General features: G+C 38.1%; 2 protein-coding genes across 3 annotated transcripts in view; both read right to left on the reverse strand.

Annotated features, from left to right (window-relative positions):
* Positions 1-6,714, reverse strand: part of LOC131697393 (receptor-type tyrosine-protein phosphatase R-like) — a 56,483-nt gene extending 49,769 nt beyond the window's left edge. For both annotated transcript variants that reach the window (XM_058985625.1, XM_058985624.1), the window contains exons 1-3: positions 6,387-6,714; positions 5,491-5,884; positions 1,455-1,762 (exon numbers count right to left, since the gene is read on the reverse strand). In XM_058985625.1, the coding sequence (XP_058841608.1) occupies positions 1,455-1,762; positions 5,491-5,551 (369 nt within the window). In that variant the 5' untranslated portion in view covers positions 5,552-5,884; positions 6,387-6,714. The remainder of the gene's footprint in view (positions 1-1,454; positions 1,763-5,490; positions 5,885-6,386) is intronic.
* Positions 6,715-20,863: 14,149 nt separating this feature from the next.
* Positions 20,864-35,115, reverse strand: LOC117420133 (tetraspanin-8-like). Its single transcript, XM_034033678.3, has 8 exons — positions 34,956-35,115; positions 25,480-25,542; positions 24,656-24,775; positions 24,344-24,418; positions 23,145-23,240; positions 22,486-22,611; positions 21,805-21,888; positions 20,864-21,276 (listed from the first exon to the last, which is right to left on the reverse strand). The coding sequence occupies exons 1-8, from the start codon at positions 35,013-35,015 to the stop codon at positions 21,223-21,225; spliced, it is 678 nt and encodes a 225-aa protein (XP_033889569.3). The 5' UTR covers positions 35,016-35,115; the 3' UTR covers positions 20,864-21,222.
* Positions 35,116-72,089: the final 36,974 nt, after the last annotated feature.

Here is a 72,089-nt window from a genome sequence, read left to right on the forward strand (position 1 = left end):
ATGACAATGTTCTAATGATGCTGTGTTGTTTGCTAAGAAGATACTAAGGAACAGTGTGAAACCATGATGTTGGCAACATAAATGTCTACCTGGACACAACTGTAAAATCAATACATCTATTAGACCACTATGGTCTGCATCCAAAGAATGTCTATGTAAAAGTGTAAGTACAAGCATGACACACATACATACAGATTCACAGGCCCTTTCACATGTGGCCAAATCCTGATAATAAGCAGTTCTCTAGTTACATGTAAAGATATATGTGTGACAAACACTGATACCAAAACAGATTCTCAAAATCTCAATAGCTTTTGCTAAATTATGACCAAACCCATTTTTTCTTTTTTTACCCGAAATTGATGTGGGTGTTAATAAGGCCCTCCCAAGCAAAGGCTTGCACAGGGATTACATGTGTACAATTTAAAATGATAACATTCAAAAGGACATAGCACAGAAATCTGGAGTGACATGCTGTCCTCCAGCAATGCCACAGGAGAAGTACTTTGCATGGCAACAGATGAGGAAGCACAGAGCAATGACACAACAGACAAGAGGATTATTGAAGATGCCAGAGAGCTCAATATGATGCTTTAATGTAGGAGCAAAACACATACGACCCGACTATAAGAGCGTAGAAATGCTTTCAGAAAATAGATAGCAAGCTAGAAGTTTAAAAAAAAAAAACACCAAAACAGAAGCAGAATCAAGTAGAAGGGTGTTTGCCTGCCAAGACGAATGACAGCAATGTGTGCTCACAGAGGATTGTGCTCACAGAGGGGTTTAAAGCCAGTGGGTGGTTGTTTTGGGGGAATGCTTCATTATAACAATCTGAAATTGTGCAAGTTCTATCCCCCCCCATTATGAAGTCATATACACATTTTCAAATCAATCCACATGTTCTAAAACAAACATGTATCCCATACAAGAAAATGCAACGATGATTGTGCACACAGCTATCCTATTTTAAAGTACAAGCAGCTTGAAATGTCATTCTATTTATACATTTCCCAGCCTTGTCTTTTTATGATGTTCATACAGTGTTTTGGGACCTGATAGCCCAATATTCAGTTACAGGGATGGAGATAAGACTTGCATTGCATAGCGGTTTGATCCATTCATGGCTTTACTATGAGTTTAATAAGACACACATGAGCTTGTTACCTATTCACTGGGGCTAATCAAGCTTGTAGTAAAACCTGGAATGGGTCAAACTGCTATGCAATTATTTTGATTCCTGAGTTATTGTCAGAATTTTTCTCTATATCTGTTTTTACCTGCTTTGAACTTGCTTTACGCTTTTCTGGGGAATTGTAACTTCCAAGCAGGGATCAGCCAAGTTCAAAGCCAGTTTAGTCACAAAATCTGTTCAGCATTCAGCAGTTAGAAAAGAGAAATGATCAATAAAATCGCAAATAGGTGAAAAAATGACTTTAAAACAAAGAGACACTCACTACAATGATCACGTCTTCATCAGACACAGATTCGTTTTCAATCTCCAGGTCTTGATCAATTCCGGCTAGCAGACTGATGCTCTGGTCTTGGGATGCTTGTGGAAAGGTGGATTTGACAATCATTGCGGGGCGCAGTTTGCTGATCCTGGCATGTGAAAGGGAATGGAAGAGGTTTCTCTGCACGCCGAGACCGTCCAGCTCCACACTCTTCTCAATCCCTTCCTCTGCAGGCGGATAGAAGACAAGAGGCCTTTCTGACCTTCGCTGGTGTATCGTCAAGAAGTCATCCTGGTCTCCAGAAAAGCAGCCTGAAATGAAGGAACAGCATTTAAACACAATCTTCTTTTTGGTATTCTTTATCAAAATATTGAATAGAAACTATTGGGATTTGTTTACTTTTTACAATTTTACAAAAAAGAAAAACAAAACATTGAAAAGCGTTTTGACTTGAACTGTTTTTTTTTCAGTGTCTTCAGTGTTGAAATGAGTTGTGATTCACATTCTGGTGTGATGTGCACTCACTCCCGTCATGTGTTCAGTTTTGAAGGATCTGGCACCATTAAGAAATCCTTCACACATTATCATCACTTGGGGGTGGAGACCACATCACCCAGCGATATAAGTATGTGAACCAAACCTCTCTTTCAATGTCTTCAATTTTAACATTGAAGACATTGAAAGAGACTTCAAGTCAAAACGTTTTTCATTGCATGAGCTCTAATGAGCTGTTACATTAATAGCAATAGAATCAGCATTAGAAAGTACCTGGGTAAAAGTGACCTTTTTATTTCTTCCTTCTTAAATTGATTGCGTTATAGATTTAGTTAGAACATAAGGAGAAAGAACATAAGAAAGTTTACAAACAAGAGGAGGCCATTCAGCCCATCTGGCTCGTTTGGTTGTTAGTAGCTTATTGATCCCAGAATCTCATCAAGCAGCTTCTTGAAGGATCCCTGGGTGTCAGCTTCAACAACATTACTGGGGAGTTGGTTCCAGAATCTCACAGTTCTCTGTGTAAAAAAATGCCTCATATTTTCTGTTCTGAATGCCCCTTTATCTAATCTCCATTTATGACCCCTGGTCCTTTTTTCTTTTTTCAAGTCAAAGAAGTCCCCTGGGTTGACATTGTCTATACCTTTTAGGATTTTGAATGTTTGAATCAGATCGCCGCGTAGTCTTCTTTGTTCAAGACTGAATAGATTAAATTATTTTAGCCTGTCTGCATACAACATGCCTTTTAAACCCGGGTTAATTCTGGTTGCTCTTCTTTGCACTCTCTTCTAGGTCTTACTAATGCATTATAAAGTTTTAACATTACTTCACTTTATTTAAATTCAACACTTCTCACAATATATCCGAGCATCTTGTTGGCCTTTTTTATAGCTTCCCTACATTGTCTAGATGAAGACATTTCTGAGTCAACATAAACTCCTAGGTTTTTTCATAGTTCCCTTCTTCAATTTCAGTCTCCCATATGATATTTATAATGCACATTTTTATTGCCTGCGTGCAATACTTTACACATTTCTCTATTAAATGTCATTTGCCATGTGTCTGCCCAGTTCTGAATGCTGTCTAGATCATTTTGAATGCTGCAACAGTGTTTGCCACTCCTCCTGTTTTTGTGTCATCTGCAGGTTTAACAAGTTTGCTTACTATACCAGAATCTAAATCATTAATGTAGATTCGGAAGAGCAGAGGACCTAATACTGATCCCTGTGGTACACCACTGGTTACCTCGTTCCATTTTGAGGTTTCTCCTCTAATCAGTACTTTGTGTTTTCTACATGTTAACCACTCCCTAATCCATGTGCATGCATTTCCTTGAATCCCTACTGAGTTCAGTTTGAGAATTAATCTTTTATGCAGGACTTTGTCAAAAGCTTTCTGGAAATCTAAATAAACCATGTCGTATGCTTTTCAATTATCTATTGTTGATGTTGCTTCCTCAAAAAAGTCAAGCAGGTTAGTTAGACACGATCTCCCTTTCCTAAAACCATACTGACAGTCTCCCAGGATACTGTTACCATATAGGTAATTTTCCATTTTGGATCTTATTATAGTTTCCATAAGTTTGCATATAATAGAAGTCAGGCTTATGTAGCTGTTGCTGCAGTACGGCATCGGCATACACCAGGAAAGGAGACAATCAGCGGTCATTCCATACAGTATTTCTTCAGGGCTTACAGTGTGGAGAAAGCTAAATAAGTCTGGATCACTGAGTCTGCATTTAGGTCAGAATACCTTGTTCTGCTGTCTCTGTTACACAGTGTTTTAATACAGCATTATCTGTAAGCAATCTCTGAAGCCTATTGCTGTTAGCATCAGTATGTTTTTGTAAACAGGATACTGCATCTAAGAGATCATTTTTTGTCATTATATTTTTTTTCATTAACCAATGTCACTGTCTGTATAATAAAACGACCTGACATCCTTTTAAAGGTGTGCTTTGTAAAGTGAAAGGCGTTAACCAAGGTCTCAACATAATTACACAGGAGTTTCCTAAAACCTGTTTCATAAATATAAGCGCACTTTCAAAGGTTATACAACATGAACGACAAACCTGAACACCCAGTAAAGAAACCAGGGCAGCAGCTGAGTCAATGCCACTGTAGAATCTAGTGATAGCATTCCTTTAGAACGTGCAGTACGTGCCACTGTTCACTCTATTCAGCATGCGGGACCAGGCTTGCAATACCTGAGCCATTTAACAGATAGTTTCCTGAACTACATAAACCCCGCCAGTCACATCCATGGTCTTTTACCCACCACCATATGGCTTCAAAGCAAGATCAAAGCAAAGGGGTGGAAATGTGCACCTTCCACAGCCTGCAAGTCAAAGATTGCATGCTAAAATACAATGACAAATGTGGTAAGTGAGCTCTGATTGTATAAAGAGACAAGCAGAGAAGAGAAGAGAAATGCCATAGATACTCTGGAGCCTAGAACTGTTTACAAGATTGCTACAATATTGTGGTAAGTGATTATCTAGATGTTGACTTAATATACTGACTCGTTTTAAACACAATGATTAGGTGTGTATGGTAGTGTAAGTTGGATTTAAATAATATATTTTTTCCATCTCATCACTAGAAACTATTGATCACTCTGTGCACACACCTTATCCTACTCCGATCTTTGGGGATCTATAAGTACTGTATTTTTAAACAAAAAATAATAAATATGTTTATGGCTTTTGTTCTATTGATTATTATTATTATTATTATTATTATTATTATTATTATTATTATTATTATTATTATTATTAGCAGCGTAGTTGCTTTTTCCTGCAAATCGCCCAATTGCTTACAAGACAGGTTGAGGACAGTGCAAACATGTCATTCTAGCAATGCCGTGGCAATGCCAACGGAGAGTTCCAGCAAGATGCTGTCCGTGGTGCTGAAACGCCTCCTTCCAGCATCTAGACCTAACCGAATGGAGAGAGGCTTTGATTGGCAATGTAAATGACCATTCCTGATCATAAAAATAGCTAAAAAGTTACCTGCTGCCACGATGGGCGGGACAGTGGCTTTTGGGGTGGACTTTTTATTGCTACCAATTTCCTGCTTTTTTTCTTTCTTTTTTAAACAATGCATTATTACTGAATTCAACGAATAGATCAATAAAAACAAGAACGCACATAAAACACTTGATGCACGAATTCTCCTTACCGAAACAGAAACGCCTAGACGAATATATACACCAAAAAGATACATTTAAAATATATGTTAAGGGGGTAGGGATGGACGGGGGGACAATGACTTCTGTCATAGAAACATGACAGAAGTAGAACATGTAGCATTTTGCCGAATGCTAGCTGGTTTCACCAACAGAGGAATTTGATTTTAAATTGGAAGCATCTGCCATTTTATAATATTAATAATACCGGATGAGCACGTTTTCCGTGATTTGTTTTTATAGAGAGTAAACCATTCCCCGAAATCGAAACCAAAACACCAGGAAATCGTTTTAAGGTCGCCATCAGTCACAAAATGCAGAGTCGTTTTCACCTTCCCCAAATGAATGTATCCCTTACCTGCAATCTTCAGCCGTAACAGCACACCGACAACCACCATGAAGCCGCGTCTCCCTTGCATGATGCCCGTGGTCAGTGTGTGGATGATGCGTCCTTAAACATTCGCATTAAGAGCGGATTTCAGAATGGGTCGCGTTTTCTTCTTCTTCTTCTTCTTCTTCTTCTTCTTCTTCTTCTTCTTCTTCTTCTTCTTCTTCTTTTATTTGTGCAGCTGCCAATGCGATTATAATCCCAGACACACTACAGAGAATCCAGGGATCCTACTTGTGCAATGGCGATTCTGCCTTGCATCAATCATACCAATTTACTGTGTCTATGCTGGCGCAGCTCGTATATGACTGAGAGTCACCGAGGATAGGCAGTGCTGTTGCATAATTAATATGGGGTAGCGCTCCTGTTGAAAGATACACACACAACTCAAATCGCATGAAGAATATCTTATCAATAAATAAAACTGCTCACATTGCTCCCTGTCCTGCACTGGTAACATGGCACTGTATATATATATATATATATATATATATATATATATATATATATATATATATATATACATATATATATACACACACACACACACACACGCCTTAGTTCATTGTATAGCATAACGGTTGGCTTAAGGCTTTGTGTACTATATGGTTATGTTAATGCTTTTTCATTAAATTACTTGATTACAAAAATCCATGTATTACACTAATTGTCCCGATAGGTCACGGCTGACTAAATAAAGTGTCGACCCATGCCTAATTTACAGCTCACAAATTGGGCTTAATAGAATTGTTTGATTTGAATAAAACCATTGCGTTTTCATGAAAACTCTGGAACGCGGCTAGATATTGAAGTTACTATCGGATTCTGATGCAGAACACAGCAGTTATAATAGATTGATTAAATACCTATAGCCTAAATACAGTGCGTTAACATAGTGTGGGTCCCTTTACTCGGCCTCTCTTTGTACTCTTGCTGCTGTGAGAAAACTGCTCACGTAGCAGCAGTGAAACCTCTCCACAGCGCGGCTCAAACTGCGCACGTAGCAGCAGTGAAACCTCTCCACAGCGCGGCTCAAACTGCGCACGTAGCAGCAGTGAAACCTCTCCACAGCGCGGCTCAAACTGCGCACGTAGCAGCAGTGAAACCTCTCCACAGCGCGGCTCAAACTGCGCACGTAGCACCAGTGAAACCTCTCCACAGCGCGGCTCAAATTGCGTGAAAGGAACGGCGGTCTTTTGCTTGGGTCGGAAACTAGGGAGTGGTTCCTTCGCAGGTTTAATAGGGTACAATTAATTGATTAAGAGATGTAGGAAATAAACTGTGGTTTAATTGATTCAATCTAATAATTAATGCGGCTGGAACAAAGTCCTACACTGTCTAGAAGTTCTGACATCTATGGGCAGTCAATATGCACAGGCCACAGCGCCCCCTATGAACAAAGTGGTAGTGCTGGACTGGTGGATTTTCTTTCTTTGTACAATCTAGTAATAAAACCTGGACAGGATCAAACTGCTATGCAACAGGAATCGCATTTCCATCCCTGTATAATAATAATAATAATAATAATAATAATAATAATAATAATAATAATAATAATAATAATAATAATGTTCTATTTCCAATGGGGCACCATGTAGAGTAGCATGCCTATCTGAAAGGAGCAAGTAGATATTTTTGACAGGGAGCGACTGTTTTGTGCAACACTGCCTTGGCATCCATTGTTACTTCACATCCAGAATTTGAGTGGATTAGCTGATGATGAACTTTGCCTGCTTTGTGACTTCCCTGTGAGAGGATAAGCAGAGCCGTGAGGCACTTTCACAGAGGGAGAAGCAGGACCGCAGCACAGGGACCGGGGGATATAACCACAAGGTCACACATTCGTTCATTTTAATCAAGGGCTTCCCTGGCTACTGCTCATTGTTCTGACCAGTACACTGCCAAAGAAAGAAAGAAAGAAAGAAAGAAAGAAAGAAAGAAAGAAAGAAAGAAAGAAAGAAAGAAAGAAAGCTATACATGGATTTAAAATTGGGTCCTGTAACAATTGGCTAATGACATTTAAACAAAGCAAATATACACTGTGCCTCAGATTGAAAAAACGAATGAATGGAACTGCATGAGAGCTATGATTTATGGGATTAAAGCCGTCCCGATGATGTTGAGCATCCACGTTCCTCCTGTATACACAGCTTCAGCATATGCACACACAATCTGTATTTGCAAAGTACCACCTAACTCTGACCCCATTAGTCACATCACACTTTCATTGAATATATTACTTTGAGCTTCTGCGCAATGATTACCTGCCATTAAAGAAACGATTGGATTTCATTGGAATCAGTTGTTGTATATGCATTCCCCTGTGTTATCATCAGATTAAATTCCTGCTGTGATTTATGGTGCTGCCTCTAAAAGGAGTGCATGAAAGGTTGCAGCTCAGAGTAGCTATTAGCAATGGTTCACTCATCTTCCTATGGTGCCAATAGACACAATAGCCACAAATAAATACCTTATACCAGTTACTTTATGCAGCTAAACATTAATGTAAAAATACTGACCTCTTTTTGAACAGTTCATTTATTTGTTAAAATGCCATATTTCTGTTTTGTTCCCGATGCAAGCTTCTACTGCAACAGGTGCAAACCTTTTTTCAGTTCACAGAGAGACTTAGAGGGCAGATTCAATCATTAAATACAGCGGGGCCATTTATTATGCGCTATTTCCCTGTTTTATTGCACGTCTCAATCAAACTTTCATACTTGTGAGGATACCCCCTGCCTGAACACACCACTGCAGAGTGAATATGTGTTGGTAATCATATGAAAGAAAATGTGTTATTAATATTAAACCAGTTTGCTGGAGGTGACATTGACATAAGTAGAGTTGCTAAGGCAACTCCACGTGGCTTAGGCTGAATGATAAGGCATGCACAGGAATGTATGGGAAAGGAGAGCTACAGTAAAACATTAACCACAGTAACCTTGTATAATAGAGTAGTTAGGGGTTGGTTGCACCTGAATGGAGTAACAGCTGAATAACTAATGTCTATTATAATTAGTAAGATAACAGAAACAAACTGTAGTCACGTAGTCTCTGAGCCTATAAATATCAGGCATAGAGGCGACACAGACAGAGAAGCTCCCAATACCTCCAGGATCATCATGGACCAGTGGTGTATAGTCTGAGGGCTCTCTCCAGTGTTGAGGTAATCCAATCAATTCTGTTAATACAAGTGGCATGTATTGTATCTAAACAGCAACATTTGATGTAGAATGTAATGTTTGGTATTTGGAACTAATAAGTGGTAAACATTAAGATTTGAAACATGGTCTGCTTCATCCTTATAGTGTAACAAAGTAGTTACTTCCATGTTTACCGTAATTCATAAACCTTACAGCACTGCAAAGCATCAGAAACCACTTTATTGCTTGGCCTATTTGCATTGATATAAATTAATATATTAAGTTATGAAGGTTTATCAAGTACAGTAAGTATGAAAACCATATATTTGATTGTTTAATAAAGTTGGAGGACTAAAATGCAGATGGCACTGTACTCTGGCTGACAAACAGATTTTTAAAAAGATAAGGAATATAATGCACTCCATTGACAATGTGAACCTGTTGCAATTGTGGGGCAGTACAGCTTTAAATAAACAGACTAATGAGTAAGACACAACATGCTTAACCAGTGGATCAGCCCGGCTTTCAGGTATGGAAGGTTTGGAAGCATAAATAGAACAATAGAACAATAACTCATGGATTTCACAGCCATTCCACTCTTTCCTGGCTGGTAGGCAAGATGTTTCTTACCTACTTTCAGCTGCAGCTCCCACCCAGCATGAAGTGTTGCTACCCTGAAAGACAAACCTGCTATTACATGCCAGTCCCTGCTTTACCATACCTCTGGGTTTTACAATGCTTTACCATGCTTTCACTATACTTTGTTACACTTTGCTATGCTTTTTGCTATGGGAAACTTGTATAAGGAATAATACAGGCATGTGAATTAGCTTCTATTTGAAATATTTTAACACCAGATCCTCATTTAAAATAACCCCTCATTTTTTTTCCACGCTTGTCTTTTCTGAGCCTAATAGTTTAAGAGTGCAGTAACTTACAGCCCACATTAAATTACTCTCCATTAGATTAAAAATGAACGATCCACTTAAACCTCACGATTGTGATTACACTGCATCTCTTCCCTTAATGCACTACATTTCCTTGGGTCAACAGACTCAATACTGGAAAAAAATACCTTTACTGTAATGTACTACCTTGATACTATAAAGTGTGTCCCAAATGCCACCTGGGTTTATGTCGGTGCTGTTTGCTTCTAAAAAGGATTCAGATAAGTTTATTATACAGGCCTCCTAGGACAGACTAAAACCCATTTACCAAGTTATTGTAAGGTGTACGGGCTACACCGTCTAGGGCAGAGCCCCTATCCAGCAGGCTTTATAGGTGCGTGACAGAAATATAATGAGTTCTGGTTGTAAATGTCCCTCCCAACCTGTGAGGGCGCTAAGCAGCGAAAGGGAAAGGCTTTGGACGGGTTGGCCTGACAGTTCATTTCCTGGGTCGGAAAGTCAGTCAGCCTGGAAGAAGGCAAGACTCTGTTGCAGGAACGTATTGACCTGGAAGGTAAACAAGGTAGCAGCTGCAGGCAATAGAGTCAGCTGCAATCGTTTACCAAGGGGTCATGCATGATCGCATAAAGGGGCCGGAGAATTGTAAATCTTTTCCTTCGCTTGGTTTTTATTGAGAGACTGGAAGGACCGTGTGAGATGCAGAGAAAGCGTACGGGAAAATATTTGTGAGTGTTTTGTTTGTTTGTTCGTGTCTGTTTAGTAATGGTCTGTGTTTTTGTTATATAGCACTAGATGGCTAAACACGAATCCGGAGCTGTCGCCGAGGGCCAGCACAGAACCGGATCAACACTGCACTACAGTCACGATTAACACTGTTATTCACAAGTACAGCACGTATTATATTGTACTTCAACACAAGCACTGAGAGCACTCACTTTGGACTTGTGATTGTGTGTGTGTCTAATTGTGTGTGTTAGTACTGTGCTTATTATTTACGGGACTGCAACCCTTTTGACTACTGTGCAATACACATTGTTGTGTATTGCCAGTTCATTATTATTATAATCATTAAATCAACCATTTCACACGTACTTTGTTGTCTGTTTGTTCTTGGGATTACTGCATCCGCACCACACCTGCTATACACCTGCTACTAATTACCACTTTGCCACAAGGTGTCTTTACATCATCAGTGGCTAAAGATCTGGAACACCTGTTAATCTTGACTAATTAAGCCAATAATTGGTTCAATTAAATAACTGAGAGATTGGTTGAAATGAAAACCAGCAGCCACAGTAGCTCTCCAGGACCAGGGTTGGAGACCCCTGATCTAGGGGGTGTGGGGTGGTAGTTAGCTATAGGGAGATTCGGGGGGAGTAACGGTGTATGAGAGCTGGAGAGGGGGTTGTGTGAGTGTGGGTGCTTAGGGGTGGGAAGGTGCGTGCCTAGACTGGGTGGGTATAGACGGGTATTCGCCAACCTCCCTTTTCCCTGAAGGTCTGGAGGTCCAGGACTTGGCGGGGACCAGCGGGGGGGGGAGCAGTGGTCTGTATTGGGAGGAGGGAGTAATTGTGTGTGTGGGGGGGGGGGGGGGGGGGGGGAGTGCTGTGCGAGAGAGTGACGGAGAAAGACTGGTGCTGATTTACTGAGAATCGTGTGAGACCTATCGGGTAGCTGTGCGACACTGCCTGCGATTAAGGTGCGAGTGAAACACTTTCGTTTAATGCATTTCTAGCTCATTTAAAAACATTGATCTGGATTCACTAATCCACACCAGAACCACAGTGCATTTGTTGTTCATACAATTTCTAGTGCTAGAAAGACTGGACTTGCAGCATTCAGAACCAAAACAAACCAAAAAAAAAAAAGACATTGAAATTGTCGAAAATACAAAATATCCGTGTGTGATAGGAGGAGTTTGGGGGAGTCACCGAGTCACGGAGCCAGAGACGTTTATTTGAGACGCCCCACAGGCGAGCGCTTTTATTTTGGTTACCAACAATTTCATTTCTGTGTTTTGTTGTGCTTTTGTCACAGTCCTTTCAGCACATGCAAGTGCCAGTTAAATAAACACCAAAGTGAGAAAACCAAACTATGAAAGTACAAAACAAATACTGCTTTATTCAGGGTCTCGCTACCTCCGCTAGTCTGCGAGGTGCGCTTTGTGAATGACGCTCCCCTATTCCTCACTACAGACTATGGGGTTGCCCAGATCCCCTCTGAGCTACCTTACACAACGTCCCATTTAAGGGGGGTAAATCGGTCATCCAAAGACCATTGGTTATAATGGGCTACACTTTGGGGTGCTGCTGATCGTGGGGTACTGCTTGCTCACTAAAATCGTTAGTGTTTTTGCAAAGAGGGGGTTATAACCTATCTCGGTATACCTCGATATCTAAGGGGGGTAAATGACCGCCTGGAAGTTGGTTACTTATTCCCGGTTCCTTATTCGCGGTGCAGTTGACAAAGCAGCATGTCCTTATTCTGTGTGTTTTAACTCACTTACACATCTTGCTCAATTAATATATTGCTACTATTTAAAAAATAATCGCTCCTTCTTTAAAAAAAAATATGAAAATATTAATAACAAATCTGTTATTTTTTGTTTTTTTGTTTTTTTAAAGGACCGATTATTTTTTTAAATAGTAGCAATATATTAATTGAGCAAGATGTGTAAGTGAGTTAAAACACACAGAAAAACAACACGCTGCTTTGTCAACTGCACCGCGAATAAGGAACCGGGAATAAGTAACTTCCAGGTGGTCAAGTAATTAGACTTCAAACGGGTAAACAAGGTTCACATCAATGGAGGTCATGTATTAAACAGAGTGCCAGTGCAACAGCGTCGCTACCCAGCGAATAAAAGGGAGGACACATTTTCACAAAACAAAATAGTACTAATAAAAAAACAAAATTCCGCGGTCTATAGACACACACAATGTCCGTGCAGGGGAGGGAAGGGAACACACACAGACAGAGAGACACAGAGAGAGAAGCATCACAGTATAGCCTATTCTGTTTCACTTGCTAAATTTCTGTCTGCTACCGACCGGCTAAACACACTCAAGCCGCTCTCGTGCATCATTCAACACTGGCATATCAGCCAGTCGCGATGCTCCATTTACAGGCTCGTTTCCTGCTCTCGAACTCGTCGTTCCAAGCTACTACTACGACTACAAATAATAATATGAGGCTAAAAGTTGTGCTTAACAACATGCATTTATACATATATTCATAATAGGCTATACGAGAGGTTTACATTTGCAGCGTCTTTTGTGTTCTTTCGTGTGTGTGTGTTTGGTTTGGTACGGCTTTGCTGAGGGATAACGTGAGATTCTGCCAGTTAAACGGGATCTTGACTGCTGAAATCTCGTGAGACAGAAGCACGATTCCTGCTCCGGTTTTTACAGCTATTTTATCGTGAGGAAGCGATTGACCCTGCCCTTAAAGTTGCGACAACTTCACATAGACTGTAGAGTTGATTTTCAGGTGCATGTATATGAGGTCTTTTTTCCAGATTTAACTTAAATCTTGTATTTTTTCCCAGATTTAACTTAAATATTGTATGTTTCCCCCAGATTTATAAATGTTGTGAAAATAAATAAATAAATAAATATATATTTTTAAATGTGGACATTTAGATATAATTTATAAATCTATTTACAAGATTTAACATTTACCTAAATATTTAACTAAATCTTAAATCTCTTAACAACATTTAACATTTAGCTAAATATTTAAGCAGGAAGAGCTCATTTGCATACAAACTCCAGATTTAGCTGACCAGTTAAATATTTAGCTAAATGTTCGATCTAGTTAAGAGATTTAAGATTTAGTTAAATATTTAGCTAAAAGTTAAATCTTGTTAAGAGATTTATAAATTATATCTGAATGTGCACATTTAAAAACATTCACAACATTTATAAATCTGGGGAAAAAATACAAGATTTAAGTTAAATCTGGAAAAAAAGTCACTGTTGTTTGATTATATTGTGCATGCTTCTTTACCAAGACAGGTTCATTAAAGTACTTAATGAAGATTAGAAAAAATATCTACCATGAATCTACATTTCTGTTATTATTATAAATAAATAATAATTATTTTTATTATTATTATTATTATTATTATTATTAATAATAATAATAATAATAATAATAATAATAATAATAATAATAATAATAATAAAGTTTATTGGTTGAATTGTATATGTCCACAGTAGTCTATTCAATTGAGCCGTATTAGGTGAACAGTACTAAGCTTCTGATTGGATTGCTACTGTCACACTTCTCTTTTTTCTGGGCTGAGAATCTTTTGGTTCTTCGTTTTTAATTAACGCTAATTCTGTGTATTTCTGATACTGAGCTAATCATTTGATAAAAACAAAGGACCACATTCACAGAGCATTTAATCACCAAGCAAAGGTAATGTCTGTTTTTATGTTTTATTTATTTATTTATTTATTTATTTATTTATTTATTTTTTAAAACAGAAAACCTAACGTTGATGTTTAAAAAGCCTTCAATAAATAACTCTTCTGACTAGCTCTGGTTTCATTTTGATGGTGCGAATTTAGCACTGTGTAAATGCTTTGTGAATACCGTCCAGCATGTACGTGCATTGAGGTAAATCACATCCCCACCCAGTTACTGGTACTGTCTGCTACATGCGGCATGACCTTTATCAGTGGTTCGCATTTTTTTCTAGATCACTTTAAAAAGTGACTCTTGTTTGATATCCCCCCTCTATTGAAAAATATAGAACATCTACTAAGAAACTAACAGAAGCATCTAAATCAAGAATGTGTACACTTCTTTCTGTTTACTTTCTTCAGTTTTCTTTTTAACACTGCATTATACCAAACTGTTCTTTTTATTTTTGATCTTGTTTTTTTTTACTCTGTTTCTCTATAGAAATTCTACTTTGACTTCCTTTTGTACAATGCTTTACATGAAAGGTACTATATAAATAACATTTGACTTGATTGTTTGATTATGAATGAGCAAAATATATTGTATTGTGTTATTATCAGATTCATTCTGTGGGTTTAAATATTTCTGTGACACACAAATGTTTTCCCAACCCCCGCCCGTGGGACCACTGCGGTAAATTGTAATTATGCAGCTTTGGTTAATCTGGTTTTCTCTGTAAGCATCTGGTGGTTTTTTTTGTTGGTTGCACAATGCAGGGGTGGTTGGGTATTTCCAGAATCAAAAACACACTGAAGCAATCCGAATGTTTCCATCACAGCCAATTGAGGTCAATAAAATAAATACAATAAATAAATGGGTGTACACAAAAGGGTTAAATTAGGTTTTAAAAATCATTTATTTCAAGATGTTTCAGACAAAAGCAAGTATGTTGAAAGAAAAGTAAAGCACAGTGCAGCAAACTTTTTACTTATACAGTGTATATAAAGGATACATCTTTTTCAATATTTTCAGCATACTGTATAGTGTGCATAGTATACTATGCATAGTGTGCTTGGTTAAAATGATCCTTTAACAATATAGTACAATCAGTAAGACACTGGTTTTACATTGATCTCGGGCTAAATATAAAGATATTATTTGTACTTCACGTCCGTCAATTATGTGACATTTAAACATATTTTGAGAAGGGTTTCACTGAAATTGAAGATATCTCAATTTCATTTTAAGATATCTAAAAATGACAGCTATCACCTGAATCCCTTATTGATAGTATATTAAAATTAAATCCCATCTGCAAAGGAGCAATATCCTTAATATACAACATTATCTCCACTCTACATAGTCCCTCATTAGATATGCTGAAAAGTGGGAGCAAGATCTTGATGTTACATTCCCAGAAGATGAGTGGAATAGCATTCTGTTATGGGTATACTCTTCCTCTATCTGTGCCAGACACGGACTCACACAATTTAAAATGTTGCACTGCATACATATGTGCAAAGCCAGACTAGCCAAGATCTTCCTAGACCTTAACCCAACCTGTGAAAGATGCAAACAGGCTCCAGCCACTGTCATTCACATGCTCTGGTCTTACCTGTGAAAGATGCAAACAGGCTCCAGCCACTCTCATTCACATGTTCTGGTCTTACCTGTGAAAGATGCAAACAGGCTCCAGCCACTCTCATTCACATGTTCTGGTCTTACCTGTGAAAGATGCAAACAGGCTCCAGCCACTCTCATTCACATGTTCTGGTCTTACCTGTGAAAGATGCAAACAGGCTCCAGCCACTCTCATTCACATGCTCTAGTCTTACCTGTGAAAGATGCAAACAGGCTCCAGCCACTCTCATTCACATGTTCTGGTCTTACCTGTGAAAGATGCAAACAGGCTCCAGCCACTCTCATTCACATGTTCTGGTCTTACCTGTGAAAGATGCAAACAGGCTCCAGCCACTCTCATTCACATGTTCTGGTCTTACCTGTGAAAGATGCAAACAGGCTCCAGCCACTCTCATTCACATGCTCTGGTCTTACCTGTGAAAGATGCAAACAGGCTCCAGCCACTCTCATTCACATGTTCTGGTCTTACCTGTGAAAGATGCAAACAGGCTCCAGCCACTCTCATTCACATGTTCTGGTCTTACCTGTGAAAGATGCAAACAGGCTCCAGCCACACTAATTTACATGTTCTGGTCTTACCTGTGAAAGATGCAAACAGACTCCAGCCACTCTCATTCACATGTTCTGGTCTTACCTGTGAAAGATGCAAACAGGCTCCAGCCACTCTCATTCACATGTTCTGGTCTTGTCCTAAGTTGGCTCCTTTCTGGGTCTCAATTTTTAAGATCTTCTCGCAAATTAATCAGATGTCTATTGAACCTACTCCCCTTACTGCACTATTTGGTGTGATTCCCAATGGTATCTTGCTCACGAAGGTTGAAGCAGACTCCTTGGCATTTGCTACCTTACTGGCCAGACGTCTCACGTTACTAAACTAGAAGCAAGCTGCCCCACCCATTGGACCTGGGATGTTCTACATTTTCTAAAACTTGAGAAAGTGAGATACACCTTGCAAGGTTCAACTGATAAATCTGACACCGCCTGGCAACCTCTTATAGCTCACTTTAAAAATAAGGGTGATGTAGAGGTCTAATGATTTAGGACATGCTGCATTCTCCCTATAACATGTTTCTTTTATTATTATTATTATTATTATTATTATATATATATATATATATATATATATATATATATATATATATATATATATATATATATATATATATATATATATTAATAATAATTAATATATATATATTAAGTAGTGGTTAGGGCTCTGGACTCTTGACCGGAGGGTTGTGGGTTCAATCCCCAGTGGGGGACACTGCTGTTGTACCCTTGAGCAAGGTACTTTACCTAGATTGCTCCAGTAAAAACCCAACTGTATAAATGGGTAATTGTATGTAAAAATAATGTGATATCTGTATAATGTGAAATAATGTATAATGTGATATCTTGTAACAATTGTAAGTCGCCCTGGATAAGGACGTCTGCTAAGAAATAAATAATAATAATAATAATAATATATATATTTGTGTGTGTGTGTACTGTATGGTTGTTTTACTTTCTCCCCACCCTGATATCTTGTTTTCTGCTTATTGTAAAACAATTTAATGTTTTCATAAATTCATCTTTTGTATTGCCTGAGAAATCAATAAAAGCATTATATAGAAAAAGATATCTAAAAATGAAATAGAGATATCTCAAGATTTACAGATATCTTTAAATAATGTTTTACTTGCACGGCTAAACTGTCATTTAGAGGTTATCTCTAAATCATTTTTAGGATATCTTGAAAAATGACCTGTTCATTTAGAGAAGTCTCTAAATAACTTCCTGTTCATTTTAGAGATATCTCTAAATCATTTTAAGATATCTCAAAATGAACAGGAATTAATTTCAAGACATCTCTAAATGACTTCCTGTGAAAATTCTTTATGTTTTGAATGGACTTCTTGTACAGTACATTTCGAGGTATCTCTAAACGAACATGACGTTATTTCGAGACATCTTAAAATGATTTAGATACCTTTCAATGAACAGGAAGTCATTTCGAGATATTACATTTTAGATATCTCACGTAAAGCTCTATTTAGATTTCCGGAATCATTTTCAGATATTCCTAAATGTAGTTTAGAGATACCTATACATGTATTTGAGATAACTCTAAATGATCATTTGGCTTGCCATATTCCCCTGCTTAAATTCAGTCTGGTGGTTTGTCTCGTTCAGTGTTGAGTGAGAGAGAGTAGAAAAACACTGCTCTCTAGTGTATTCAGGAAACATTACAACCGCATTCACTGAGTCTGTAGGGTTACTGTTAGGAGTTGTTTGTGCAGCTATAGTGTAGGGAAGATTTATTTAACAGGGGTCTGTAAATATTACACTGTATTGAGGATAGTTCTGAAACCCAGGACTGGATGCAGGACTAGTGTCGGTAGTTTCAGCTGCAGACACACATTCCACTCAGCTCACCCTCTTCTTTCCACGGCGTGTGCCAAACAGACATGGTCTTGGTACTACTAGAGAAGGTCATACTGTATATGTCATAGCTCAGACAAAAAACAATAACATCACTTATACTGGGCAATGTAAAGCAGATGATAAATGCAGTCTGGTTTTAATGATCGTGTTTGATGCTAAATATAATTGTTTTCCAGCTACCACTTGAATGCTGGTGACTATTAATATGACTGCTCCTGCTACTGCTGCTGCTGTGCTACTAATACTACGACTGCTCCTGCTACTGCTGCTGCTGCGGTGGCTGCTGCTACTACTACTGCTACTACTGCTGCTGCTACTGCTACTGCTACTGCTACTAATAATAATTATCATGACATAGATTTATGATGACTCCTGCTCATCGTACCGCTGGGTAGGACAATTCAAAAAGAAAATCCCTTCTAAAAATCAATGTGTGATCTGCATGTTGCCTGTTACATTAGCACTTCATTCTTTTACAGAGAATCATTCATCTGTCTGGTTTTCTAAAAGTACACTGTCGCTCAGCTCAGAAACAAAGGCACCAGATAAATGGATAATTCTATTTTCTGTCATCTAATTCTATGAACTCTTACACAATCAATAATGCTGCATAAAGGACAGAAAGCAATGTAAACATAGCCTTGTAATATACACAAGTGCATAAGACGTACATGCTTACAGTCTCAATATGCTAGGGGCTGTCCTGATTTCCCTATTCCCAATGCATGGAAACCAGATCACCCTATTTATCACAGCTTTACCTTGCACATTTCAGATTCTCCTTCATTAACCTGTATAGAAGCGGCGGCGCGCATCTCAGCTGGGCCCTGCACTGATGTGACAAAATGGTACCAGTTCACAGAAACAGACCATATTTTAGTGATAAACATTGATCAGTCACCTTTCACCTCTGCTGCGTCAATGTAATTGGATGCATAGAATGTCAGAAAACAAGAGGGAGCCAATCAGACAGCAGTAGATGCTGTACTTTAGGAAGAAATGTGAGCCCTGCACATGAAGAGGGTTTTTTTGTGTATAGATGTAAATAGTATTGTGTAAATGTGTGTAATTGTTGTAATTAATTTAATGCAGTACCTGACGCCCCTGGGAGAGCCTGCCTGCTGTGTGTGATTGCCAGCTGTGGATAATCAGCAGGTAGGTGTGTTCCAGCACGGCGTCAGGTATAAAGAGGTCCTGTTTGTTCACCTCGGGGCTGCTGCAAAGCCAAGGACAACAGGCTGAAGATCGTCCATGCTACCCGAGCATAGAGACCGAAATATGTTGCTGAAATCCTCCAATCGGCGTGATGGTGAACCGGGATCGGGGCCAAAAGAAGCTGCCAAAACCGCAGACGGCCAGAGTCGGGGTTTGTGTTTACACATAAAGATTAGTTCGGGGATGGTAGATCCCCATAAAGTATAGCGAGGTCAGCAAGCGGGACCTCCATGCATTAGGGAGTAGCGCACGCCGTTTTTACGGCACCTTTTATTTTATAGTTATTTGTATTGCGTTTTGTTTTGTTTTTTCGTACGCTGGCCGTATGTACTCAGTGAGCTACCATGGTTGGTAGTGTCACGTGAGCTGTTCTGTGTGTGTGTGTAAATAAAACCTGCGCGCCTGCGGGGCGTGTCAACTTCAACTTCCTGCCTGTCACTCAGCAGCGAATGCACGCACCCACAAGCAAGAACCCTGTTACAGGCCGTTATAAAAGTTTACCACAGTAAAAGCATACCACGATGTAATAAAGCATGGTAAAGCAAAAACAAACACTGTAAAGCCCATAGAGGTAAGGTAAAGCATATTAAAAAAAAAAAAACATAGCAAACCATGATAAATGATGGCAAATGCACTTTTTATACTAGCTTTACCCGTTATGAGCAGTGCGCTTTGTTTTTCAGTATTTATTTAGAGTTACATAAACAGAAAAAATTTAAAATCCACCTAACGCAACAAATGCTTTGCATTATTGGCACAGAGTTACTGATGTTTCAATGAATCACCAAGTTTTTCATTACAACGGCTCAAAATAATTGTACAAACCGAATGCAAACATTTCATAGGTGATTGCTTTAGTACAGTATTTTTGCCCCTCTTCAAAAACAAACGGCAGAAACAAAGGACCCTATTAATGACAAAGAATGATAGACCAGATAGTTACTAAGCAGTAAAGTCCATATTCCAGTTTAAATTGAAATAGTGGGAGAGACTTCCTGTGTGAGACATGCGCACTCTTATTCCCAAGCAATACAATGAAGATTACTTTGATAAGATACGATATGCTTGCCAATGTTTGTCTGTCAGTACCTGGCTCTTTTTAAGATAGCCTTTACACGCTTGAGTCATAACCACAGAGACCGTCCGTAGCTGGCATTATAATAGCACCATACATAACTGGCACATCTGTAATTACAAAATTAGAGCTAACAGCATCAGGAAAACAGTAGATCACAATGACATGTATCCTCTGTAAGAGTAACACACAGAACGTAGGAACAGATAGGCAGGTACAGCAGCTCCTGATATCCTCAGATGTTATACTGTAAATGACTTGTGGGGACGAATGTTCTTACAGCTGGATAAGAGGTTCCCTAAATGTGATGAACAATATACAGTAAGTGTGAGGTATGTATGTATGTATGCATGCAATGACACAACCATGCTTTATATAATCCTCAAATCCTGATATTTTCAATAGCTTGGATCAGTGTTAACTAAACATTACCCACATTGCCTCCACTCTATAAAAGCAGTAATATGCCCACATACAGAGGGTCCTCATGATTCCGTAATAATCAACACACACACCCCCAACCGACATACACTAAAACATGAGCTACCTTTAATATGCAGAACATATTTGGCAATACAAATGTAAATATAAGCTATTAAAACAGCGTTTGGTAAAAACAACAAAATTGCCTTTATACCAGAAGTTAAAAAAAGAAAATATTTAATCAAATATTGACCTCCACTAGTAATACACAGCCAACAAATACAGCATTTACGCCATTTGGGTTAATGGCACAGCATAAGTCGTTACTTCGTTAAAAATGTTTAGATTTAAATGTTTACGTTAAAAAAAAATGCTCTGTAACCATTCTTGTTCATTTTCTGCATGAGCGAGAAGCCAGGAGCCATTGCTGAGAAAAAAAATTAGAACGCGGTCTGGCATCTTCTCATTTTCTGCCAATCTGGCAGTAGAGTGACATCGAGAAGCCCAAACCAAAGAGCTGAAAAAGAAACAAAAGGAGGAGTGAAGCAACAAGTGCAATGCACATTCTGCCCTGGACAGAAAGCTGAACACAATGAGCACAGTGGCTGGGCTGTCCTCAGAATATCATGTCAGATACACCCCCAACGTTCACAGTGTGCTGTGGTTATTCCATGAAAGAGGGTGGAACGATTACAACAGGGTGTACACGGCCAGCCTCGGGAGCGCATTAACAACAGAGTATTCTGTTCACATAACAAGTACAATGCATGGGAACAAAAGTATGTTTAAACTTAAATTCCACACGTCAGAGAATTACTAGATCAAGCTTTGCATGTGCGCAATTCACCCTGGTGATTCTGTCGAGCAAATGAACGAACACGGGCGAGATTCCAAAATGAGAACCACAAAAATAAAAATACAAAAGAAATCACTGAGCAACATCAAATCTGAAAAAGGTATTCGATGCTAGATCTCTCAACAGTCTCAGCAGGAGGACGGGTCAGCCTGCAGTGAACTTAACAAATGAACTGAAAGAAATTCATACCATGACAACTGCCAGCCCGAAGGCCACTCCGAGAATAATCCCAGCGTGTTCAGTCATCATATCAGTCAGGTACTGCAGGCAAGGCTGTAAAGGACAAACACAGTTATTTCATGCCGTGTCCTGAATGTGTATTAGCTACACACAGTATGGTCCTTGTTATATCAGTTAGATTTAACCAGGATGCAGTATTAATGATGTAATAAAGGGAGAGGGGTTACAGACACATTATTTTAAGCTGAGGCTACATCAAGACACAATGGGCCTAATTTTGAAAGAGTTTCCTCCAGTCTTTAACTCCTAATTTAACAGAAAGAATAAATATCCCAATAGCAGCATGACTCATATTCTGCTCGTATTTCAATATGCAGGACAAACTGCAAGACACAGGACGGGTTATAGCAGCGCACCAGACCATGCTGCATGGAACGACTCACGTGTCAAATACTGGAGGGACCTTTACTGCTTTTACAAAAACGGAATGCTTTGTAACCCTGGCAATATATTCATGGATGGAAATAAGACTCCCATTGCACAGCAGTTTGACCCATTCTTGGTTTTGCTATGAGTTTAATAAGACACACCTGAGCTTGTTAAGTTGGGGCTAATCAAGCATGTAGTAAGACCTGGAATGGGTGAAACTGCTGTTATTGCTGGTACTGCTGGTTTTATTTGTGTTCTGACCTGTTTGTACACGTTTGTGCCATTATAGAGCATACAGCCTAAAGCAGGATCATCACTGCAATTGCAGGAGGCTGGAGGCACACCTCCCCAGTCCTGGGCACCATTGATCAGTCCACAACACTTGCCCTAAAGAGAGAAAGCAAGTTTTTTTTAAACACCTTTTAAAATGACCTTATTCCATAATACCATTGCACTTGTAGACACATTATTGATCCCAGTGAATATATTTGACAAATGTGTGTCTGTTTGCCCATCTTGTTGTATCTTTACAGGAACTCGATACAGGAGCATCTGAAAGGCCCAAGAAGGCAGTTTGATCCGGCACCTAAGACAAAGTTAGCAATTCAGCAACAAACATTTTGACAAAAAGTCTTCCGAATTCTAGTCAAAACGTTTGTCAGTGAATTTTAAAAGTGTATTTATAAATGTCTTCTTCTTATTAATAATAATAATAATAATAATAATAATAATAATAATAATAATAATAATAATCTATTTTTGTTTGGCTATTGGAGATATAGTAAGACTATATACAGTATTGTACTCCAAGAATTTGTTGCACAGTTAAGAATGCAGTATATATTATTGAATACTGCTCTGCTTATTATACCTTATAGAACCTGATACAACGATTATGCAACAAAAAATAAATAGTTTACCTGAGTTTGCAGCTTTTCAATGTCCGTCTTGAACACAGCTGGCTGTGATTCAATGGGAATGTACTCTTGAAGAGTGTCTGTAAGCATGCCTTCAGCCTGTGCAGGAAAGGAAGTCAAAGTGTGTGAGTGATTTTTTTTTTTGTTACAGATTTTTATATTTTCTTCAGCACAACGCAGACTGGCCCCACAATAATACTCACCGCCATCACAAGCACAGCAACCATCGGTAACCTACATGCTTGCCACTACCAGGCAAGCGTATGACGACAGTGAAATAATAAAAAGATAATGACGTGAGCGAGGGTACAGCTTGTCATGGGGTTCTGCATGGAAGAACACGCACACACTGTTTGTCTGCATGTAAGAACACGCACACACTGTTTGTTGTCCTCCATTCCCCTGGTGAGGTAAAACAGAAATCCTAAATAGATAGCGGGCAGCTAACTGTCCCTAATGATTGGCAAATGGGCACAACAGTCGAGAAAACCACTCCTTCCTATTTATTTATTTATGTATTTATTTATTTATGTAACCCATCTAGCTCTCCAACTCTCTTGACGTATGTGATCCCAACCCAATCACATGATCCCCATGCTCAGCGCGAACACGAACAAAGAATACAAACAGGGACTAGCAGGGGAACCTTCCCAATTAATATAACAGTAGGTGTTGTTATATTCCTATGTCACCCGAGCCTGGCAACGAAGTCTAGAGCAGTGCTGCCCATACTGTACGCCCGAATGGAAACACATTCTTTTCATCCATATTATATTTAGGCTTGGTGGTCCTGTGGTTAAAGAAAAAGGCTTGCTACCAGGAGGTTCCTGGTTCAAATCCCAGTTCAGCCACTGACTCACTGTGTGTGACCATGAGCAAGTCACTTAACCTCCTTGTGCTCTGTCCTTCAGATAGACGTAAAACCGAGGTCCTACTGTAAGCAACTCTGCAGCAGCAGTTGTTGATGCATAGTTCACCCCCCTAGGCTCTGTAAGTCACTAAATAACTAATTATTAATAATAATTTTTGAATCACATATTCTGTTTTACAGGAAAGCCCTTTACAGATGATATTTTCCACATTTAAAATCATTTGGTGCTTCACCTACAAGTGCTAGTTTACCAACTCTAAGGAGACTCGCAGCTTTCCAAGCATGTTAAAGAAAAGGAATCCTCATTTTAAAGAAATGATCCATACTGTACCTTTGATCTGTACACAACTCCCAGGATTCCTGCAGTGACCAGGAGGGTAAAGATGAGGAGCAATCCGATGAAAAACTGCAGCCAGCAAGAAGAAAACAGAAAGGCTGTCAGGGGGTTCATTTTCTTTGTACATTTTTTTGTATTATTTTTGTTTGTCAGCAGCATGTTTTAAATGGGTTTCTAAAACTGATAAATGGGATGGCAGGCATATTGAAAGCACATCTGCATTGCCAACCCTCCCTTCGATTGAGGGAGATTCACAAAAGGCATTCAAAATGAAGGTGAAGCTGACGTAAACAGCGCCACACGTACCAGAAGAAGCAGACACCTGCTCTCTCGGATTGCACCACAGCAGCCGAAAAACCCAAGCCCCATTATGATGGCCCCAATGGCAATCATAAGGTAGATGTCAGGGATGTCTGCTTGTACGGTCTGAGAACCAACCAAGAAAGACGAATTAACATAGGGCATATAAAATCTTTGACCATCAGGATACAGATTTACTTTTGTTCTGAACTAATTCAGAACTCTTAACAAAATCAGAAAACATCTGCAACCCACACTTGCAACCGCTTGTTCAGAACTGGGCCCCGAGTTTTCATTTCTCTTTCATACACCCAAGTCATTTCTTAATAGTTTTGTACCATCGGGCCCTATTCACAGCACTTTGAGGACAAGAATGTTCTGTAAAGGACTGCATTTTTAAAAAATATCCTTTTGATTAATTAAGTCAAGTTTGCAGGTCATGAAAGCTTTCTTTTAGAAAGGGTTAGAGGTTGTTGCTTTTTAAAGCAGTACTTGTTTGTATAGCAAAAGTGAAAGATACCTGGTGTACCCTTAAAAAAAAGTCTACCATAGTCAAAGCATAGCAAAGTGTAATAAAGCACAGTGAAAGCATAGTAAAGCATAGGTAAGCATTGTAAAGAAAAGGTATGGTGTGGTAAACCATATTAATAAACATGGAAAACCGTGATTAACTATGGTAAACTTTTAGAAGAGTATACCTATCAATAAGATTCATGGCTATGCCATGAGAATCACCTCAAATGGGAGAGGTGTAACAACTAATGTGGTGTGGTCACATGCTATTGCATTCCCATAACACCAGTGGAAAATGTTTGTAATTATTAACTTACATGCTGGGCATCTTTGCTCACACGGAGCCAAATTGAAACTCCAAGTATGAAACATCCACAGAGCTGAAGGAGTAAAAACAACAACACTGTGAATATGACACCCTGTGTGAAGAAAACAACACTGTGAATATGACACCTTGTGTGACGAAAACAACACTGTGAATATGACACCCTGTGTGAAGAAAACAACACTGTGAATATGACACCCTGTGTGACGAAAACAACACTGTGAATATGACACCTTGTGTGACGAAAACAACACTGTGAATATGACACCCTGTGTGACGAAAACAACACTGTGAATATGACACCCTGTGTGAAGAAAACAACACTGTGAATATGACACCCTGTGTGACGAAAACAACACTGTGAATATGACACCTTGTGTGACGAAAACAACACTGTGAATATGACACCCTGTGTGACGAAAACAACACTGTGAATATGACACCCTGTGTGAAGAAAACAACTGTGAATATGACACCTTGTGTGACGAAAACAACACTGTGAATATGACACCCTGTGTGAAGAAAATAACACTGTGAATATGACACCCTGTGTGACGAAAACAACACTGTGAATATGACATCTTGTGTGACGAAAACAACACTGTGAATATGACACCCTGTGTGAAGAAAACAACTGTGAATATGACACCTTGTGTGACGAAAACAACACTGTGAATATGACACCCTGTGTGATGAAAACAACACTGTGAATATGACACCCTGTGTGACGAAAACAACACTGTGAATATGACACCCTGTGTGATGAAAACAACACTGTGAATATGACACCCTGTGTGATGAAAACAACACTGTGAATATGACACCCTGTATGACGAAAACAACACTGTGAATAGGACACCCTGTGTGACGAAAACAACACTGTGAATATGACACCCTGTGTGAAGAAAACAACTGTGAATATGACACCTTGTGTGACGAAAACAACACTGTGAATATGACACCCTGTGTGAAGAAAATAACACTGTGAATATGACACCCTGTGTGACGAAAACAACACTGTGAATATGACATCTTGTGTGACGAAAACAACACTGTGAATATGACACCCTGTGTGAAGAAAACAACACTGTGAATATGACACCCTGTGTGACGAAAACAACACTGTGAATATGACACCCTGTGTGATGAAAACAACACTGTGAATATGACACCCTGTGTGATGAAAACAACACTGTGAATATGACACCCTGTATGACGAAAACAACACTGTGAATAGGACACCCTGTGTGACGAAAACAACACTGTGAATATGACACCCTGTGTGACGAAAACAACACTGTGAATATGACACCCTGTGTGACGAAAACAACACTGTGAATATGACACCCTGTGTGACGAAAACAACACTGTGAATATGACACCCTGTGTGACGAAAACAACACTGTGAATATGACACCCTGTGTGAAGAAAACAACACTGTGAATATGACACCTTGTGTGACGAAAACAACACTGTGAATATGACACCCTGTGTGAAGAAAATAACACTGTGAATATGACACCCTGTGTGACGAAAACAACACTGTGAATATGACATCTTGTGTGACGAAAACAACACTGTGAATATGACACCCTGTGTGAAGAAAACAACACTGTGAATATGACACCCTGTGTGACGAAAACAACACTGTGAATATGACACCCTGTGTGATGAAAACAACACTGTGAATATGACACCCTGTGTGATGAAAACAACACTGTGAATATGACACCCTGTATGACGAAAACAACACTGTGAATAGGACACCCTGTGTGACGAAAACAACACTGTGAATATGACACCCTGTGTGACGAAAACAACACTGTGAATATGACACCCTGTGTGACGAAAACAACACTGTGAATATGACACCCTGTGTGACGAAAACAACACTGTGAATATGACACCCTGTGTGACGAAAACAACACTGTGAATATGACACCCTGTGTGATGAAAACAACACTGTGAATATGACACCCTGTGTGACGAAAACAACACTGTGAATATGACACCCTGTGTGACGAAAACAACACTGTGAATATGACACCCTGTGTGAAGAAAACAACACTGTGAATATGACACCCTGTGTGAAGAAAACAACACTGTGAATATGACATCCAGTGCAGAAAAACATACATGTTGCAATCATAATTTTATATTAAACATTAGATCACAAAATATATTTACTTACCAAATGAACTTACTGTTACAGATACAGCTTGCAAATGAGATGATGCGATTAGATTAAACCATTTACATGGTTACACCTCAAGCAGTTTAATATGTGCACCAAGTCATGCATTGAATTCTGAAGCACATATACTTGTTTCTATGCAGCACAGGAAATAAACCACCATTCAATTAAACAATGTAATCTGCAAGCACAGGGTGCTTTGTGTCAATACTACGCAGCAAAGGGTTTTTTCCACAAACTGACCCTTTTTTCCTGCGACAATTAAAAGGTCAATGGAAAGTCGTTAAATGAGGTTTACAAAGTTATTACGAATGAACTCTGTGTGCTTGCTGGATTGTCGCAGTGAACTGCTTTTTGTCTGGGAGGTTTCATACTGTTCTTGTTTTGCTACACAAGGCCCCAAGCAGTATGCTCAATATATACTAGTATGTGTGTTCTGCACAGCATGTCTCTATCACTGTTTCTGCTTAGATCAGTATGCGCTGTGCTTGCTAACTATTCAAGCCAAAAACGTGCTTCTGAAAAGACTCCCCAAGGCTGACTGTTAGGAGGTGCGGAGGGGAAGCATATCAGTGTTGCACAGGATTTAGTGCATAGTGCTTCACCGATGGGCTTCATTGCAAAGAGCAATGCTAACTGAAACCCAGTCCTTATCTGACACATCATGCAGCGTGGGAATGTGAACAGCTGCCATGAGGGATGCTTAATTATATACATGATAAATAAAATCTATTCTTTCCACTTCTTTAATTTATAAAGCACATAATATTGTTTTCACACAGGCTATAAGCCACCATTAAATCCAACAATGTAATCATCCACGCTATAAAACAGGCTTCCTTTAATATTCATGACTATTGGTAAAACACAATGCTGTGCTTTATTGACCTCACAAGCAGGTTGCTCACACGTACAGCAAGAGTCCAATTAATGGCTTGAGCTTCACACAACATTCTCAATGGTAAACACCATACTAATGGCCAGACTCATCATGAAACTGTAAAGCACAGCAGCTTTCACATTTTCCAATAAGTTTTTACTTTTCTCCAGGCCCTCATTTTATATTGATTGGTCAATCCATCCCATTAACAACCCATATCAATGTCAGTCTGTGCTTTTAAAAACAATGTCACATGACCCATTAAGTGATGAAGTACGATGCGCTAATCTCTTCAGTGTAGTAGTCGGACAGGACTTCTAGTTAAATATGGTTCATAAACATATAACTGTATAGAGGCTCGGATACAGTATGTGTGTGTGGGTATGTGTGTCTCAGGTAAGACAAATTGTGTATTAAAATGCTGATCTATAACAAAAATTATATCCATAAATATAAAGACTCCTGTGTTACAGAACTACCTTCAGTTAAGCATATTATTTAAATGATGATAAGCCAGGTATTTGATAGGAAATATACAGTGTTCCTCCCTCACGCAGCTGCAGGAACAACTCATACGGTATCAGTAAACCTATAGGGGTGACTTATTCATCTTGTGATAGACGTGATCTTTTTTTTTCCTTCAAGCTCCTGGCACCTGGTGGTTTCAGTAATATACCCAAACAAGGCAAGTCCAGGACTGTGGGCTGGGCAAGTCCCTGGAAGATATGTTTCTATAAAGAACGCCGAGAAACCCTTTGTTAAGCAACATGATGTTTGAAGGCTTCATTGTTTTTCAATAGGAGAGGTTAGGAGTGAAGGCTTTTTATCTGTGAAGTTATCCATTAAGAGCAAACAAGGCTTGCTCTGTTAGTGACACACATGCCTTGCCTCCAATCAAGATTATTACAGGGGCTGCTACAGTGACGAATACGGTACAAAGACCCAGGGCTGCCGAGAGCCGTCATGGGCCCCAGGGAAGGATTGGTATGTCCTGCTGCCGACGCCCGTTGTGTGCAGTACGGGAGTTTTTCTTTTTAATGTGGTGGTGGGAACGCAAAGGGTCTTGTGCAGGGCTAGTTGTTTTAAAATATTTTCTATATATATTTTTAAAAAAAAAGTTCCCCTTCATCAGGTCCCCCCTTTTTATAGCACTTTGTTTTCTCTCTCAATCCTGTACACAAGGCAATACAATCCTTCAGCTGTACCCTTAGCTGACATTGACATGCATGGCTCAGCCCTGTGCATACTCTAATACAATCCTTCGCTTGACTTCAAAAACATGCGTGTGATTTATAATAGTTCTATAGAGATGCTATGGTAAACGCACAATCCTTCAGTGTCATTCTTGTCATAGCCACATGGTGCCGTGGCATTGCTGCTTGGTAAATCTCCCTGTGGAGATCAGCTGATACATGTATTGCACATGAACTGTATGCGTGGGGTGCCTACACCTACACCACTGCCATAATGATAAGGATGTTTTAAGTTACAAATGATAGCCCTCCTCAGAGGGGAATTACTGTACATCCAGCCCTGAAAAAAGGGTCTGTATGAAAAAGCCACACAAGAAATCAAAATACTATGTGACATTTTTACATATTATAGATATTTGAAAATAAATAGACTTATTCATGCTATTTCTTCACTTCATTTAAGAAAAGGTGTCTTGATTCTTACATGGGATAGATGTGGGGAGTGATAGAGTAAACAGCGACTTCAGTTTGTTCATGTTACACACAGATTCACATGGTGAGTGCATGACGAACAATTACATGGCACTAATTTCTGTTAACTATTACCTAGATTATTATTTTCTTACAGAAATAACTTTAAGAGTTCCCGTTTATTTGCAGTAAAGTACTTAATTTAAACAGTGACTAGATAGGCAATCAAGTGGCAGCAGCCTAATTGTATTACTGTATTACCAGTGAAACTGTTTCTTCTGCCAGTAACAAATCCCGAAGGGACTGCTGCAAGTACTTTAATAGAGAAATCAGTTGATTTAGTGCAAGTAAAACTCCTACTTGTAGTATGGCCACTGACGGAAATATCAGCGCGTTCTGCTGGTTCAGCCTATGTAGTTAGAGAACAGGAAAAACAGGTAGAAAAAAAGAACGTTATTAAAAATCTCTTTACAGTGAAGTTCTGAAGTGAGCTGTTTATCGTGCACACTCCTGTAGCGTGAACGTTATTAAAAATCTCTTTACAGTGAAGTTCTGAGCTGTTTATCGTGCACACTCCTGTAGCGTGAACGTTATTAAAAATCTCTTTACAGTGAAGTTCTGAGCTGTTTATCGTGCACACTCCTGTAGCGTGAACGTTATTAAAAATCTCTTTACAGTGAAGTTCTGAGCTGTTTATCGTGCACACTCCTGTAGTGTGAACGTTATTAAAAATCTCTTTACAGTGAAGTTCTGAAGTGAGCTGTTTATCGTGCACACTCCTGTAGCGTGAACGTTATTAAAAATCTCTTTACAGTGAAGTTCTGAGCTGTTTATCGTGCACACTCCTGTAGCGTGAACGTTATTAAAAATCTCTTTACAGTGAAGTTCTGAGCTGTTTATCGTGCACACTCCTGTAGTGTGAACGTTATTAAAAATCTCTTTACAGTGAAGTTCTGAAGTGAGCTGTTTATCGTGCACACTCCTGTAGCGTGAACGTTATTAAAAATCTCTTTACAGTGAAGTTCTGAGCTGTTTATCGTGCACACTCCTGTAGCGTGAACGTTATTAAAAATCTCTTTACAGTGAAGTTCTGAAGTGAGCTGTTTATCGTGCACACTCCTGTAGCGTGAACGTTATTAAAAATCTCTTTACAGTGAAGTTCTGAGCTGTTTATCGTGCACACTCCTGTAGCGTGAACGTTATTAAAAATCTCTTTACAGTGAAGTTCTGAGCTGTTTATCGTGCACACTCCTGTAGCGTGAACGTTATTAAAAATCTCTTTACAGTGAAGTTCTGAAGTGAGCTGTTTATCGTGCACACTCCTGTAGCGTGAACGTTATTAAAAATCTCTTTACAGTGAAGTTCTGAGCTGTTTATCGTGCACACTCCTGTAGCGTGAACGTTATTAAAAATCTCTTTACAGTGAAGTTCTGAAGTGAGCTGTTTATCGTGCACACTCCTGTAGCGTGAACGTTATTAAAAATCTCTTTACAGTGAAGTTCTGAGCTGTTTATCGTGCACACTCCTGTAGCGTGAACGTTATTAAAAATCTCTTTACAGTGAAGTTCTGAGCTGTTTATCGTGCACACTCCTGTAGCGTGAACGTTATTAAAAATCTCTTTACAGTGAAGTTCTGAGCTGTTTATCGTGCACACTCTTGTAGCGTGAACGTTATTAAAAATCTCTTTACAGTGAAGTTCTGAAGTGAGCTGTTTATCGTGCACACTCCTGTAGCGTGAACGTTATTAAAAATCTCTTTACAGTGAAGTTCTGAGCTGTTTATCGTGCACACTCCTGTAGCGTGAACGTTATTAAAAATCTCTTTACAGTGAAGTTCTGAGCTGTTTATCGTGCACACTCCTGTAGCGTGAACGTTATTAAAAATCTCTTTACAGTGAAGTTCTGAGCTGTTTATCGTGCACACTCCTGTAACGTGAACGTTATTAAAAATCTCTTTACAGTGAAGTTCTGAGCTGTTTATCGTGCACACTCTTGTAGCGTGAACGTTATTAAAAATCTCTTTACAGTGAAGTTCTGAAGTGAGCTGTTTATCGTGCACACTCCTGTAGCGTGAACGTTATTAAAAATCTCTTTACAGTGAAGTTCTGAAGTGAGCTGTTTATCGTGCACACTCCTGTAGCGTGAACGTTATTAAAAATCTCTTTACAGTGAAGTTCTGAGCTGTTTATCGTGCACACTCCTGTAGCGTGAACGTTATTAAAAATCTCTTTACAGTGAAGTTCTGAGCTGTTTATCGTGCACACTCCTGTAGCGTGAACGTTATTAAAAATCTCTTTACAGTGAAGTTCTGAAGTGAGCTGTTTATCGTGCACACTCCTGTAGCGTGAACGTTATTAAAAATCTCTTTACAGTGAAGTTCTGAAGTGAGCTGTTTATCGTGCACACTCCTGTAACGTGAACGTTATTAAAAATCTCTTTACAGTGAAGTTCTGAAGTGAGCTGTTTATCGTGCACACTCCTGTAGCGTGAACGTTATTAAAAATCTCTTTACAGTGAAGTTCTGAAGTGAGCTGTTTATCGTGCACACTCCTGTAGCGTGAACGTTATTAAAAATCTCTTTACAGTGAAGTTCTGAGCTGTTTATCGTGCACACTCCTGTAGCGTGAACGTTATTAAAAATCTCTTTACAGTGAAGTTCTGAAGTGAGCTGTTTATCGTGCACACTCTTGTAGAGTGAACGTTATTAAAAATCTCTTTACAGTGAAGTTCTGAGCTGTTTATCGTGCACACTCCTGTAGCGTGAACGTTATTAAAAATCTCTTTACAGTGAAGTTCTGAAGTGAGCTGTTTATCGTGCACACTCCTGTAGCGTGAACGTTATTAAAAATCTCTTTACAGTGAAGTTCTGAGCTGTTTATCGTGCACACTCCTGTAGCGTGAACGTTATTAAAAATCTCTTTACAGTGAAGTTCTGAAGTGAGCTGTTTATCGTGCACACTCCTGTAGCGTGAACGTTATTAAAAATCTCTTTACAGTGAAGTTCTGAAGTGAGCTGTTTATCGTGCACACTCCTGTAACGTGAACGTTATTAAAAATCTCTTTACAGTGAAGTTCTGAGCTGTTTATCGTGCACACTCCTGTAGCGTGAACGTTATTAAAAATCTCTTTACAGTGAAGTTCTGAAGTGAGCTGTTTATCGTGCACACTCCTGTAGCGTGAACGTTATTAAAAATCTCTTTACAGTGAGGTTCTGAAGTGAGCTGTTTATCGTGCACACTCTTGTAGCGTGAACGTTATTAAAAATCTCTTTACAGTGAAGTTCTGAAGTGAGCTGTTTATCGTGCACACTCCTGTAGCGTGAACGTTATTAAAAATCTCTTTACAGTGAAGTTCTGAGCTGTTTATCGTGCACACTCCTGTAGCGTGAACGTTATTAAAAATCTCTTTACAGTGAAGTTCTGAAGTGAGCTGTTTATCGTGCACACTCCTGTAGCGTGAACGTTATTAAAAATCTCTTTACAGTGAAGTTCTGAAGTGAGCTGTTTATCGTGCACACTCCTGTAGCGTGAACGTTATTAAAAATCTCTTTACAGTGAAGTTCTGAAGTGAGCTGTTTATCGTGCACACTCTTGTAGAGTGAACGTTATTAAAAATCTCTTTACAGTGAGGTTCTGAAGTGAGCTGTTTATCGTGCACACTCCTGTAACGTGAACGTTATTAAAAATCTCTTTACAGTGAAGTTCTGAGCTGTTTATCGTGCACACTCCTGTAGCGTGAACGTTATTAAAAATCTCTTTACAGTGAAGTTCTGAAGTGAGCTGTTTATCGTGCACACTCTTGTAGCGTGAACGTTATTAAAAATCTCTTTACAGTGAAGTTCTGAAGTGAGCTGTTTATCGTGCACACTCTTGTAGCGTGAACGTTATTAAAAATCTCTTTACAGTGAAGTTCTGAAGTGAGCTGTTTATCGTGCACACTCCTATAGCGTGCTTGCAGCTCTCTGGGAGTTACACACTTGCTGGCTACTCAGTAAGAGGACAGTCAATATTTGTTCTAATTCCCAACTCATATCTGACCGTCAGCTAACCAGCTTTTACCTCAATTTTCTGCTTAATTTAAAAACATATTTTGAATTAGTTACTGAGTTAGCAAGTTTAATTATTTAATATTGCACTGCCATAATGATAAGGATGTTTTAAGTTACAAATGACAGCCCTTCTCAGAGGGGCATTACTGTACATCCAGCCCTGAAAAAAAAAGGGTCTGTATGAAAAAGCCACACAAGAAATCAAAATACTATGTGACATTTTTACATAATATAGATATTTGAAAATAAATAGACTTATTCATGCTATTTCTTCACTTCGGCTTGAAAGGTACATTTAAGATAAGGTGTATTGGTATATATATATATATATACTGTATTTTTTAAAAAGGGTATTGATTATTACTATTATTATTGTGAATGCGTCCTTCTCATAAGGACATATCTTATTACAACAAGTATGTATATATATATAGTTAAAATGTGTTACACGGGTTCTTTTAAAAATCAGAATGAATGGGTCTCGGTTGTAATTAATGTAAAATGTGTGTAGTTAAGAATAAATACATTCGTAAATAAACGGCTTGCTTAAAATGCATTCATGTATTGTGCAGTTTTTTTTTTGTTTTTTTTTTACCAATGAATTTGTATAGGTAGCACATTGAAGATTGAACCAGTTACAGTAGTGATATTATTAGCCTAATAAATGATTCCATTTTCTTACCCAAAACAAGAAGTTGAAGAAAAACATCGAGTACTTCATGCAGCCGCTAACTCCAGCCATGTTCACAGTTTCCCTGCACAAGACAAGAGCTCAACACTGTTCGTCCGCTTGCTTCTCAGGAAATGGTCCAGTGTGCTGCCTGCGTATTGAATTTCCTCAAAACTAGGTGTGTCGCTACGGCTGAGTAACACCTGTGACCTCTAGTTCAGTTTACTAAATCCAGTGGGTTGGGGGTGTAAAACAACTACACCACAAAGAGAAACCATTCTCAAATCCCACACTATATATAACCTGCCTATTGCTGAAACAAGCAAACACATCACACGGGGTCTCTAGTTTGAAATGTATTTTGTACTGTACAAAAAATATGTACAGTAACAGTCTGTGAGAATTTTAGAATTAAGTGTTACCATTTAAAATGAAATACCCAGAGGTCTGAAGGCTGTGTTTTGAGCACTGTTGAATGAATTATGTTCTTTCTATATATATATATATATATATATAAATATATATATAGAGAGAGAGAGAGAGAGAGAGAGAGAGAGAGAGAGAGAGAGAGAGAGAGAGAGCAAAATATACACTACAAGGCAATACAGATAATAAATAAATAAATAAATAAAATAAAAACTAAGTTTGAAATGCTGTTCTAAGAATTACAATTTTAATTACATTTGTAACACTTTTATGGATCCAATATATTGTTTTTAAAACAAGGTGTACACTAAAGACAATAAGATACAGATACAATTACCTCTAAGATTTGGATACTGTTCTAAGAATTAGTTTTAGTATAATCTGTAACATCATTTTATGAATTCAACACATTGTTTTTAAAACAAGGTTTACACTAAAGACAATACAGCTACAAGTACCTCTAAGTTTGAGATGCTGTTTAATAATTACAATTTTAGCAACATTTCTTATTTCATTTTATGAATTCAATCAGTTCTGTTTTTAAAACAAAGTTTACACTAATGACAATACAGAATGAATTGTAGGCTGTTTCATCTGTTACTGTAGCAATTACAATTTTAATAACAGATATTTTTTATGTTAAAGGTCATTCAAGATATTTTTTATTGTTTGTTTGTAATTTCCACCACAAACACCCATTAACATTATGGTGTGAAAATAATACAAATACAACTTACAAAGTAAATGTTTGTGTGTCATTACCAGAACATTCCTGTCATTACCAGAACATTCCAGAACATTCCTGTCATTACCAGAACATTCCTGTCATTACCAGAACATTCCAGAACATTCCTGTCATTACCAGAACATTCCTGTCATTACCAGAACATTCCTGTCATTACCACGATAATCACATTTTTGGGATAATTAACTTATTTATGCTTATTTAAAATACCTTACTGTATGTATCATATCCATGCTAAAAACCACCAGGTAAATATTAAGGTAAGATTAAAAAAATGTTAGGAAAATAATTATATTTATGAAAAAATAATGTAAACAGCAATCAATTATAAAAAAATCAAATTTCTTAGAAAACTAATATAAAGTGTCATCTTTAATATTAAAAATTATTTTTTTTAATGCAGTATCCCTTATCTTTACAAATAAATAAACTGTTTCACTCTTTATTACATTAATTCTAACTTGTATATTCAATTAAAACAGACTTTTAGAATTGTGATGGCAATGACTTTTTTCACAAGGAATTCATGAAAATGGCTTAAAATATATACATTCTAAAATGAATAAGTCACTGCTGTTCATAGCATCCTTTTTGTAATAACTGTAGCTAAATATTTGAATGGATATATTCTATTTTGAACCACTCTGATTTGTAATCATTATGTGCTTGTAGTTGAAGAATCACCCATTCTATATATATACATATATATATACACACACACACTGTATACACTGTATATAACTGTTTTAATATAAAATATCCACGATACCCTAATCCTAAGGGCATGCATATTAATTAACATATAAATTAGGAAGTTTAGCTTGCAGTTAATATTTATAACATTAGAACCCTAATGCACAAATGATACTCCTAGCATTTGGCACACACACACACACACACATTTCATTTCATTTTCTCTGTTACACTGCACTGTTCAAGACAAGAGTTCAGCATATTCATCTAGGACAGCATGATCTTGTTTTATGGCATCCTGCACAATTGAATTTATTTGCTTTTAACGGTATGGTCAGCTTAACAAAACATGAATGTTGTGATGAATTTCCTGCATTATCAACAAGCACTCTGCAGCACATCAGGCTTGTCTTACAACATTATTCCTCCCGTGAAACCATTTAGCTTCTCTTGCTGGACAAAATGGGAGAGCTGCTTCTATGCTGCAGAAAAAATTCCATTATACATCCACACATGTAGTCAGGACAAGTGCAAGAGCTTATTGTGGGCCCCAACCTTTGCATAATACTTTTATAAACATAAAACATGCCAAATCAAGTTTTCAATATTCAATAACACTATTTTATTCTCAGACTTTTAGCATGCATGGACCAGTATATGACAACATGTAATAAAAAGCTTTTCTACTCACCTGCTTGAATTGCATTTTGTGTGCATCTTTACTTCTAATACACTCTTTTTAATCAAAAGCTCTTATTTTAGAGCTCACCCTAATATAGGTACAAGTTCAGGAAAGTTGATATTAGCCTACAGAACAAGTTTAACCACGCTCTGAACCGCCTGGATTTAGTTAATTATTTTGCATGTAACGTTCATTTTAAAAAATACAGCCCGACAAAAGCAGACAATCAACACTTTGAAACATTTAGGGATACATGTCATAATGCAGAGGTTTTAAATTCAATTAGGATTTGCAAGTAACCAAGAAGAAAGTATTACTTCATGTTAACAGTGTGGATTTAACCTCTACTGTTCGGAGGGGTTGGGATGAACTGCCAGTTTGTTTTTTTTACCAAAGAGCGTAACTGTGTAAGTGTACAGGAGAGTGAGAGGGTCGCACCAGGAGGTAATATGTAGATACAGACAAGAACCGATTTGCCTTTATATGCCTTAAAGTTGCTCTTATTTGAAATCGACCTGTATTTTATGCTTTTATTTAATCGCTACTGAATTTACTGTATTTTGTAATGTAATATTTAGCAACAACTACAGTGTCGCTCTGGATAAGGAGTGTCTGCTAAGGAAATAAACTAATAGTTTTTTTTTTTTTTTAAGAATGAAATGTTTACTGGTTCAATGTTCGTTTTTGGTTACTCAAAAGCTGAAAAACGAACAAGGACAAACAAACTGGTTCCTTGTTTGTTTTCTCTAGCCTATACTCAAAAGCTAAAAAACGAAAAAAGAACCAGTTATTTTTTCAAAAAATAAACAGCATTCCATTTCATAACTTGTAGAGTATTCCGTAGGGTATTTGTTTTTCCCACTAAAATGCCAGGTCATGATGACTGCACTTATTATACGCTACTATAATAAACTGGGTGTAAAAACCTCTTGCAGAATTATGCATGCAGAATACACCGCGCAGTGACAGCTTGCAAATGACTAATTTAGCTCGTCTTCACAGCAAATTTGAATGGGCGAATTTAACACTGAGTGTTAAATTCAACACTTTTGAAATGTATATATGGGAACCACCACAAAAGTGTTAAATCAACACTTTTAAAAGTGTTCATTCTAACACCATCTGAGTTAATTTTCTAACACTGGGTGTTGTTCACAAACACCATATCAGTGCTAATAGCACTATGCTCAGTGTTGCAACACAACATTTTCCCAACACTAGAGTCAAAAATATACTCTGTACCAGTGTAAACAACACTAGCACAGTGAAAAATTAGCATGTCTCTGAACACTCTTTTGAGTTAGAATATTACCCTGTACCAGTGTAGCCAACACCAATAAAGTGACAATATGGCATGTTTTTCAACACTGTTTGGAGTTAAATTTTTACTCAATTCCAGTGTAACTAACACCAGCAAAGTGAACACCTTATTCATGTTAACTTATGCCAGTTGGTCAATGATATTCTAAAAGCTAAGTTCAAAACATTGCACAAGTTACAATTTAGAAAACTGACAAGTGGAATAATTAAGACATTTATGAACCATGGCAGAATCGTTTTTGGTTACTCAAAAGGAGTCTGCACAAAATATCATTGGGGTGCACTGAGTAACAACATAAATCCTCAAAATATGACATGAGATGGTGGACATTTAAGTCCTGATTTTTTGCAATTCTGTATTTTAAGCCATATCTACAATGTCTAAACAAATGTAATTTTTAAAATCAGTTCAAGTGCTTTTGACCATATTCACTTATCCACAGAGTCACTAGCATTCTGGAGATCACTCAAATAATGGTGAGGTATCAGGGTATCAGGCACAATGGTAAAATTAACTTAAGCCTGGATTTAAACAGCCAAATTCCCAGGGAAATGTTAAGACCAACATATTTTTCCTGGCTTCCTATTTAACCTAAACTGCTTTGTTGACCAAATTGGCCTCATTGGCTGAACAAGCATATGACTTGTCATTCTTAGAACATATTCTTAGTATCAGAGTAATTGAAAAATACATTTCTCTGTAAATTTGGCTGTTTGAATCCAGGTCTTAGTGTACATTGAATATAACACAAAGCAACTGTCTGAAACATAAAACAATGAGTCATTTCCATATGACATCTGTAGATCAAAAGGTTTATAATATCTCAAGTTGACCTGTTTGGCCACTGACACCTGTTTCTCCTCATTTTTCACAACATTAAATGCGTGAAGATGCTAAACAAAAAAAGTTTCCAGCTCTAATACCACAAAAAAAAATCTGATTGCTTTGCAAAACGATATCAATTATTTTGCTAAACACCGGCATTTCATCTTTAATGTCTGTACAAATTGCAAGACCAATGCGATATTCAACTCCATTGCATCTGACCCAGGGTGTAAGACATATCTTGCTTAAAAGACCAAGTTGTAGGTTTTCAGAGATCAAGTCACAGTTATCCATCTCATCCAACTGCTGTGTTTTAACTGGCCCACACTCAATACCTTTGATGGCCATTGACTCCCAATGGTAGGCTAAGGCTATTTGATGTTTTTTTCACAAGAGTTCCAAATTACAAAGAACACCCATCCTGGGCACAAATCAAACCATGAGTGTTTTTAAGATGTTTCCTAAAACCTGCAAAACTTCCAAATTGCAAAGAACACCCATCCTGGGCACAAATCAAACTAAACTTTGTGCCTGGATAAAATCCATGTGAAAGTTTAAGGTGGCGAATCAACTGAATGGTTGTGTCATGCAAGAATTTACATATGAAGCACCTATACATTTTTTAACAGTTTAGCCCTCAGCTCCTTTACTTTTGGGCTTTCTCTGGTGCAACCCACATCGATGTTGTACACAGTTGTCTGGAGAAATGTGTACATGCTGCTGAGGGATTCATCATATGTTAAACTGAAAGCAAAATGAGCCTTGAATAGCTCATCAAAGGCAGCCAAGGATGTGCTCGTCTGACATGGGATCAGCTTTTTGTCCATCACTATGTAAAAGCTGTGGACATCTGCTTTTGCGGTTCCGGATGCAAGGAGGTATGGTTGATGCTGCCCCTCGATCTCGTTGAGGTGTTCATCTAGGCTCCGACAGGACTGGAATCAAAAACATAATAAAAAAAGAGACAATAAAACAATGGACTAAGTTGCTAGTATTTGGGGAGGTAATATCACAAAAACACTACTCAATCATTGAGATGATGAAGTCAAGATATTTAAGTTAAAAACTAAAAGCAAGACAATGTAGTCTCCAACAAACCTTCACCAAATGTCCAACATCTTCACGCACACTTATTTTCTGTGTCCTCTTCCTTCCAGAATGTTGCGGTGACAGGAGATGCAACAGGAGGAGGATTGATGATAAATCACTGTCCCATTCTGAAAGAGATAGACAATACACAATTATTACCGGGGGAATCACATTGACCTGTCCAGAACAAACAGACCTTGATGCCTTTAAAACCAAGTTTTATACCTTTGTTTTCTGCAGATTCAATCAGCCTCTGTAAGAATGATGTTGGTGTTAAGGTCCCAGCCTCCTTGATGACTCTCTCTTTTAAGCATGTGCTCCATTTCTCCAGAAGTCTTGCAGCAGTGTCAGGTCCAAAGAGCATGGCAAAATCTTGAAGTATCTGAAAAACCAATAATATGGCATTTTGTTCATTACATGAAACTGCTGTCCTCTGCACAGCATTCAACAACTTCATGAATGGCACCACAATTGTAAACAAACAATCAGGGCATTTAACTAGTGCCAATTACCAACCTAATTACCTACCAAATACCTACCAATCCTTTGGTATCCAGAAGCCAAGGGAACACCGCCAACACGCTGGATGACTTCTCTGTGTCATGAACAAGGCGTTGATTATACTCAAAAGTTTCCTTCATCTTCTGGATGATAAGCTTGCGATCTCTGCTGTGGTTCATCAATGCAATGGCTTGCATGCAGCTGCCCTCTGGAAGTTGATTGCCAAGGTGGCTCACATCCCTCTCGTTTGCAGGTCCTCCTCTTTGTTCAGTAGGTTGAGTGTCGGTCTTCCTGCTGCTAGTCTTCCGTTGCATAGTTTTCAGACGCCAGGCTAGAAAACCTGAACCGCTTTGGCTGTCATAAAAATGCTCCTATAAAAATAAAATGATTTAATTAGTCATCCAGTACACCTGGACTAAGACTAAATGCTAACATATTGACATGCTACCATAGTATTTATGTGACATTAATATATACTCTTCTTTGTCTACGAGGGATTCTCCTTTTACACCAAGCAGAGAACAAAATAATTAATATGGCATGTGCTTTTGACATTTCTCATATAGCTCACAATAACTTCCCCCCACCCCAATAAGCAAATCTTACCCTTCAATTTCTGTCATGTGTGCAGCAAGAATATTCACCATCTGCCTTCTTGAACTATCTGTAAGTGATTCATTCTCTTCATACTCTTTCAGCATTGATGCACCCCCCGGCTTGCAATCAAGAATACCTTTAATCATCTAAATTCAAAGATATTTGAAGGCATTTTAGTTATTTAAAGACCAAAAGAACAAACAAAAGACCATATCAGACAAGGTTATGGACATTAACACGCACCTCCTTAGCTGTAGTGCTACAGAGTCCTTCATCACATTTGAATTTCGTCTTCTTTGATGAGGAGAGTAAGCTGTCTGAGTCACTCTCCCGACTGGTTGAGCGTGATCGTGGCACCGTATCAGTCAAGGTGGGAGAGGAACTGGCAAGGGGAATATCTGGGGAAGATTAACACACATTACGATTAGGAGCAACTAATTCAGTAATGTGAAGGTGCGTTAATGATTGAAATTCACGAATGACAAAACATATGTCTTTTATGGCCAAAACATCAGGGAACACATCTACATCTACTTCAGTGCCAGTTTCATCCATTACTTCAAGGTTTGGCTCACTTGGTATGGAGAACTTCTCCTTGACTTGAATGGCAGTAATAAAAGTATACTATGAGAAACTAATGAGTACAGGTGGCTAGCGTCAACAATTACAAAATGGCAAAAATGTTACAACACACAGAACTAGGTTTATTTCTAAATGACAATAAACAATAATGTTCAAACAATAAATTATTTTTTTCGAATTAGCTACTAAACAAATCAAAACATACACACCAAAAACAAAGGATAACGTTCGTCATTGTAAAACTTGCCTTCTGTGATAAACTCATTGAAGCAGGCCTCTGGGAGTTTGATGTATTTTCTGTTACTTCTGTATTGCACCTTTGGTTTTGTTGTAAGTCTGCAAAATGAACATGGTCTGAAAAATAATGTTTCAATTTCTCTCACCAAGTCAGACAAGCCTGCCCATCGATATTTTAAAACTGATAATTAACTTGTGTTGAGGGGATAAATCAATATGAAACCGTATTTGTAAACCTAACCAAGTAGCTACCTAATTCAATGACTAATTACTAACGTTAATTAACTTCAGACAAGAAATACAGTAGACCACCTCCATCCATGTGCTCACCACCATAAAACTCGGAGTGCTTGCTCACTGAAACTTAGAAAATTGCAACACACAGTCAACCTAGAGCTTGGATGGTTAGCTAGCTAGCTAACGTTAGCCAATTTCAATTTCAAACAATATAAAAACGAAAATCAATTTGACTGAACCTCATAACTGCTAACATAACTAAAAACAATTTGGAGTTCTAACCAACAGATAAGAAAAGTGGACTAAGATATTGCTCTGGTGGCCAATAACTGGCAACTAAGAGATACTTAGCTAGCGTTTGCTAACTCTGGAATGATTTAGGCAGCTAATGTCAGCTAGCTGAAACACGTGACTAGCTAGAGAGACGATCAAATTCGACATGAATTGGTAAATGTAACGTTAAAATTCAAACAAGAACGTCAAATCATGGAGCAAAAAAGCCAGCCACTACTTTTAACATGTCAACTGTTAAGATAAATTAAAATTCCTACTTGTTCGGCACGTGTCTCTAGTAATGGCGGCCACTCATCCAAGACGACAAACGGATCAGGCTTGAAAATGGAAGACCCGGATTAACAAAACACTCGGAGGTGTTGGTTTGACGCAGCACTTTGATTTAACACTATACTTTAGGTACCTAGGCACTAGGTGGTGTCAGTCCTCTTAAAAACAACACCAATCTGCCAACACTTCAACTATGAAATCGGTAACACGGGGATTTTAACACCATTGAATTTGCTGTGTTATTAGTGCAATAGTGAATAGAGCGGTTACGTCTTCCTTTTTGCGTGCAGTATGGGTTTCCCATGCCACGCAGTATTTCAGGTAACTTATCCGTTTAGTGCATAGTCGGGACCATTCGGGGTTTGGTGCTCTGCCTCACCTACAGGTCACTTGGCAGTACTATGTTGACTGACCACTGGCACGTCAAATAATCAATCAAATAATCAGGTCAGTGGGGTTTCCTGCCATAAGCTTCAGAAATGGTAAACGGCAGTCAATCTGCTTGAGAAAGGGGAGCGCAGGTCAGTGTGGGTGTGCACAGAGCTCAGCTTCCCTGGAAAGCCTCCATATATTATTATTATTATTATTATTATTATTATTATTATTATTATTATTATTATTATTATTATTATTATTATTGTTTCTCAGCAGATGCCCTTACCCAGGACGACTTACAGTTGTATACAAAAAATACATATCAAGAATGAATTACAGTACAATTGATTGTACACTGATCAATGGGCCACATTTGCAAAGCGTTTCCGCCAATCTTTAATTAACTCCTTTTTATTTAAAGAGGTAAAACACCTTGTTAATTTTACAAAACTGAAACCAAAACAACTAAGTAATATAATCCTATTCAGCACTCTCAGTTATTAAGTTATTAAGCACTCTCAACTAAATGAAGCTCAAAACTAAAGTTCAGAAGGAGGGTCAGACACCAATCTCCGCATCACCAAATTGAATCATTCAATTTACACATTAGCTAATTAAGATTGTTAGCACTATAAATACCCTCTTCACTTACTTCTCAGTTGCGTTTTGATTTCATCATAACCCACCACCTCCCTATCTCTACCTTTCTTAAAAAACAATTTCTAGTTTTAGTCAATGGAGGTCTCAGCCTCGTCCAGTCGGCCAGGCAGCGAGCCCTCAGACCAAGTTAGGTTTGATGCCAAATGAATGTGTATATACAGCATACTTCTCTGTAAAATCGCACACTCCGCATTCTCCACAATAAATATTTGTACTAAAACATTTTGTGATTGGTGTTTTTCCCGAACTAGTGAAGTAATATAATCCAAGTTCTGTTAAGCACTCTCAAGGTGTTTGGCTTTCATTTTGAAAAAAATAACACATTTTTTTTCTGATTTCAAAGCATAGGAGTTAAAGATTGGAGGAAACCCTTTGTAAATCAAGGCTAAGCATTGCTGTTTGTCAATGAATATCCCCAGCTAGAACTGCCGTGATTCTCTGTGGCTATGTTTCCATTAAGATATCGAAGCGAATAACGTCTTATGCGCATTTGAAATTCGGCAAAAGTAATGCGCATAATCAACCTAAAATTTGGTTTCCATTCAAATCAATTTCTAGCGGAGAAACTGGCCGACGTGATGACGTTGTGGGCAGAGCTAGTTATTCTCATCGAAAACTGAAATACGCTAGAAAAATAGCGCGACAGACCGTTTCCACTCTTACCTGATTTTCCTTTACAAAGGTATGCGATTTTACTTGTACGATGACGTATCACATCTAGCGAATAACCCCAGTTTACTAAACTGCAGTCTACTGTCCTTCACTTCCCACCAGTTTATTATTCACAAAAAATAATTGTTCTGAAAGTGTTGTAGCGTGCACGGGGGCAGGCAGCAGCAGGGCTGGTAGGTAATCACACACAAAGACATAAGCCTGATATACGCTCCATGTAGAGAGCCGGTGTCATGGCAAATTTTGCCCCCCTGCCAAATTTGTACCCCCCTGAGTCATGTGACGTCAGCGTTCTGTTACTATGCGCGTCACTGCTTTTGCTCCACAGGTCTTGACACTGACAGTTGGAGTTCGTTGGTGCCGTCATACAATTGTAATCAAATCATTTTTCTTTTTACAGTACAAATTTGTAATACTGTGTTTTTTCCCCCTCAGAAAACTACATTTATCAATCGATATGGATCACTTAAGAGCGGTATATCGCTACCTCAGCACAGGTGAGTATCCTGAAAAAGCCACCAAAGAAGAGAAGAGGGGTATCAGAAAGAAAGCCAGTACATTCGTTTTGAAAGGTAAAAAAAAAAAAAAAATATCGAAAATTAATATTAATACATTATAAGTTATTGAAGCCGTCCTGTATTTTTGAAGATGTACATAGACATTTAAATAAATGATAAACGTGTGTGTGTAATATATATATATATATACATATATATATATATATATATATATATATATATATATATATATATATATATAATATGAAAGAAAAGGTTTAAAAGATTAAAACATCTCTCTATATATAACTAATAGCAGAAATGTGAGTACCAGAAAACAGAATTTGTATTAAAGAAGAATATATATATATATATATATATATATATATATATATATATATATATATATATATATATAAATATATATATAAATTATGTAACTTAAGAGTCTAAGAAATGACCATTATAAAGGGCAGAGACAGTTTTCCACAAGTCAGTATTGTCAGTGGTTCTGATTCTTTTGAATAGGTTTTAGCTCATTCTTTTTAAAAACATTCATTTAAAAACCTCCACTCATTAAAGTATTTACTGTAGTATTATCTTTCCTTTTGTTTTATCTGTCAGGTAAGTACCTGTATGTCCCTGAGAAGAATGGAGAGTGTCTCTGTAGGGTTGTGACCGATGAAGAGGAGAAGACTGCCATTCTCAATGAAGTTCACGCAGGACACTTTGGGATCAAGAGAATGATGGGGAAAATCATTCAACGATTTTACTGGAAAGGGATTATAAAGGACGTGGAGCAATGGGTACTTTTTTATTTTTTAAAAACCTAATTTTTTTGCTTTTTGTCGCTTTTCCATTCATGATTTAAGTATTACTTGTTTCATCATTACTGTTTCCCTTAAGATCCTGAATTGTGAAGCATGCCAGAGATTTGCCCCAATCAAAGTTGTTTCTCCATGGTACATGATCGGTGAGTATTACATCATTAAACTTTTATAGTGAGGTCAGACAAAGAATGGAAGAACATACGTAATTTAAATGTAGTCTGTAATATGTAGAAAACTAAGAGCTTAGTCTGGTAACAAACTTTCTTGATAGCCAGTTAAACAGATTGTAAGCATGTGCTCACAAAACATCATTTGACAACAGGTTGCAGTTTACAGACTAATTAGAGCAAGTGTCACAATATCACATGACATCCATCTGTAATGTGATTAATGTGTCATCCACAGGGGGTGGAAATCTGCTACGTTTTGTACAGATAGGTGCATCAGGACAATTTCTAGTACAAAAAGACGCAACACCCATTGACAACAATGACTGCCCAAAAAAAAAAAAAAAGGGTGCCCCATTAAATGTGTTTGACTCTTTGGGAATTAATAATAAGCATGATTTCCGTTCCCAGGTCGTATCACTGCTGCAGTACAGTGGAAAGACAGTTTGGATCGTGTGGCCACATGTACAGCAGCAGCAGGGATGTAGTGACTGTAGACTGTTTACCATCGCAAACAGCCTCACACTCTGCATGGGTGAAGATCCAGGTAAGTTATGTTATGATCAAAAGCAAATGCGTGATCATCTTTTTTCTTGTTTTGTAGCTGGATCTCTTACTCCTTTCCTGAGCTGTGAGAGAACTCCCCTCCCAGAGGTACATTTCTGTGATGTGGAGGTCTACTGCACATGCAGGAGACCATACAGGATTGGACTGGAGCTGATGGTGGAATGCGGGAGGTGTGGCGAATGGTTCCATGGCCAGTGTGAAGATCTACAGCCAGATGACCTCATAAGTATGGAGGAGTATATGTGCTCCATTTGCAGAGTTACACACATGGGTAAGCATGTAAGTAAAGGTGAAACAGATTTATTATTTTGTTTTTTACTATATGTTTTTTTGAACATTTTATACTAAGCATTCCAGCTTAGTATATTATACTAACACTAAAATTTGGTAATGCCTGTCAAACAACTTTACCATAATTTATAGCTATTTACATATGTACAGTAGGGCATTGTTAATAAGGCTCATTGTCTTCAGTGTTTATTTTTCATGAGCACACAACTACTTATTTTGAAGACTTTTTTTTTCAGGAGACCTTGATTCTGTATTGAGACGTTTTTATTTGGAGAAATATTGCAGATGCTTTTGCACTTTCATTTTTAATTGGTATGGTAGTCTTAGTTTCTGAGCTACTGAATTATTGCCTGACTTGAGTATTTCCAGGGCAGAGATATCCAAAGTAAACTGGATGTCAGTTCTAACACCCACCTTGTTTAATGTAGTTATTGTGAACCAGCTGGGGGAGGGGTTGATTCACTGTATTGAAGTGAAATTGTGCCAAATAAGGTGGGTGTAACATGATATAAAAGTACAGTAAATGTAATTCTGAAGTAATAAACAACTTCACATTTTACATGTACATGTTTCAGACAGTACATGTAATGCTTCAATTTCAAATTCGATTTCCATTCCTATTAAATGATATTAGACAATTACATACTATACAAGTTAACAGTATGAAATGTCATTTTTAGACAGACAGCCTCTTTAAAGTCTTTCTTTTTTTGTGGGTTATGTGAGAAGGCATTTTAAAGTTCTGTTAAACCTGCTCCTAACACCCCACTCCATAGGTCAGGACCTTGACGTGGTGAGTGGGCTTTTTACCAAAGCTGACCTACAGTATAGCTTTTTTTTTTTTTTTTTCACCACTGCTTACGCATTAAGTCCTGGATAGCACTTTACAATGGAAATATGCAATCTGATCATGTACTGATCATGTTTTATTGTGAAGAATACAGAAAATAAAGTTTGTTACATTTTTCAACATGTTGTGCCTTTTTTGTAAATGTCTTTCTGGTTCTGACTACTACAACTGATACACAACTCACTAAATTATTGAGTTCAGATTTCTGCTCGCCATGCAGTGCTCTGTTAAGGGTTCACCAGCACTAAGACTGGACAACTCGGATCTAGATTGACTTCTACTCTAGCATTTACACAAATCTGACATCCTCTATGCTTCATTAGTTAAGAGCCTGAATTATAGACACTAAAGTCAGGGACAATATGTAGTGGTTAACAATCACATTGCTTCTAGTTCCAAATTTGTACTTTTGAGTGTTCGAAGTTATTGAAGAAACATTCTTATTTTATAGCATATGATATAATTTGGCTTCATACATATTTAACAAATGCATATACAGTATTACTCATAACAAAGGAACAACAACCAATCTGCAGACCTGCTTTGAGAAATGATAGGCTCCATTCCAGGATGATGCCAATGATCTGACAAACACTGTAGGAAGTGGCAACACATACAATGAGGGTGTATTACTTCATTTTTTTATGACAAGTTATATGGTTAAACTAAGAGAAATTTGTTTGCAGATTTAGTGCAAGACCATGCATGAATAATGCTAAATATTAAACCTTTTGACCTGTTAATTCCTTTAATTTTTAACATTCCCCAAATATTTCTCACAATATACACTGAAGCTACTGTATAACCTATATTAATCATACTGCCTTATTGGAGTAAATAACAATATTTGTTGATCACAAACTTATTGGCACATTTTCAATTAAAGTCTGTAAGTTAAGGTTAGTCTTAATTGAGTTAGTCACTATTAATCAATTAGAAACCGCTACTTATCAATTTAGCAATATTATTAAAAAAAAAAAAAAAAAACAACCATTAGCTGTAAAACATGCACAAAAACTGAAGCAAAATAGTTTGTGCACTTAGCACAGCATGGTCAAAACAAAGGAGTTGGATCTAGATGTGAGAAAACCACTTGTTACAGTAACTACTACAGCAGAAGGGGAATCGATAAAGAGCGTTGTGGATAAAAAAAAAATCGTAATACAAAAATCCACAATAATCAAGAAGTATTTGAAGACTAATTCAACTGAAACGATGGAAAGAAGTGGACGTCCCAGGAAAATTACGACTATAGCATAAAGAATTGTTCGAGCAGCTCGCAAAAATCAACCATTAACAGCCAAGGATTTAAAGAAACATCTGGTATTGCAGTATATGAAATAACTATACAAAGTCATCTAAACACAAAAGGCTTATACGCGACCTTAATGGTAACCACATTTGACAACAATTCAAATAAAAAAAAATAAAAAAATAAAAAGCGTCTTGAATGATCTTTAGTTAAGGGTGTCAATAATTTTGTCTGCAACTGTATGTAATCATGACAACTCCCTGATTGTGATCCATAAGTATAGCAAGACTAAACATCAACATGACTACCCACAAATGTGTAGAAATTATTACCAGACTATACTTCTAACTTATTGTTTGTTATAAACATTTTGTTTATTTGAAAAGTTACAATTTTAATATAACGTTTGCGTTACAGTTGTGATCATTTAAGCTGTTCTACTTTATTATTATTATTTATTAGCATATATATGTAATTAAACAATATTTAATGTATTTTATATTTACTGTAAAAGCTATTATGTAATCACGTGAAGAGCAATCAAATGCAATACAACCATTTATGATACAAAAAACATTGTTAAATATTAAAAATAAATCTAATAATAATACGAATAAATGTAAAAAAAACACGCAAACGTAATTTTCAGTAAGTAAAACAAAAGCAATCAAATTAAATACAACCATTTATGATACAAAAAACATTGATAAATATAAAAAAATAAATATAATACGAATAAATGCCAATAAAAAAGCAAACGTAACTTTCAGTAAGTAAAATGCCGAGATGTTTCACCCTGTCCTCTCTTCGCATCGCGAAACTTAATCGTCACGTGACTCGTACGCTAATATGTCACATGACTCAGGGGGGGACAAATTTGGCAGGGGTGCGAAATTTGCCATGACACCGGCACTTTTGTACAGCCTTAGTGCGAGAGATACCGGGTTCGCACCCGCCCACCGCCTGTGTGTGTGTTTATGTGTGTGTGTGTGTGTGTGTGTGTGTGTGTGTGTGTGTGTGTGTGTGGATTGCCTCTCCCTGTGTGATGCGCCTGCCTGCGGGAACCAAGGTCGCTACAGTATTCTCGGGTGAAAATCTAACCATAATATTTGACCGGTGTACTTCAATACTATACTGTTTGTATTGTAAAATTCAGTACGTTAGGCTACCTACAGCTTGATTTGTTTTACCCCATGAGAATCTTAAATTAACTGATATTTTGGTTATAGCCTACTATAAGGGTAGCCTATTATTTTCTCGTAAATTACAGGAGCATTTTCACCTTTTCTTGTAATTATGAGAAATGTTAAACGTTAATAGGCACGCACTTTTCATATTATGTTTTTCTTTGTTTACCCCCCTCTTATGTTCTCTATTAATAAACGGGGAATAAACACAAAGTTAAGCATCTGACTGATTTTTATATACAGTCGTATAGAGAGCAGTGTTTCAGTTTGTGTAAAATCAAGAGAGAACATTACGAAGGGGGTTTCAAACTGTGTTTTATGTAGGCTAATGTTTGATGTCACTATACTTCTAAATGGCGTGGATTGCAAAAGAAAAAGGGGGGAAAGGCAGAATGCTATACATGGTAAATGTACTGAATTTTCTTTGTAATTAATTACATTTATTACAGAATTTTATTTATATATTTACAATAAAATATTCATTAAAATGTATGAGTTTATCAGAGTCATTTTTATAAAAGCAAGGAATGTATTTGTACAGGAAAGATTGGTGTTCACGACGTATGACGTATAGATATTAAAATAGGTTACATTATTCTGTTCAAACTGGAAAATTAAGGCCATTGCGCACGTGTTCGAACTGTGCACTAAACTTGACCCGTATATTGCTCCAGAACAGATCAGCCCAAGATCACCTATACCAACAGAAAAGAGAATCGCTATCGCTCTATATAAGCTGGCTAGCTATGCAGAATATGCAGTCTCCCAGCTGCACCTGTTACTGTTAGTCGCCATTTTTTCCACCAAGTAAGGAACCTCCTTAGGAGCTGCAGTGCACTTTGGGGGATTCGCTTATTTTATGCGAATAAAATTGTTTCCATTTAAATTTATGCGCATTAAGGCACCTTAATTCGCATTTTCTGAAAATATCAACTTTCCTAAAACCCTAAGTTCTAGGGTTTTTAAAAGTTCAAATAAATGTACACGTTTTTGCGAATTATAACCATTTCCATTGAGCTGGTCGCATATTTTTTTAATCCGTAAACTTTTAGCGAATAAATCCACTGCAATGGAAACATAGCCTGTGTTAGAAATCAGACTTAGTGGCTAGATATTGTAGAATACGCTATTTAAATAAAGTGTTTGTGAGTGTTTCTTGATAGAGTTGTAAACCTGCACTTCAGCATTTCAGAGGAATACTAGCCCTATACATAAGGGGTAGCGCTATACATAAGAAATAGCCTTGAAGCCCTTAAATCAGGACAAAGAAAACAATGCAGAATCAATATGGGTCAGAATAATGGACACAAATTCAAAGGGCATAATAATAGGAGCATGCTATAGACCGCCAAATTCAGACGCTGAGCAAAATAATCTGTTGTACAATGACTTTCGAAATGCGTGTAGAAAAGGAGAAGCCATACTAATGGGGGATTTCAACTTCCCCTGTATAAAATGGGAAAACACAATGGGGGGCACGACGGACGAAATTGAAATGGTGGAAATGACAAATGACTGCTTCCTAACGCAATTTGTCAAGGCACCGACTAGAGGGGAGGGATGCCTTGATTTAGTCTTTTCAAATAATGAAGACAGAATAACTAAAACAGAGGTCAGAGAGCCATTGGCAAACTCAGACCACAACATGGTCTCATTTGAAATATTTTTTAAAACCCCAAAAGTAATGACTAAAGCTAAGGTTTACAATTTTAGAAAAGCAAACTACGAAGGTATGAAACAGAGACTAATAGAAGTAGATTGGAGTAAAATAGAGAAAACATCCACAGAAAAAGGGTGGCTGTTTTTTTAAAAAATGTAGTACTAGAGGCACAAAACAATTACATCCCAAAAGTAGGCAAATCTAAATCTAAAACAAAATGGCCCAAATGGTTTAATAGATCAATTAAAAAAAATATTCAGCGAAAAAAGGCACTTTACAGAGCGTTTAAAAGGGACCAAAAACAAAGCACACAGAAAGAGTACTTGGAACTGCAAACACAAGTCAAAAAGGAAGTTAGAAAGGCCAAGAGAGAGATAGAAATCAATATTGCTAAGGGGGCTAAAACCAATTCCAAAATGTTTTTCCAATATTATAACAGCAAAAGAACATTCAGAGAGGAGGTTAAATGTCTAAGAGACACAAATGGCAAAATCATAGATGAAGAAAAAAAAATAACAAATATATTAAATGATTACTTTTCACAGGTTTTTACAAAGGAGGACACGGACAACATGCCCCACATGTCGACCTGTTCCTATCCAATTTTAAATAACTTTAGCATAACAGAGGCAGAAGTGTTAAAGGGACTAGGAGCTCTTAAAATAAACAAATCCCCTGGGCCAGATGAGATCCTCCCAATAGTACTCAAAGAAATGAAAGAAGTTATTTACAAACCGCTAACCAAGATCATGCAACAGTCTCTTGACACAGGGGTTGTACCAACAGACTGGAAAATAGCAAACGTAATACCAATCCACAAAAAGGGAGACAAAACCGAACCAGGTAACTACAGACCAATATGCCTGACTTCTATTATATGTAAACTTATGTAAACTATAATAAGATCCAAAATGGAAAATTACCTATATGGTAACAATATCCTGGGAGACAGCCAGCATGGTTTTAGGAAAGGGAGATCATGTCTAACTAACCTACTTGACTTTTTTGAGGATGCAACATTGAAAATGGATAACTGCAAAGCATACAACATGGTTTATTTAGATTTCCAGAAAGCTTTTGACAAAGTCCCGCATAAAAGATTAATTCTCAAACTGAACGCAGTAGGGATTCAAGGAAATGTATGCACATGGATTAGGGAGTGGTTAACATGTAGAAAACAGAAAGTATTGATTAGAGGAGAAACCTCGAAATGGAGTGAGGTAATTAGGTCAGTATTAGGTCCTCTGCTATTCCTAATCTACATTAATGATTTAGACTCTGATATAGTAAGCAAACTCGTTAAATTTGCAGATGACACAAAAATAGGAGGAGTGGCAGACACTGTTGAAGCAGCAAAGGTCATTCAAAATGATCTAGACACCATTCAGAACTGGGCAGACACATGGCAAATGAAATTTAATAGAGAAAAGTGTAAAGTATTGCATGCGGGCAATAAAAATGTGCATTATAAATATCATATGGGAGATAGTGAAATTGAAGAAGGGAACTATGAAAAAGACCTAGGAGTTTATGTTGACTCAGAAATGTCTTCATCTAGACAATGTGAGGAAGCTATAAAAAAGGCTAACAAGATGCTTGGATATATTGTGAGAAGTGTTGAATTTAAATCAAGGGAAGTAATGTTAAAACTCTACAATGCATTAGTAAGACCTCACCTAGAATATTGTGTTCAGTTCTGGTCACCTCGTTACAAAAAGGATATTGCTGCTCTAGAAAGAGTGCAAAGAAGAGCAACCAGAAATATCCCGGGTTTAAAAGGCATGTCGTATGCAGACAGGCTAAAAGAATTGAATCTATTCAGTCTTGAACAAAGCGATCTGATTCAAACATTCAAAATCCTAAAAGGTATAGACAATGTCAACCCGGGGGACTTCTTTGACTTGAAAAAAGAAAAAAGGACCAGGGGTCATAAATGGAGATTAGATAAAGGGGCATTCAGAACAGAAAATAGGAGGCACTTTTTTACACAGAGAATTGTGAGGGTCTGGAACCAACTCCCCAGTAATGTTGTTGAAGCTGACACCCTGGGATCCTTCAAGAAGCTGCTTGATGAGATTCTGGGATCAATAAGCTACTAACAACCAAACGAGGAAGATGGGCTGAATGGCCTCCTCTCGTTTGTAAACTTTCTTATGTTCTTATGTTCTTAAAAAAAAGTTTTGCTCTTCCTATAGTGGTTAGTTTTCCGAGTTTAACCACAGATAACAGTTAGCTGTGAGACCCTTACCCTATCCCCTCTCTCCTATGTCTGATCACTACCCCAAAAATACAGCTTTTAAGAAAACTGAACCCATAGATCGTAATTATACACTTAGCTTCTAATGGAGAGAAAGCAATAAGCAGTAATGACATGCACAGAATGCAGCAGCTCCTGCTGAAACACAGACCCTGACATTTTAATGGAAACTACTTCTATGGGAACTAGCAAAGGGCAGAGGCCGGGTCATGTTATTAATATTATTATTATTATTAATTTCTTAGCAGACACCCTTATCCAGGGCGACTTACAATTGTTACAAGATATCACATTATATTTATATACAATTACATTATTTTTTTTACACATTATTTTTACATACAATTACCCATTTATACAGTTGGGTTTTTACTGGAGCAATCTAGGTGAAGTACCTTGCTCAAGGGTACAGCAGCAGTGTCCCCCACCTGGGATTGAACCCACGATCCTACGGTCAAGAGTCCAGAGCCCTAACCACTACTCCAATGTTGCTGATGTTAAGGCTAAGGTTAGGGTCAGGGCTAGGGCTGGCTTGGGGTAGGGCTAGGGTTGGGGTTAGGGTTAGGGTCAGGGTCAGGGCTGGGGTTGGGGTTAAGGTTTGAGTTGTGGTTAGGACTGGAGGACTGGAGTGAAAGCTGGGTAAGGCTTCACAAAACAAAGAAATCCACAAAAAGATTTTCTTTTGGATCTTGCTAGCAACTCTGGGGGGAATTTCAGTCTTAACAAAATATGTGATTGGTGGTGAGGAGGACAGAGCAATTTTCTTTATGTGACAATCCTGACCCCTAGAGGTTATGTTCTGAATAGGCAGGTAAACACACTATGAACTGATTGCATCAACCACAGTGTGCTGGGGTTGTATGCATCTAGTTTAAGGTTAAGGCAGCAGTTAGGGTTATGGTTAGGGTTAGAGTTTGGACGAGGTTAGGGTTAGAGTTAGGATCAAGGTTTAGGACACTGGTTAGCACTGTTTCTGGATTATAATAAAGCATATTGAGATTTTGTAAATATTTAAATACTTAAACAGCACATGGAACTGTTTTGCAAGATAATTATAAGTCTGGTATAAAAGGGAAATAGTGATAGAGGTGAATTCTCATGCAATACTGGCAGATTGAAATAATACAGCAACAGGGACAGATGTTCAAGCTTTTTAAACACAAACATTTTCTTTTATATAGAAAAGTGTAAACTCTGAACTGGAGCAAAAACTTGGTAAGGCTTGGTACAGTAAATCCAGATTGAGATTTTGTTTTTAGTTTTGCTGGTATCTCACTCCACGAATAAACAGTGTGCTGTCTTTCAGGTGCCTATTTTAATTATCTTAAAACCAGCAGGTCTAAATAGCGTCACCCTTTAAATCTATATTTATCTGGCACCTCCTATCTCCAGGGTTCATTTGTCATGCTTTAAGGTGCTTTGCCATGCTTTCACTATGCTTTGCTAAGTTGTGCTTTTATCAGAATAAACTTCAAAAGAGTAAGCCTAACATGTTGCTGACTCCATGTACACTAGGACAGTGGGACAGCTCAGGCTGTTCAACTCACATCGCAATGCATTCTGGTACGTTTCACCTGTCTCAGGTACCTTTCACAGCAGGACTACACTTACCAGAATGCATTGTGGTGCAAGTTGAATGGCCTGGTCCCAAACTATCCTTGTTTACACAGAGTCATATGGTAACCATGTGCTTGTCAATACTATTATACTATTACTGTTTACAGAGATTGAGGATATAAAGCCTTTTTTTAAAATAGCCATTATGTTATTGACCTGCGTTGTAATGTATCCACAGAAGGGTTAATACTACAGCTCTTCTATAAAAGGTGCCAACGGTATATTTAATCTGAGCAGGGTTGTACGTTTAACAACAGGGATATTTACAGCAAACGCATGCCATGTTGCAGGGTGTTAAAATGCCCAGGGAGTCCATGGGTACAATTCTGTCTCGAAGCTGAAAAATATTTAGACACAGAACAACTGCTGTGGAAGAGCCAGGCAGACTTAGCAGAGTGGTGGTGCGTGTCTTTATACAGTACCAGGTTATATATATAGGCTGTTCACAACTGAACCTGTTGGTTTTAAATGGCAATGTAAGCTTTTAACCACATGGTTTAATTTCAAAGCTAAACGCAACACAGCAAGTTACACCCCCCCCCCCCCCCCAACAATTTACAATATATTAGCCCACCGTGATGTACAGTAACAGTCCTTTAAATACTCTGCAGCTCAAATGTCAATTTAGTCAGATAAAAGCACACTTGGATGCAACTTCCCCAATGTGTTCTTGGCGGCCCTATTGAGAGTGCTGTATACGGTCCTATTGGAAGTGCTGCATATGGTCCTATTGAGAGTGCTGTATACGGTCCTATTGAGAGTGCTGTATACGGTCCTATTGAGAGTGCTGTATACGGTCCTATTGAGAGTGCTGTATACGGTCCTATTGGAAGTGCTGCATATGGTCCTATTGAGAGTGCTGTATACGGTCCTATTGAGAGTGACGTATACGGTCCTGTTGAGAGTGCTGTATACGGTCCTGTTGAGAGTGATGTATACGGTCCTGTTGAGAGTGCTGTATACGGTCCTGTTGAGAGTGCTGTATACGGTCCTGTCGAGAGTGCTGTATACGGTCCTGTTGAGAGTGCTGTATACGGTCCTATTGAGAGTGCTGTATACGGTCCTGTTGAGAGTGCTGTATATGGTCCTATTGAGAGTGCTGTATACGGTCCTGTTGAGAGTGCTGTATACGGTCCTGTTGAGAGTGCTGTATACGGTCCTATTGAGAGTGCTGTATACGGTCCTATTGGAAGTGCTGCATAAGGTCCTATTGAGAGTGCTGTATACGGTCCTATTGAGAGTGACGTATACGGTCCTGTTGAGAGTGCTGTATACGGTCCTGTTGAGAGTGATGTATACGGTCCTGTTGAGAGTGCTGTATACGGTCCTGTTGAGAGTGCTGTATACGGTCCTGTTGAGAGTGCTGTATACGGTCCTGTTGAGAGTGCTGTATACGGTCCTATTGAGAGTGCTGTATACGGTCCTGTTGAGAGTGCTGTATACGGTCCTGTTGAGAGTGCTGTATACGGTCCTGTTGAGAGTGCTGTATACGGTCCTGTTGAGAGTGCTGTATACGGTCCTGTTGAGAGTGCTGTATACGGTCCTGTTGAGAGTGCTGTATACGGTCCTGTTGAGAGTGACGTATACGGTCCTGTTGAGAGTGCTGTATACGGTCCTGTTGAGAGTGATGTATACGGTCCTGTTGAGAGTGCTGTATACGGTCCTGTTGAGAGTGCTGTATACGGTCCTGTTGAGAGTGCTGTATACGGTCCTGTTGAGAGTGCTGTATACGGTCCTATTGAGAGTGCTGTATACGGTCCTGTTGAGAGTGCTGTATACGGTCCTGTTGAGAGTGCTGTATACGGTCCTGTTGAGAGTGCTGTATACGGTCCTGTTGAGAGTGCTGTATACGGTCCTGTTGAGAGTGCTGTATACGGTCCTGTTGAGAGTGCTGTATACGGTCCTGTTGAGAGTGCTGTATACGGTCCTGTTGAGAGTGCTGTATACGGTCCTGTTGAGAGTGCTGTATACGGTCCTGTTGAGAGTGCTGTATACGGTCCTGTTGAGAGTGCTGTATACGGTCCTGTTGAGAGTGCTGTATACGGTCCTGTTGAGAGTGCTGTATACGGTCCTGTTGAGAGTGCTGTATACGGTCCTGTTGAGAGTGCTGTATACGGTCCTATTGAGAGTGCTGTATACGGTCCTGTTGAGAGTGCTGTATACGGTCCTGTTGAGAGTGCTGTATACGGTCCTGTTGAGAGTGCATTGTGATTGAAAGTTTGAATTAACCCCTTGTTTTATTGCATTCTATTTGCAGTAAGGTGTTCATTTCAATATAGAATACAGAACATCTCATGACAACAATAAAATGCATTTAAATTAGGGCTTTTCCTATTAACAGATTAATCGGACCGATTAATCAACTAAACAGTTGATCGCAGGTTAATATTTTTTACAAATTTTATTTTTTTATATCAAATAAAATCAACCAATAGAAGATCTGCGTTTTCTCTGCAGCAGTTTAATCATAAGTGAGCGTAGGCGAGACATAAACAGTTGAAGGTATTCTCAAGGTCTTGAGTAAGTTTAACCAATGGCATAGTCAAAGATCTGCCCCTTGTTATGCAGGTGCCCAATCACAAGTGAGCAGAGGCGGGACAAACTTGAAGATACTCTGTTTCAGTTGAAAGTCTTGGGTATTAGCCAATGGGAATGTCAAAGATCTGACCTGGTTTTGCAGCTGTCCAATCATCAATGAGCAGAGGTCAAACATAAATATGCTAGGGTAAGCAATGTAAGACTAGCTGAATTTTGGGATATTTCTTATTATAGAGACCGTTATTGAAAATTATATCAAGAACTTCAAAGGAATATTTAAAATGACTTTTTACGAATTGAAAAATGTCATCAGACAATGGAGACATCGTAATCAATTTGGTTATGAATCAATTTAAGAAGAACTTTCTCAGAAAAGTTTGTTAAAAAAAGGGAGTTAGAGACACAGGAAGGGATATACTCCCCACTTCCAAAATTAAAATTCTTAAAGGTATCAGTGGCTTACCGGTAGCTGTCAATTAAAAAAATAATACTACTGGAACTTTTGTTCAGTACAGAAAAGGTGACATGGAACAGCACTGGCTACAGCAATCTAGGATGTCTATCGAAGCCAGCACAAAAACAGGAGCGTTCCCAAAGTCACTTGCGAGCCACTGTTACACTCAAAACAACTGGACAAACCCGGATTGATGTTCAACTGGATGAGAAGAAGTGTAGGGATACAATACATTACAATTAGCAAGTAAGAAAAAAATCATTGTGAGGTTCTTAAACGCTTGATTGATTGTGTTGTTTACCTTGGCAAGCAAGAACTGGCTTTCAGGGGGCATGATGGAGACACCAATTCCTCAGATAGAGGTAATTATGAGGAATTACTTTTCTGATTTCTGACTACGACGATATGTTCAGCAATCAGCATTGCTATGCGGAACAGCCGCCATAAGATCGTTACCTTTATTAAAAACATGAACGGATTAATCTACCAATTAATCTACCAGTTAATCAACTAATGCCCATAAATTAAGCGATCAAAAATGTGAATCGAGTGACAGCCCCAATTTAAATGCATTTGCTTGCCACCTGCCTTCTGGTATCAGAACTAATGTGCGCACAAGGTACTATGCAACAAACACACTCAAGGGAATTGCATTGTGTAAAACTGTAGCTTTCTGAGCAGCTGTTGATCTGTCCACTGTTTTGGGGTGGGGAGACAACTCGTCAAGAATATACTTGGACCGCTCTGGTACCCATATATAAATAAAACATTGGCAACTGTCATTCCGCGGATTGATTTAAACAGTGTAGGATATTGCAAGGTCAGAAGAGAGGAATAACATGAGCGTCATTAAAACTATATTAAAAGAGACAGCCTTTCATTTCCTCCATGATGTCTAAGAGACTAAGCCATCAGTTAAGCAGGGCTCATAGTAACATCCTATATGCTGGAGCTGCTCCCAAAGCAATTCAGTAATTCAACACCATATAAATCATTCAATTATTGCTTGGCATCTGGAATTCATTTATTTAATGTTACAAGAATATTTCCCTTATGTAAGATAATATTTTGAAAGGCTCCACCTGAATAACAGATATGTATGATTCTACATGTTTAAAACCCAGAGATCAAACACAGTGTAATAAAGTATTTAAGGTCAATGGTCTTGATGTACTGTTTATGTTTGATTAAGTAAATAAAAATAAATAAAAATAACTAAAACCAAACTCAATTATCATCAATCACATGCTTGCCTAGCTTGCAAATAGTGCAAATCCAAGATGACTCAGTAATATATTGTTTAACACAAACCAAACAGAGGCACCTCCTGTGAAATTGTAAATGTTTAAAAATGTTTTAGATAATGGCCAGCACTAGTTACTTAATTGTAAAATAAATCTATTCCTTACCCAATGATCTTCAATGGCAATGCAGACATTGACACAGCAATGGCAATGCAATGGTGCTGTGCTAAGTGGTAATGATAGCACCGGCTGTTGCCTGGTTTGGTGAGCGATGCTCCGGGCACATCAGCAGCTTCAGGTGCAACGTCAGTGTTTTAACCGCCTGCTTCCAAGGAGCATCGAGAGTGCTTCTACCCATAAACTGATCACGACATGCCAGCTCCAAAAAACGCAAGCACCCTGTAAAGCAATTCCCACAACAGCTTAGGAGAACTGAAGCCAATTGGAGTTGTCCAATTCAAGCTCACTGAGTGCCTGACCAGTAGGGGTCTGCTGTAGCATGGTGAGGAGAAACAGTCCCTATTGACTTTGACTTCCTTAAATTGTGGCAGAGGCAGAGCCATTGCAATGCTCCTTGTGGAGTCCACAGTGAAAACTGGCGACTTCACACAGCCAGGATGAATTGACAACCCCGGAATGGTAGCACAAGGGCAGCTACAATGGGATGAGGCTGCCATTGGTAGAATAGTACCACAATTACAGGTTCACATGTTTACCAACCAGTAGCAGGACCAGTGTGTGACTGTAGCATGTAGCATGTACGATTAGTTCTAAATCCATTGTATTGCCATTGCTGGTATTGTTTGTTTTAACAAGCAATGGAAAAATATCAATCTGTAATGGCTTTCTGTAAACCAGTAAACCAACTACCAGTTGTATTTACTGGGAACCAAAAAATAGCACTTGCTGGCATTTTCCTGCATGGTTTTGTCAGCTGTCAGATGTTTGTGATTGAGAGCTGATGCTGATAAAATAAAGTAAACGTTATGAATTTCTGCACTGTGATGAGGTAAGCCGTCGGTATTTGGGGAAATGTGATAAAGGGCAATATCCTGTCCTGAATTTGTTCTGCTTCTGTTACAATCCTCTTCATCTGTCTGAAGGAAATGTGAAGACCTACAATAATATATATCCACAAACTATCATTTCCTTTTATCCAGGATGTCGATTCTATATAATGTACATTAAATGTTTCAAAATGAAAATACTGGTTGACAAATACTTATTATTATTATTATTATTTATTTCTTAGCAGACGCCCTTATCCAGGGCGACTTACAATTGTTACAAGATATCACATTATTTTTACATACAATTCCCCATTTATACAGTTGGGTTTTTACTGGAGCAATCTAGGTAAAGTACCTTGCTCAAGGGTACAACAGCAGTGTCCCCCACTGGGGATTGAACCCACAACCCTCTGGTCAAGAGTCCAGAGACCTAACCACTGCTCCACACTGCTGCCCACACTGCTGCCCACTTATTGTGATCCCATAGCGTCACATTGAATATCATATACCACAAGCCTGGGGATAGCTAGTGTGGGATACACTTTGTTATTTTACTTAAGATAGTGAATGATTGTTGATGGTACTGTATACAGGTTTTATTCACTTTAGGAGGATGTCCTTACATCAAAATAAAAGATTTACTGGGACTTCCTCCTCTGGCAAATAAAAAAACGTATACCACGAACAATCATTTAGTCTCCTCTGTATATTCAGTATATACATTCCTGGCCAATCCGGTGTAAATCCATGCTGCTTACCACCGCCAGTCTACTTGTATTAGGTTTATTTACAGAGATTGCCTCAGATAAACCAGGTGGTTAACACAGTGCTGTGCTGTGTGGACAGCAGCTCAGGTAAGATGCTCAGGTCAGATTGGAGGTCCACTTGCAGAGTAGTGAGGGGAAACTCTCATGGAAACTGCCTGCAATATGCCCTCATGAGTGTAGCCTGTGCCATTGTCCCAATTACCTTTCTTTTCCAGAAAGTCCTAGATGACAACACAGCTGTACTTCACAGACAAATCAAGGCTTAAATCATGAACGGAAAATGAAAATTCTCGGCCACACCACAGGATGTCCTGAAAGGCTTAGTACAAGTGCTGCTTATTGTATCACGCTGTCGGCTCATTATTTTGTGGGTTTTAATTATTTTAGAGACTGTGGCGACTTGAGTGTCAGTGGACACTGGCACTTACACTCTATAGCATGTCTAGCCTCAGTCATTAAAACTTTGTGGGAACTCTTCTTGCCAGAAAAAAACGGCATAAGCTTCTTGTCAAACCACAGCTTCTCCAAGCAGATTTACTCCACTCATGCAATTTCGAAGTATGGCTGGGTGTGTTGGCACTGTAGGAAGCACTGTGTTCATTTAGTTTCTTCCCACAGAATACAGTCCGAACAGCAACGCTCATCCCTCACCACGGCTAGAAATTCAAAATTGGAGCTACAGGTAACACAATAGACCCCCACGAACTATATCCACCGTATACACATAAAAATGTATGTTCTTAGCAAGTTTCAATAGAATAGAAAAGCAGTTCATATATATATATACAGTGCCTTGCGAAAGTATTCGGCCCCCTTGAACTTTGCGACCTTTTGCCACATTTCAGGCTTCAAACATAAAGATATGAAACTGTAATTTTTTGTGAAGAATCAACAACAAGTGGGACACAATCATGAAGTGGAACGAAATTTATTGGATATTTCAAACTTTTTTAACAAATAAAAAACTGAAAAATGGGGCGTGCAAAATTATTCAGCCCCCTTAAGTTAATACTTTGTAGCGCCACCTTTTGCTGCGATTACAGCTGTAAGTCGCTTGGGGTATGTCTCTATCAGTTTTGCACATCGAGAGACTGAAATTTTTGCCCATTCCTCCTTGCAAAACAGCTCGAGCTCAGTGAGGTTGGATGGAGAGCATTTGTGAACAGCAGTTTTCAGTTCTTTCCACAGATTCTCGATTGGATTCAGGTCTGGACTTTGACTTGGCCATTCTAACACCTGGATATGTTTATTTGTGAACCATTCCATTGTAGATTTTGCTTCATGTTTTGGATCATTGTCTTGTTGGAAGACAAATCTCCGTCCCAGTCTCAGGTCTTTTGCAGACTCCATCAGGTTTTCTTCCAGAATGGTCCTGTATTTGGCTCCATCCATCTTCCCATCAATTTTAACCATCTTCCCTGTCCCTGCTGAAGAAAAGCAGGCCCAAACCATGATGCTGCCACCACCATGTTTGACAGTGGGGATGGTGTGTTCAGGGTGATGAGCTGTGTTACTTTTATGCCAAACATAACGTTTTGCATTGTTGCCAAAAAGTTCGATTTTGGTTTCATCTGACCAGAGCACCTTCTTCCACATGTTTGGTGTGTCTCCCAGGTGGCTTGTGGCAAACTGTAAACAACACTTTTTATGGATATCTTTAAGAAATGGCTTTCTTCTTGCCACTCTTCCATAAAGGCCAGATTTCTGCAGTATACGACTGATTGTTGTCCTATGGACAGAGTCTCCCACCTCAGCTGTAGATCTCTGCAGTTCATCCAGAGTGATCATGGGCCTCTTGGCTGCATCTCTGATCAGTCTTCTCCTTGTATGAGCTGAAAGTTTAGAGGGACGACCAGGTCTTGGTAGATTTGCAGTGGTCTGATACTCCTTCCATTTCAATATTATCGCTTGCACAGTGCTCCTTGGGATGTTTAAAGCTTGGGAAATCTTTTTGTATCCAAATCCGGCTTTAAACTTCTCCACAACAGTATCTCGGACCTGCCTGGTGTGTTCCTTGTTCTTCATGATGCTCTCTGCGCTTTAAACGGACCTCTGAGACTATCACAGTGCAGGTGCATTTATACGGAGACTTGATTACACACAGGTGGATTCTATTTATCATCATTAGTCATTTAGGTCAACATTGGATCATTCAGAGATCCTCACTGAACTTCTGGAGAGAGTTTGCTGCACTGAAAGTAAAGGGGCTGAATAATTTTGCACGCCCAATTTTTCAGTTTTTTATTTGTTAAAAAAGTTTGAAATATCCAATAAATTTCGTTCCACTTCATGATTGTGTCCCACTTGTTGTTGATTCTTCACAAAAAATTACAGTTTCATATCTTTATGTTTGAAGCCTGAAATGTGGCAAAAGGTCGCAAAGTTCAAGGGGGCTGAATACTTTCGCAAGGCACTGTATATATATATATATATGTATATATATATATATATATATATATAATGATATATATATATATATATATATATATATATATATATATATATATATATATATATATATATATATTTGTAAACATACACAGACAGACAAACATTCTAATACTCAAATAATCTGTGCTAACAATGAACTCTGTACTGAGTATACATGAGAACAGGATTTTTTTTTAAAATATATTTTACTATCTCAGACTGGGACCTACGAGTCCTGTGAGGTTTAAATGTGATTTCCGACGGCATACGTTAACATACGATCCTAAAATAAAGGCCAGGACTGAAAGGGTTAACCATTATTTGCTCTATTTATGTAAAATGTATCAAAAATGTGAATTGAGCCCTCTCATTTCTTTACAGGAAAATCAGTATGACACAGCCTTGCAGGTGACAAATCTTACCTGTAGAGGGCAGTAATTCACAGCGTCTCAGTGACAGGACAGCATGCGCAGAGTAACCACAGACAAGTGATAATAAGGAATAGATTCTGTTTATTCTTCAAGACACACACATCATTTTATCAGCATGTTCACAAGAAGCGTGTGACTCATCGCTTAGTCTGATTAAAGGTCCCACACAATGTGTAAAGATTAGCGGGTCCTGTAAACACTGACGAACTGAAACTCCTTTGAGTGCAGTTTTTTCAAAACATAAAAACTTGAAATTTAAATTTCAACCACCTTTCATTAATCTGTGCTGTGTGTCAACCAGTCTGCGAGATTAAAGATAGTCTAAGAACAGATCAAGAATAGATCAAGACACTTTTATATGACTAGAAAGAAACACCTGAGTTTCAGGCACAGTAAGAGCAGTTGTTTACTGTGTTGTGCTTGTGCTGTTTCCTGTTTTTAAAATTATAAATCACGGACTGTAGGAGAAATCAGCTGTTAAGTTTGTGTCAGAATTCCATTTTATGCTCCTTATAGATGTCATCTCTAGCACAGATCATACAATAACTGTGCATGTTTCATATTAACTGAGAAGCTTTTATGATTTATAATACATTGTGCGTAAGGTGCCCAATATTATAAACTGCATGAGATGACATCTCTTATAACAATAAAAGATATCCTACACACAAAGTATCACCTTTTACTTGCACATATATTTCTTAAAAAAATAATAATTAAAACCAACCTTTCCCCTTTTTACTTTATTTTAATAATAATAATAATAAATTTTTTTTACTCATTTTGATTCTGTTATAAAATCTGGAATTCCTGTGGTTTAACACTCTCTTACTGTACCTTACAGAAAGTGTATACTCTGCTCCACTTTTTACTAATGCCACAAATATATGAACAATTAAAACAGAGGGATCTCTCACTGATTAAAACAGGATCTCACATCGATTAAAAAAGAGGGATCTCTCACTGATTAAAACAGAGGGATCGCTCACTGATTAAAACAGAGGGATCTCTCATTGATTAAAACAGGATCTCACATTGATTAAAAAAGAGGGATCTCTCACTGATTAAAACAGAGGGATCGCTCACTGATTAAAACAGAGGGATCTCTCATTGGTTAAAACAGGTATAATTAGTTGATTAAAACAGGGATCTCCCATTGATTAAAACAGGGATCTCATTGATTAAAACAGAGGGATATCTCATTTATTAAAACATGGCTTTCTCATTGATTAAAACAGAGGGGTCGCTCATTGATTAAAACAGGGCTCTCATTGATTAAAACAGGAGGCTCTCTCATTGATTAAAACAGAGGGGTCGCTCATTGATTAAAACAGAGGGGTCGCTCATTGATTAAAACAGAGGGATCTCTCACTGACTAAAACAGAGGGACCTCTCATTGATTAAAACAGGGCTCTCTCATTGATGAAAACGGGGCTCTCTCATTGATGAAAACGGGGCTCTCTCATTGATTAAAACAGGGCTCTCTCATTGATGAAAACGGGGCTCTCTCATTGATTAAAACAGGGCTCTCTCATTGATTAAAACAGGGCTCTCTCATTGATTAAAACAGGGATCTCTCATTGATTAAAACAGGGCTCTCTCATTGATTAAAACAGGGATCTCTCATTGATTAAAACAGGGCTCTCTCATTGATTAAAACAGGGCTCTCTCATTGATTAAAACAGGGCTCTCTCATTGATTAAAACAGGGCTCTCTCATTGATTAAAACAGGGATCTCTCATTGATTAAAACAGGGATCTCTCATTGATTAAAACAGAGGGCTCTCTCATTGATTAAAACAGGAGGCTCTCTCATTGATTAAAACAGAGGGGTCGCTCATTGATTAAAACAGAGGGGTCGCTCATTGATGAAAACGGGGCTCTCTCATTGATGAAAACGGGGCTCTCTCATTGATTAAAACAGGGCTCTCATTGATTAAAACAGGGATCTCTCATTGATTAAAACAGAGGGCTCTCTCATTGATTAAAACAGGGCTCTCTCATTGATTAAAACAGGGCTCTCTCATTGATTAAAACAGGGATCTTTCATTGATTAAAACAGGGATCTTTCATTGATTAAAACAGGGGGATCTCATATTGATTAAAACAGGGATCTCTCACGGATTAAAACAGAGGGGTCGCTCATTGATTAAAACAGGGATCTCATTGATTAAAACAGGGATCTTTCATTGATTAAAACAGGAGGCTCTCTCATTGATTAAAACAGAGGGATCTCTCACTGATTAAAACAGAGGGGTCATTCATTGATTAAAACAGGATCTCACATTGATTAAAACAGAGGGATCTCTCACTGATTAAAACAGAGGGGTCGCTCATTGATTAAAACAGGGCTCTCTCATTGATTAAAACAGGAGGCTCTCTCATTGATTAAAACAGAGGGATGTCTCACTGATTAAAACAGAGGGGTCATTCATTGATTAAAACAGGGCTCTCTCATTGATTAAAACAGAGGGATCTCTCACTGATTAAAACAGAGGGGTCGCTCATTGATTAAAACAGGGCTCTCTCATTGATTAAAACAGAGGGGTCGCTCATTGATTAAAACAGGGCTCTCAATGATTAAAACAGGAGGCTCTCTCATTGATTAAAACAGAGGGGTCGCTCATTGATTAAAACAGGGCTCTCTCATTGATTAAAACAGAGGGGTCGCTCATTGATTAAAACAGGGCTCTCTCATTGATTAAAACAGAGGGGTCGCTCATTGATTAAAACAGGGCTCTCTCATTGATTAAAACAGAGGGATCTCTCACTGATTAAAACAGAGGGGTCGCTCATTGATTAAAACAGGGCTCTCTCATTGATTAAAACAGAGGGGTCGCTCATTGATTAAAACATGGCTTTCTCATTGATTAAAACAGAGGGGTTGCTCATTGATTAAAACAGGGATCTCATTGATTAAAACAGGAGGCTCTCTCATTGATTAAAACAGAGGGATCTCTCACTGATTAAAACAGGGCTCTCTCATTGATTAAAACAGGGATCTCTCATTTCCTCGTGTGCCTGGATTGACAAGACGGCAGTTCAAGAATAATGAGGTTGTCTAATAAAGAGCTGGGTTCTACTCCACCTCACAAGGATGGGAAGCATCATAAAATGATGAACCTGTCTCGTCACACTCAGCTGTGGTTACAAATATGAGATTATCAAGTCAAGTATCCCTTAAGAAAATCGCCCCAGGATTTGAATTCCCTAAAACTATTTTAAGTTTGCTGAGGATGGAGGTTCGTCCTGTCAGGCTGGATGCTGATCTGATTCAGATTAGAACATGTCCCCACTGGCACAGCCTGAGTTGTGTCAAGAGTCAGACCTTTACATGCAGGCTCTTTGATCAGCGCATGGCTAATGGAATTATTAATAGGAGTGTTGGATCCATAAATGTCAGTGTCGCATCAACCCACAAAGAGTCCAGCCACTGACTCAAGAGAGAAGGAAAGGTCACAGGTGTATAAATAAAGCAAAACCAGATCAAAGACAGGTGCCTTCGGGGGTACCCCTTCATTAGAGACTGACAGATAATGGACACTGAAAAGATGAGGCACTGAACCCAAGAACTGTGGACAGATAACCTACTACTGTACATGGAGCAGAGGTTTGGTCTAGTGCACTTGTCAAGGACTTTTATTTATGTATATTTAGAAGGGTCTCACTTTACATTTTGTGTTGATTAAACATTTTTTGTTAATGGTTAGTTTATCTTTAAGTAAATTGTTATAAACTAGATCTGGTAAAAACGTTTCAGCAAATATTAGATACCTATTTTTAAGTCAGCTATTTCATTCAAATGACAGTAACTTTGTTTAAAGGCACTTTTAAAGATATTTACTGTTTTTTTTTTTTTTTTTTTTTAAACTATTAAAACAAATTCAATCACAGCTGACTGTTGAGCGGGTCGTTATCAGTTCAAAGTCGATTGAGGATTCCTTGGCATGACTGGTTACAGCTAGACAGGACTGAGTGCCCTCTCTCTGATCTGCTCTTAATGTTTCAAGTCTTTGTCATCTTTGTATTTGAACCTTTAACAGCTACACATTTGTTTACATTAACTTGCCCCACACATTGTTTTCTTCTACATAGCGATTCAGCCTATCTTTCAAATATTTCAGTGCCAGCTGAAGGAGTCAATGATAACAGAGTAACACTATAGTTCATAGGAAGGAGCTGAAGGAGCTGAACTCTACAAGCACAGTCCTGAGTCCGCTTAACAGCAGTTATGGTGTGGCTATCCTGTTGTTTTTTAAAACGTATACAATGGATTACATTTTACAGTTTGATTAACGGATTAACTAAGGTTTTAAACAATTAAATCGAGCTTGCATGATTAGTTAATTCAACCTTGAGATCAAAGTGCCCCAACACCTCTAAAGCCAAATGTTTAAGAATCAAACACAAACATTGATTTTTAGTAAATTAAAACATATCATTGTATTTAACTGCTAACAAGAGCTTCATTTAAAACACAACCACTGTTTCTTATTCCAGCCAACCATGTTATATTTTTCCATTACAATGGTAACTTTATACTTCAATAACTTTTATTTCTTAGGAATGTACAGTATATGGCTTTGTATGCTTTATTTAATAGTTTCCTGGAATGGAAATAAGACTGCCATTGCATAGCAGTTTGATCCACTCCTGGAACTCCTGGAACACGAACACAGGCCTCCACCTTTATCACCAACATCAATCCTAATGCTTCTCTCTAACACCCGTGAACACCTATTTTATACGCCTGTGGCGGCAGCCTAATTAATAATGTAGTAATTTATTCAATTGTCGGCTCCAGCCACATTCCTACGTGTTTTGACAGGGAGAAATTTAACCCCCTCCCTGCCAACCCAATATTCCCCACACCAACACACACACGTGCACCGGCAGGGTTTTGACCCTGCCACACCTGGGGCTAATTAAGCCTGTAGTAAAGCCTGAAATGGGTGTAACTACTATGCAATAGGAGTCTTATTTCCATCCTTGGGTTTCTGATTAACTAAGGCAGAAGAAGAACTGTGGGGCAAATCTAAAAAAGACAATGCACATAGAATCAAGAGAAATGCCATTAATACGGGCCACGAAGACTAATATACCTGTCTCTCTCTGAACTTCTTCCTGTCAGACACTGGCAGTAATAACTTTATCTCAATAATGCTAGGATTTCATGAGTGAGCGTTTAAAGTTATGGATGATATCATACGCATATATCCATTTCCACAGTAAAATGTAATAAAAAAAGTGATTTATTTACAGAACAGTGTCTGTCAGTGTGTCCTCTTCAAAGTTGTTGGCTGGGATTGGCATATTGAAGTCAAACATGGTTTATAAATTGTTGTCTGGATGTAATAAAACCTGAGTGAAGAACTTAAATGAACCCGAAGCCACACATTTACGACCGGGTGAAATCTGTTTATTACATTATTTTTTAACCTTCCCACTAATGGCTATTCACACTGTAAACCCAAAGGTTTGCAGCAATAAACATTACAATGTAAAGCAAATAAATACTAAGCTGCGTGGCTTGACTCTAAAACGTGTGTCTTCAGAGCCACAGAGATAATAGTTTAAACAGCGTTTAATTGGAATACGTTCTGCGACGGAAGATTTCCGCTCTCATTATTGTCAGTTAGTAAGGCACAAGAAAATCCATTGATGCTACATATTTTATAACATCTCTTGACATCAGCATTTCAAAAAATAGCTTTGCTACTCATACACTTGTAATAAAAATGGTTCCCTGTATTTCACCCCATGTACAATTCATGCTACATGTATAACTTGGAGATAATGACAATTACTTACACAGGGGAACACTGCAATAATGATAAGATGGTACTTCCTACAGTCTTCCACAAACAATAATTCCACAAATTATGAGTCACCAGTTAATCCATTTCCCATCTGCTTATCAGCTAAAAAGGGAAAAAATACATCATTATAAATAGTTTGACGATATTGTTTTTATTAGTTTAAAACTCAGTAATGTGGTCTGACTGATCCCAAAATAGACATGTTTCTTTTTGGTTGTTTCTTCCTGTTGGGATTCTCAAAGTTTGTTTGTGAAAAAAAAGCTTTTTGAGATACTGTATATGTTTGAACAACTCAGTGAATAAATTAAATAACTGATTACAAACTGGAAGGAGCCCATGCAACAGTTGAGGGTTAACCATAACCTATTAACTATTTGAGCATGTTTTTAATTGCAAGATAATTTCAAACAAATTTCAAGACTGGTATGAACTGTTGATCAGATAAGATGACTCATTTCACAGTGCAGATATGAAGACATCAGCCAAGAAAGATCCTGCTGTTCAGGGTTTATGCTTTAGCTCAGATTTCGGTATGTTTGAAGATTCAGTCACTGGCTTTGTGCACATCAATTTTGTTTCTAGTTGTATATTAACTTTGTTCAGGAGCTTAATCTACATCAGAATAAAGGCTGCAGTAGCACTCAGTTACCCACATCTACCAGCATCATTCTCTACCCACGAGGCTGATTAAATCAACAGGAGTTAGGTAACAGCACATGTGTATCTGTTTGAATGTTCCAACGCACCCAACCCTTTTTGTAGGCAGTACATTGAAAATAAAGACATATCTTTACAGTCACTTTCTTTGTCTTGATATTGGCCCATTCATTACCACTCCTTAGCACTGAGAATTAGATAAGATGAGTGGAAGTTCTGATTGGGTAGTGGTGAGGGACAATACCAAAAATGTAGCTGATCAATTGATCCATTTGAGGCTTCAGCATACGCTACCCTACATAGGCGTTTCCAGATGAGAGCATCACTTCTGTAGCAACTGGTACCTACCTGCATATGTTTTGGGAGTATCCCATGATTAGTGGCTTCTGGGAGAGTCCAACAATGAGCAACCAAGC

This window comes from Acipenser ruthenus, chromosome 14 (assembly GCF_902713425.1).
Source record: "Acipenser ruthenus chromosome 14, fAciRut3.2 maternal haplotype, whole genome shotgun sequence".
Taxonomy (NCBI): Eukaryota; Metazoa; Chordata; class Actinopteri; order Acipenseriformes; family Acipenseridae; genus Acipenser; species Acipenser ruthenus.

What these genes read in the sequence shown, in the direction of transcription:
- LOC117420133 (XM_034033678.3), bottom strand. Translation starts at nt 35,015, where the DNA reads ATGGCTGGAGTTAGCGGCTGCATGAAGTACTCGATGTTTTTCTTCAAC. An exon ending in TCTTCAACTTCTTGTTTTGG is followed by an intron (nt 25,543 to 34,955) that starts GTAAGAAAATGG and finishes TTACTCCTTCAG; the next exon opens with CTCTGTGGATGTTTCATACT. An exon ending in GCAGGTGTCTGCTTCTTCTG is followed by an intron (nt 24,419 to 24,655) that starts GTACGTGTGGCG and finishes TGCTGGCTGCAG; the next exon opens with TTTTTCATCGGATTGCTCCT.